This window comes from Nyctibius grandis, chromosome 4, assembly GCF_013368605.1.
Source record: "Nyctibius grandis isolate bNycGra1 chromosome 4, bNycGra1.pri, whole genome shotgun sequence".
Lineage (NCBI taxonomy): Eukaryota > Metazoa > Chordata > Aves > Nyctibiiformes > Nyctibiidae > Nyctibius > Nyctibius grandis.
Window position 1 is genome coordinate 73 of NC_090661.1, and position 67,212 is coordinate 67,284.

General features: G+C 60.0%; 4 protein-coding genes and 3 long non-coding RNA genes across 13 annotated transcripts in view; 1 reads left to right on the forward strand and 6 right to left on the reverse strand.

The window, feature by feature from the left end:
* Window positions 1-6,203: 6,203 nt before the first annotated feature.
* LOC137663060 (uncharacterized) lies at window positions 6,204-11,883 on the reverse strand. Of its 3 annotated transcripts, none has more exons than XR_011048108.1 (3): window positions 11,817-11,883; window positions 9,859-10,082; window positions 6,204-9,168 (listed from the first exon to the last, which is right to left on the reverse strand). It is a non-coding gene; the product is annotated as an uncharacterized lncRNA (long non-coding RNA). The 3 variants fall into 3 exon arrangements; XR_011048109.1 differs by lacking the exon at window positions 11,817-11,883 and adding an exon at window positions 11,393-11,494 and having other exon boundaries at window positions 6,204-9,142; XR_011048107.1 differs by lacking the exon at window positions 11,817-11,883 and adding an exon at window positions 11,393-11,494.
* A 1,638-nt stretch (window positions 11,884-13,521) lies between these two features.
* On the reverse strand, window positions 13,522-17,979 carry LOC137662432 (uncharacterized). Of its 2 annotated transcripts, none has more exons than XR_011048007.1 (6): window positions 17,778-17,979; window positions 16,470-16,643; window positions 16,013-16,134; window positions 15,412-15,609; window positions 14,029-15,287; window positions 13,522-13,623 (listed from the first exon to the last, which is right to left on the reverse strand). It is a non-coding gene; the product is annotated as an uncharacterized lncRNA (long non-coding RNA). The 2 variants fall into 2 exon arrangements; XR_011048006.1 differs by having other exon boundaries at window positions 15,386-15,609.
* Window positions 17,980-25,872: 7,893 nt separating this feature from the next.
* On the reverse strand, window positions 25,873-29,045 carry LOC137662431 (uncharacterized). Of its 2 annotated transcripts, none has more exons than XR_011048004.1 (5): window positions 28,824-29,045; window positions 28,364-28,485; window positions 27,737-27,960; window positions 26,384-27,638; window positions 25,873-25,976 (listed from the first exon to the last, which is right to left on the reverse strand). It is a non-coding gene; the product is annotated as an uncharacterized lncRNA (long non-coding RNA). The 2 variants fall into 2 exon arrangements; XR_011048005.1 differs by having other exon boundaries at window positions 28,337-28,485.
* A 3,113-nt stretch (window positions 29,046-32,158) lies between these two features.
* On the forward strand, window positions 32,159-35,249 carry MPEG1 (macrophage expressed 1). Its single transcript, XM_068397933.1, has one exon. The coding sequence runs from the start codon at window positions 32,159-32,161 to the stop codon at window positions 34,304-34,306; it is 2,148 nt and encodes a 715-aa protein (XP_068254034.1). The 3' UTR covers window positions 34,307-35,249.
* Window positions 35,250-35,652: 403 nt separating this feature from the next.
* Window positions 35,653-45,309, reverse strand: DTX4 (deltex E3 ubiquitin ligase 4). Of its 3 annotated transcripts, XM_068397934.1 has the most exons (10): window positions 45,031-45,308; window positions 42,882-42,946; window positions 40,985-41,708; window positions 40,146-40,207; window positions 39,835-39,996; window positions 39,636-39,697; window positions 39,165-39,317; window positions 38,297-38,458; window positions 37,828-37,917; window positions 35,653-37,435 (listed from the first exon to the last, which is right to left on the reverse strand). In XM_068397934.1, exons 1-10 carry the CDS (start codon window positions 45,207-45,209, stop codon window positions 37,202-37,204), a joined length of 1,893 nt encoding a protein of 630 aa, XP_068254035.1. In that variant the 5' UTR covers window positions 45,210-45,308; the 3' UTR covers window positions 35,653-37,201. The 3 variants fall into 3 exon arrangements, with proteins under 3 accessions (XP_068254035.1, XP_068254036.1, XP_068254037.1); XM_068397935.1 differs by lacking the exon at window positions 42,882-42,946 and having other exon boundaries at window positions 45,031-45,309; XM_068397936.1 differs by lacking the exons at window positions 42,882-42,946; window positions 45,031-45,308 and adding an exon at window positions 42,716-42,866.
* A 4,321-nt stretch (window positions 45,310-49,630) lies between these two features.
* CNTF (ciliary neurotrophic factor) lies at window positions 49,631-51,331 on the reverse strand. Its single transcript, XM_068399585.1, has 2 exons — window positions 51,050-51,331; window positions 49,631-50,716 (listed from the first exon to the last, which is right to left on the reverse strand). The coding sequence occupies exons 1-2, from the start codon at window positions 51,242-51,244 to the stop codon at window positions 50,243-50,245; spliced, it is 669 nt and encodes a 222-aa protein (XP_068255686.1). The 5' UTR covers window positions 51,245-51,331; the 3' UTR covers window positions 49,631-50,242.
* An 854-nt stretch (window positions 51,332-52,185) lies between these two features.
* The window catches only part of ZFP91 (ZFP91 zinc finger protein, atypical E3 ubiquitin ligase), a 21,765-nt gene continuing 6,738 nt past the window's right edge, over window positions 52,186-67,212 (reverse strand). Inside the window, exons 3-11 of the mRNA XM_068398692.1 lie at window positions 62,009-62,224; window positions 61,721-61,757; window positions 61,141-61,227; window positions 60,659-60,781; window positions 57,680-57,730; window positions 57,095-57,173; window positions 56,623-56,737; window positions 56,023-56,122; window positions 52,186-55,646 (exon numbers count right to left, since the gene is read on the reverse strand). Of these exons, the coding sequence (XP_068254793.1) occupies window positions 55,136-55,646; window positions 56,023-56,122; window positions 56,623-56,737; window positions 57,095-57,173; window positions 57,680-57,730; window positions 60,659-60,781; window positions 61,141-61,227; window positions 61,721-61,757; window positions 62,009-62,224 (1,319 nt within the window). The 3' untranslated portion in view covers window positions 52,186-55,135. The remainder of the gene's footprint in view (window positions 55,647-56,022; window positions 56,123-56,622; window positions 56,738-57,094; window positions 57,174-57,679; window positions 57,731-60,658; window positions 60,782-61,140; window positions 61,228-61,720; window positions 61,758-62,008; window positions 62,225-67,212) is intronic.

The window sequence follows — 67,212 nt, forward strand, 5'->3', positions numbered from 1 at the left end:
CAGAACAAAGTGATCTGATAGAAGATAACGCTTTCTAAAGCTTTTTCTGTGCTGTTACTCTCGAGGCAGGCTCTAAATACCAATTCCTGCTTTAAATGCTGTATCAAGGTAGCTGACATTTTGAGATATCATACATTTGTGCACAGATACCTCTGCATTGCTAATTCTCAGCAGCCAGATGCCCTACTACTGCCTTTTAATTTCTTCTTTGCTCAATACCCGAGGCCCCCTGAAGAGTCTAGAGATCTCTAACAGAGATTTCCTGACTGGGGCTCCCTTTTGGGCCAACACAGAGAGATGAAAGAGCAACTGAAATAGTTAGCGGAATTTTAACAGAAGCTCCCCCGCACAAACGGCCCATCTGCCTTCTGCTTTTGGCCCCCGAACCAGCTCACGGAGCGCCCGCTGCCGAGCCCAAAAACACAGCTGCCGAGCCCGCTCTCAAGTCCCAAAAACGCAGCGCTCGGCCTCTGCTGCCGACTCCAAAACCACACCAGCGAGTCCCCTCTGTCAGCTCCCGAAAAACGCACCGCTCACATCTGCTTCTGAGCCCCCCAAAGCGGCCGCGGGAGCCCGTTCTCGAGCCCCAGGAACACAACACCTGGCCTCCGTTATTGGGGCCCCAAAGCAGCTCACCCCGCCTGCTTTCTGACCCCCCCTGCAGCCCCCACGTGCGACGCCGAGGGGTGGGGGGGCTGCAGCCACCCCGCAGCCCTGCGCCCCCAGGGACCCACGGGCAGTTTTGGGGAGCGCTCGGGAACCGCGCAGGGCCCGGCCCCGCGCCCCTGCGGGGCGGCACCACCGCAGCCCGGCCGGCGCTTTATTATCGCTCTCGCAGGCTTTACTTCTCCGCCATCTCCTGCACCGCCGCGCCCGCCCCCCGAACCCCCCCGAGGCCCAAAAATCCCCCGCGGGGAGCCGGGCCCAGCCGCCCCGGGAGCGCAGACCCGCCCGCCCCCACGGTCCCCCCCGGCGGCAGCAGCCGGGGCCCTTTCCCCCCCCACCACCCCGTGCGGGCACCAGGACCCGCTCGGCGCCGCGACCCGCCCCCCCCCCCCACCCCGCCGGGAGCCGCGCGGGAACCGCCGCCGCGCCGAGCCGGGACCTGCCGCCGGGACAGGCACCGCGCCGCCCCAGGAGCCGCCCCCGCCGCTCCGGGAAGCTGCGCCGGGACCGGCGCCACGCCGGGACCTACCGCCGGGACCAGCGCCGCGCCGCACCGGGAGCCGCCGCCACGCCGGGACCTGCGCCTGGACCGGGACCGGCGCCGCGCCGGGATCCGCGCCAGAAGCCGCGCCGGAAGCTGCGTCAGAAGCCGCGCCAGGACCCGCCCACCCCGCGCTGCGCCGCGACCCGCCCCCGCCGCGGGCCCCCCCCCGCCGGGAGCCGCGCGGGAACCGCCGCCACGCCGAGCCGGGACGTGCCGCCGGGACCGGCACCGCGCCGCCCCGGGAGCCGCCCCCGCCGCTCCGGGAAGCCGAGCCGGGACCGGCGTGGCGCGCCGCCCCGGCAGCCGCAGCCGCGGCACACCGGGACCTGCCGCCGGGACCGGCACCGAGCCGCCCCCGCCGCTCCGGGAAGCCGCGCCGGGACCGGCGTGGCGCGCCGCCCCGGCAGCCGCAGCCGCGGCACGCCGGGACCTGCCGCCGGGACCGGCACCGCGCCGCCCCGGGAGCCGCCCCCGCCGCTCCGGGAAGCTGCGTCGGGACCGGCGTGCCGCGACGCCCCGGCAGCCGCCGCCGCGCCACGCCGGGACCTGCCGCCGGGACCGGCGCCGCGCCGCCCCGGCAGCCGCAGCCGCGCCGGGACCTACCGCCGGGACCGGTGCCGCGCCGCACCGAGAGCTGCCGCCGCGCCGCGCCGGGACCCGCGCCTGGACCGGCGCCGCACTAGGACCTGCCGCCGTGACCGGGACTGGCGCCGCGCCGGGAGCCGCGCCAAAAACCGCGCAGGAAGCCGCGTCAGAAGCCGCGCCGGATGCCGCCGCTTTGCCGGAAGCCGCGCCAGGACGCGCCCCCCCCGCCCCGCCCCTCGCGGTGCCGCGACCCGCCCCCGCCGCGGGCCCCCCCCGCCGGGAGCCGCGCGGGAAACGCCGCCGCGCCGCGCCGGGACCCGCGCCGGGACCGGCGCCGCGCCGCCCCGGGAGCCTCCGCTCCGGTAGCCGCCGCCCCGCCGGGAACCGCGCTGGGACCCGCCCCACCCCCTCCGCGCCGGGACCTGCGGAGAAAAAAAAGAAAAAGCAGAGGAGGAAAAAAAAAAAAAAAAAAAAAAAAAAGTAAAAAAGCGGCGGCTGCAGTACCGAAATTTGACCACAGGGCGGCAGCAGAAGGCGCCGCCAGGGCGCCCGTCCACTGCGCATGCGCGGCTCCCCAGGGGACCCCGCCCATATCCTGCCCGCCGGGGCGGAGTCGCGCAGGAAACCACGCCCCGTCCCGGCCACCAGGGCGGGGTTCCGCGGGAGACCACGCCTCTGCTCCGCCCTCGCAGGGGCACGGCCACGCCCACTCCCGGCACCCAGGGCGGCAAGGAGCCGGCCACTGCGCAGGCGCGGTTGCCCAGGGGGACACCGACCATGTCCCGCCCGCGACCCCTTTAAGCACCGCTCCCTCGGCAAAAACAGTGGCGGCGAGCTAAAAACGCAGCCTCGGAGAGACTTTTTTAAAAGCGACGGCACCGAGGACGGACAAGATGGCTCCCTAGCAACCAAAATGGCCGCCTAGCAACCAAAATGGCCGCCTAGCAACCAAAATGGCCGCCTAGCAACCAAAATGGCGCCCTAGCATCCAAGATGGCCGCCTAGCAACCAAAATGGCGCCCTAACAACCAAAATGGCCGCCTAGCAACCAAGACGGTGTCCTAGCAACCAAAATGGCCGCCTAGCAACCAAAATGGCCGCCTAGCAAAAAAATGCCGTCCTAGCAAACAAAATGGCCGCCTAGCAACCAAAATGGCCGCCTAGCAACCAAGACGGCCGCCTAGCAACCAAGACGGCCGCCTAGCAACCAAAATGGCCGCCTAGCAACCCAGATGGCGTCCTAGCAACCAAAATGGCCGCCTAGCAACCCAGATGGCGTCCTAGCAAGCAAAATGGCGCCATAGCAACCAAGACGGCGTCCTAGCAACCAAAATGGCCGCCTAGAAACCAAAATGGCCGCCTAGCAACCAAAATGGCCGCCTACCAACCAAGACGGCGTCCTAGCAACCAAGATGGCCGCCTAGCAACCAAGATGGCCGCCTAGCAACCAGGACGGCGTCCTAGCAATCAAAATGGCCGCCTAGCAACCAAGACGGTGTCCTAGCAACCAAAATGGCCGCCTAGCAACCAAAATGGCCACCTAGCAACCAAGACGGCGTCCTAGCAACCAAGATGGCCGCCTAGCAACCAAGATGGCCGCCTAGGAACCAAGATGGCCGCCTAGCAACCAGGACGGCGTCCTAGCAATCAAAATGGCCGCCTAGCAACCAAGACGGTGTCCTAGCAACCAAAATGGCCGCCTAGCAACCAAAATGGCCGCCTAGCAACCAAGACGGCGTCTTAGCAACCAAAATGGCCGCCTAGCAACCAAGACGGCGTCCTAGCAACCAAAATGGCCGCCTAGGAACCAAGACGGCGTCCTAGCAACCAAAATGGCGCCATAGCAACCAAGACGGCGTCCTAGCAACCGAAATGGCCGCCTAGCAACCAAAATGGCCGCCTAGCAACCAAGACGGCGTCCTAGCAACCAAGATGGCCGCCTAGCAACCAAATAAGGACAGGGAGCGGCGGCCGCAGTACCGAAATTTGACCACAGGGTGGCAGCACCTGGCGCCGCCAGCGCCTTCCCGTACTGCGCATGCGCGGCCGCCCAGGGGACCCCCCGCCTTACCCCGCCCCCCGGGGCGGGGTTCCGCACCAGACCACGCCCCCGTCCCGCCCCTCGGGGCGCGGCTCCGCGGGAAACCACGCCTCTGACACGCCCCCACAGGGACGCGGCCACGCCAACTCCCGGCACTGACCGAGCCGGCCCCTGCGCATGCGCAGTTTCCCCGGGGACCCCGCTCCCGCCCGCGCCCCGTTTAAGCGCCGCTCCCTCGTCAAAAAAAAAAAGGCGGCGAACTAAAACGCAGCCGCCGAGAGACATTGTTTAAAAAGCAACGGCACCGAGGAGAGGCAAGACGCGGTTAAAAGAAAAATAAGGACAGGGAGCGGGAAAATAAGCGGGCACGGAAAGAACATTTAAAAAGCGACGCCGCCGAGGAAAGACCAATTAGTAACACAAAAGACGGCGAAATAAAGGCAGCGAATGGGATAAAATAGACAGAAAAATTTAAAAGCGACCGTGATTAAGAAAAGAAGGAGAAAGTTTAAAATAAAGCCCCGGGAAAGTGAAACGGAGAAGGGCGAGGAAAGAAGAAGTAAAAAAAAAAGAAAAAAAAAGGTAAAAACGCGGCGGCTGCAGTACCGAAATTTGACCACAGGGCGGCAGCAGAAGGCGCCGCCAGAGCGCCCCTCCACCGCGCATGCGCGGCTCCCAAGGGGACCCCGCCCATGTCCTGCCCCTCGGTGCAGCGTCGCGCAGGAAACTACGCCCCAGGGCGGGGCTCCGCTGGAGGCCACGCCTCCCCGTCCCGCCCCCTTTTAAAAGTGACGGCACCGAGGACGGACAAGACGCGGATAAAAAAAAATAAGGACAGGGAGCAGGATAAAAGCGGGCACGGAAAGAACACTTAAAAAGCGACGGCCCTGAGGAAAGACAAACTATTAAAACAAAAGGGAAGAAATAAAGGCAGCAAACGGGATAAAAACAGACAGAAAATTTTAAAACCAACATGATTAAGAAAAGAATGAGAAAATTAAAAAAATCGCCCCCGAAAAATAAAACGGAGGGGAAAAAAAAAAAAAAGTAAAAAAGCGGCAGATGCAGTACCAAAATTAGACCACAGGGCGGCAGCACCTGGCGCCGCCAGAGCTGTGGCGGACCCACCCCACTGCGCATGCGCAGCTCCCCAGGGGACCCCCGCCAACATCCCGCCCCTCGGGGCAGGGTTCTGCAAGAGACCACGCCCCATCGCGCCCCCCAGGGCGGGGTTCCGCTGGAGGCCACGCCTCCCCCGTCCCTCCCCCTCGGGGCGGAGTTCCGCAGGAGACCACGCCTCCGCTCCGCCCCCGACGGGGCACGGCCACGCCCACTCCCGGCAACGAGGGCGGCAAAGAGCCGGCCACTGCGCATGCGCGGTTGCCCGGGGGGACACCGACCATGTTCGGCCCGCGACCCCTTTAAGCACCGCTCCCTCGGCAAAAGCAGCGGCAGCGAGCTAAAACGCAGCCTCGGAGACACTTTTTTAAAAGCGACCGTGATTAAGAAAAGGAGAAAATTAAAAAAATAGCTCCCGAGAACTAAAAGGGAGATCGAGAAAAAAACGTAAAAAGCGACCGCTGCTGCACCCAGCGCGGCCGGGGCGCCCCTCCGCTGCGCATGCGCGGCCCCCGAGCTGCACTGCCGCCCTCCCGACGCGCAGGGGCGCCACCGCCTCGCCTCTCCCACCGATGATTGTCGCGCGGTTTTACGCTCTGACACCCCCTTCCTTGGGGGACCCCCCCGTGCCCCACTTACCTGCCGCTCCGCTGCGTCCTTGCCCCGCCTCGGTGACATTCGGGTGCTCCAAATGACGTCATCACCACCCAGACCCCCTCCCCGCTTTTCATTCACCCCAAAAACACGCACTAAAGGAGGGAAACAGCCCTGACCGCCACCTCCTTACTCCTCCAAACGGCTGCCCCGTCACCAGCCCCGTCCCGCAGCCTGTCCCCCCGGCCGACGCCCCACGGCACAGGGGCGCCGTGCCAGAGGACGGTGCCGCGCCTCTCCCTCCGCCTCTGCTCCGCCTCGTTCCCGCGCCGGGACGGGCTCCCCAGGGCCACCGACGCCCCCGGCCCCTCTCGGCCCCCCACACCCGACACCCCTCGCTGCCCCCGCAGCCGGGAGCCTCCGCACACCGCGCCGGTCCCTCACCCTCACAAACGCTTAACGACCTGCGGGCAAACCTGCGCCGGGGGTAGCCGCCAAGCCTCATGACACGCTTACGACAAGGCGGCTGAAAAACAGAACTCCCAAGTTAGACTCCGGCACCGTCAGAAAACAGCACAGAAGAAAGTAGAGGAACGCAGTCGGGATAAGAGCCAGGAGAGCAGTTGAGCTAAAGGAGGACGCTAGGTAAACAGGTCAGCTCGAAATACAACACAGCCTTTAAAAGCCTCAGCGGTTTGAACACTTAACATCGGCATCAGGACTCACGGACACCATTTTCAACTCATTCCTAACATAAAACCTGTTGTAGAAACTGTCACGTAAGTTGTCGTACAAGTTCTCACGAATGCAGCAGGCAAGAATCAGTAGAGGTGAAAAAGAATTAGGAGTAGAATAATAAATACAAGTCTAGCTGACAAACACGGGTGGGCTTTCACAACCCTTCAATATTCTTCTCAAAGCTCCTTTGTACAATCCTTGTTAAAGAAAATCAGCAGAGTCCGGGTCTCCAGGTTTGCCGATTCTTCATTGAAGCAACTGGGAGTTGGACCGCCACCGCACTGAACGGTACCTGACTCAAATTCACTATCGGTTTATATAGAAACTAAGAAGTAGTTAGATCACACACTTCTCACGAGCTTCTGTTAAAAATCCACTAACTATTTCCATTCCTCTTTCTTCCTTCGTCAAGCGTCCACAAAAGTCCATCGTCAGGAGTCCACCAAAGTCCCTTCTATTCCGTTGCTGAGCTGATCTTTATGCTCTGGTTCCGCTCCGGCTCCGGTCGACACCCCCCCCATCCTTAATGTTCTTCCTGTAATCGGCGTCCCGCCTCGATCCGGGTTAACTGGTCTCGTTTCCACTGCCAGCGTCTCCTAAGTATTAACCTAAAATAGCTAGAGTCTACTTAGAGCTTTATTTCTATTAATGCTTCTTTCTAAGTATCCCGTATTTCTGTTAAAGTAAAGAAAAGGTTAACCATACATCCCTTTTACTAAAATCATCAGAAGGTAATACTTCTAGGCCTGCTCCTGCTTAGCTACTCATTAAGCTTTGATTGATGATTTGTTCCGTCATAGGTCAGGATTACACAAGGAGCTCTGAGAACCATATTGACGGATTGTGAAAGCCCACCTGTATTTATCAGATTGACTTCAGGTATTTTAGGTTAATACTTAGGAGACGCCGGCAGTGCAAAGCAGACTCTGGTCAAGACGGGACGCTGGTCACGGCGAGAACATCGAGGATGGGGTGTTGAGCGGAGCCCAGGCGGAACCAGAAGATAAACATCAGCTGACCGGCGGTGAAGAACGGACTTCTGTGGACTCTGGAGGAAGTGAACTTCAACGAAACAAGACAGTTTTTAGAGCTATAAGCATATGCACGGATTCCAGTAAAAATATTCTACAAAACTGAACAGTTGCAGGAAAGCGCATCAGATAATAATAATTAAAAAAAAAATTAGCAGAAACCTGCAGCGAGCGTTTGCCACGGTTTTTACGAAGGAGTGCAAATTTTCCTTCCGCCCCCCCCGTGTGAAAGATCACATCCAATCTACAGATCCACACAGCACCTTACTAAAAACATACTTAAGCCTGGTCTTTATGACCACTTTATGTTCTTTTCTACTATAATCTGGTAAACCTAAAGCCGGTGCTTGCCTTAAGGCACTTTTCAGACTTGTAAAAGCTTTTTCTCTCTCCGGACCTCAGCTGATGGGTTCGATTTCCTCTCATTTCGTGTGGCAGCATGCAAGGGTTTTGCCAATTCACTGAAATTGGGTATCCAAGGGCGACAAAATCCTACTTGTCCTACGAACCCCCGAATTTGTTTCTTTGGTACAGGCCTAGGTAATTCTTGCATCATCTTAATTCGCTCAGGATCTTTCTCCCTCGTACCTGGAGTTAATATAAAATCCAAGCTACTTCACTTTTTGTTGGTAGAACTGCCATTTTGATGGAGATGCTCGGTGACCTTTTGCAACCAACTTATTACACAGATATCGAGTGTCTGTAATACAATCCTCCCTTGAAGGACATACTAACAATAAATCATCTGCATATTGTATTAATTCAGACTTGCGTGGAAAAAACAAATCAGCCAAATCTCCTTTCAAAATTTGGGAGGATATTGTTGGCGAGCTTGTAAATCCCTGGGGTAACCGAGTCCAGGTTAATTGCTTCCCTTGCCAAGTGAAGGCAAATCTGTGCTGGCTTTTCTCAGCCACAGCTGTGCTAAAGAAAGCTCCCGTCAAATCCAATACAGTGTCAAATTTTCCCCAAATAGGTATTTGAGTCATAATCAAATTTGGATCAGGTACAACTGGATGGGCAACGATTACAAATCCATTTACTGCTCTTAAATCTTGTAGAAATCTATATTCTGGATCCCCATCTTTTTATCAAATCGGTGTTTACTAACCGGGAGCGTAGGTGTATTAAAAGAACTTTGACATTTTTTTTTTAAAATCCCTTTTTCCAAGAACGATTTTATTTGTTTTCCAATACTTGGGATGGCTTCTGCCACAACTGGGTATTGCCTAATAGAAGGAGCAGTCCCTCCTTTTGTTTTAAGCGCTACTGGTTCTGCAGATGTTAACAGTCCAATATCATCCCCGGAGAGACTCCCTAATTTTTTAGCTACATCGTTCAATTCTTTCGGGATTTTAAGCTCGCCTTCTGGAATTCCTACAGTTTGTATTCCCGTTACGATTACTCGAATTCCTTTGGGAGTTAAAGCTCGGCACGTTCCCAATTCTTGCAATAAATCTCTCCCAAACAGTGAAATAGGAGAAGCTGGCGAAATAACATATCGACCCCGTATCAAATGATCATCAAAAACAACAGGAAGAGGAAGGGAAGGTGGTAACTTATCTTCACCCAAAACCCCAGTAACCTTTACAAACTCCTCAGATAGCTGTGACACATGAAAATGTAACAATGATAAAGTCGCACCGGTATCTGTTAAGAACTTAATAGCAACGCCACTTACCTTAGCTGTGATAAATCCCTCATTCTTTACCTTAATCCCAGAGTCTCGATCCATAAACTTCACAGCGAGAACGCGGACGCTCCGGTCTTTCTGCTCCGTCTCTTCCACCGTTGTTAGAGGTTGGTCTCTACGGGACATCCTCTCTACGGTCAGGATTACACAAGGAGCTCTGAGAACAATATTCATGGATTGTGAAAGCCCACCCGTGTTTATCAGATTGACTTGTATTTTTTATTCTATTCTTAATTCATGAGAACTTCTGTAACAATTTACGTGAAAACTTCTACAACAATCCTGACCTGTGACTAAACCGATCGTCAGTCAAAGCTTAATGAGCAGCTACGCAGGACTAGGCCGACAAGTATTAATTTCTGACGATTCCAGTAAAAAGGATGTACGCTTAACCTTTTTTACCTTAAAAGAATACAGAGTACTTGTGGAAGACCATCAGCCCGCAAACAGCTGTGCTTTACTTGCAGAGCAGGGGATTCCCTGGGGAAGGCTGCACCGAGAATAGTTCTCGCTCCCTTTTAAGATAAAGGAGCCCCGAGCAGTTCACGGGGCCCTCTGAGGCGTGAAAGAAGTAAACGTGTGTGTTGAAGGGCAGTTCTGAAGACAGAACTGAAAACAAGGAACGGCTGTTGATGTTCTGAGCCCACAGCACCGTGGCTCTTCCCAGAAGGGGTGATGAGCGCTCAGCCTGTGAACGTCGACTGTGTCTCGAACCGCCCAGTCCGGCTCCTGCATTTCACTAGGGCAGTAGAACAGCAATAAAGGAGCCCGAGGCCTTTGGCTTTCAGCCCTCGCCTCCTCCCTCGCAGAGCCCCTGCCTTCTTTTCCGCTCGCCCCAAATACTTACAAATAAGAAGCAGTAGAAATAAGGTTCTAAACAGACTTCAGGTATTTTAGGTTAATACTCAGGAGACGCCGGCAGTGCAAAGCAGACTCTGGTCAAGACGGGACGCTGGTCACGGCGAGAACATCGAGGACGGGGTGTTGAGCGGAGCCCAAGCGGAACCAGAAGATAAACATCAGCTGACCGGCGGTGAAGAACGGACTTCTGTGGACTCTGGAGGAAGTGAACTTCAACGAAACAAGACAGTTTTTAGAGCTATAAGCATACGCACAGATTCCAGTAAAAATATTCTACAAAACTGAACAGTTGCAGGAAAGCGCATCAGATAATAATAATTAAAAAAAAAATTAGCAGAAACCTGCAGCGAGCGTTTGCCACGGTTTTTATGAAGGAGTGCAAATTTTCCTTCCGCCCTCCCCGTGTGAAAGATCACATCCAATCTACAGATCCACACAGCACCTTACTAAAAACATACTTAGTTATAATACCTCTGCACTGCTAATTCTCAGCAGCCAGATGCCCTACTACTGCCTTTTAATTTCTTCTTTGCTCAATACCTGAGGCCCCCTGAAGAGTCTAGAGATCTCAAATAGAGATTTCCTCACTGGGGCTCCCTTTTGGGCCAACACAGAGAGATGAAAGAGCAACTGAAATAGTTAGCGGAATTTTAACAGAAGCTCCCCCGCACAAACGGCCCATCTGCCTTCTGCTTTTGGCCCCCGAACCAGCTCACGGAGCGCCCGCTGCCGAGCCCAAAAACACAGCTGCCGAGCCTGCTCGCAAGTCCCAAAAACGCAGCGCTCGGCCTCTGCTGCCGACCCCAAAACCACACCAGCGAGTCCCCTCTGTCAGCTCCCGAAAAACGCACCGCTCACATCCGCTTCTGAGCCCCCCGAAGCGGCCGCGGGAGCCCGTTCTCGAGCCCCAGGAACACAACACCCGGCCTCCGTTATTGGGGCCCCAAAGCACCTCACCCCGCCTGCTTTCTGACCCCCCCTGCAGCCCCCACGTGCGACGCCGAGGGGTGGGGGGGCTGCAGTCACCCCGCAGCCCTGCGCCCCCAGGGCCCCACGGGCAGTTTTGGGGAGCGATTCGGAACCGCGCAGGGCCCGGCCCCGTGCCCCTGCGGGCCGGCACCACCGCAGCCCGGCCGGCGCTTTATTAGCGCTCTCGCAGGCTTTACTGCTCCGCCATCTCCTGCACCGCCGCGCCCGCCCCCCCGAACCTCCCCGAGGCCCAAAAATCCCCCGCGGGGAGCCGGGCCCAGCCGCCCCGGGAGCGCAGACCCGCCCGCCCCCACGGTCCCCCCCGGCGGCAGCAGCCGGGGCCCTTTCCCCCCCCACCACCCCGTGCGGGCACCAGGACCCGCACGGCGCCGCGACCCGCCTCCCCCACCCCGCCGGGGGCCGCGCGGGAACCGCCACCGCGCCGAGCCGGGACCTGCCGCCGGGACCGGCACCGCGCCGCTCCGGGAAGCTGCGCCGGGACCGGCGCCGCGCCGCCCCGGCAGCCGCAGCCGCGCCACGCCGGGACCTACCGCCGGGACCGGCGCCGCGCCGCACCGGGAGCTGCCGCTGCCGCCGCGCCGCACCGGGACCTGCGCCTGGACCGGCGCCGCACCAGGACCTGCCGCCGGGACCGGGACCGGCGCCAGAAACCGCGCCGGAAGTCGCGTCAGAAGCCGTGCCGGAAGCCGCCGCTTTGGCGGAAGCCGCGCCAGGACGCGCCCCCCCCGCCCCGCCCCGCGCGGCGCCGCGACCCGCCCTCGCCGCGAGCCCCCCCCTCCGGGAGCCCCCCCCCCGCCGGGAGCCGCGCGGGAACCGTCGCCGCGCCGAGCCGGGACCTGCCGCCGGGACCGGCACCGCGCTGCCCCGGGAGCCGCCCCCACCGTTCCGGGAAGCTGCGCCGGCACCGGCGCCGCGCCGCCCCGGCAGCCGCGGCCGCGCCACGCCGGGACCTACCGCCGGGACCGGCGCCGCGCCGCACCGGGAGCTGCCGCCGCGCCGCGCCGGGACCTGCGCCTGGACCGGCGCCGCGTCGCGCCGGGAGCCTCCGCTCCGGTAGCCGCGACCCGCCCCGCCCCCGCCGCGCCGGAACCTGCGGAGAAAAAAAAAAAAAAAAGCAGAGGGGGAAAAAAAAAAAAAAAAAAAAAAAAAGTAAAAAAGCGGCGGCTGCAGTACCGAAATTTGACCACAGGGCGGCAGCACAAGGGGCCGCCAGGGCGCTCCTCCACTGCGCATGCGCGGCTCCCCAGGGGACCCCGCCCATATCCTGCCCGTCGGGGCGGAGTCGCGCAGGAAACCACGCCCCATCCCGCCCCCCAGGGCGGGGTTCTGCTGGAGGCCACGCCTCTCCCGTCCCGCCCCCTCGGGGCGGGGTTCCTCATGAGACCACGCCCAGTCCCTCCCCTCGGGGCGGGGTTCCGCAGGAGACCACGCCTCTGCTCCGCCCCCGCAGGGGCACGGCCACGCCCACTCCCGGCACCCAGGGCGGCAAAGAGCCGCCCACTGCGCATGCGCGGTTGCCCGGGGGACACCGGCGCCACCGCCCCCCCCCCCTCCGCGCCCCGTTTAAGCACCGCTCCCTCGGCAAAAACAGCGGCGGCGAACTAAAACGCAGCCTCGGAGAGACTTTTTTAAAAGCGACGGCACCGAGGACGGACAAGACGCGTTTAAAAAAGATAAGGACAGGGAGCAGGATAAAAGCGGGCACGGAAAGAACATTCAAAAAGCGACGGCCCCGAGGAAAGACAAATTATTAAAACAAAAGGGAAGAAATAAAGGCAGCAAACGGGATAAAAGTAGAGAGAAAATTTTAAAAGCAACCGTGATTAAGAAAAGAATGAGAAAATTAAAAAACTCGCCCCCGAAAACTAAAACGGAGGGGGAAAAAAAAAAAAACCAACTAAAAAAGCGGCGGCTGCAGTACCGAAATTTGGCCACAGGGCGGCAGCAGGAGACGCCGCCAGGGCGCCCCTCCACTGCGCATGCGCGGCTCCCCAGGGGACCCCGCTCATATCCTGCCCCTCAGGGCGGAGTCGCGCGGGAAACCACGCCCCATCCCGCCCCCCAGGTCGGGGTTCCGCAGGAGACCACGCCTCCCCGTCCCGCCCCCTCGGGGCGGGGCTCCACGGGAGACCACACCCGGTCCCTCCCCTCGGGGCGGGGTTCCGCGGGAGACCACGCCTCTGCTCCGCCCCCGCAGGGGCACGGCCACGCCCACTCCCGGCACCCAGGGCGGCAAGGAGCCGCCCACTGCGCAGGCGCGGTTGCCCAGGGGGACACCGACCATGTCCCGCCCGCGTCCCGTTTAAGCACCGCTCCCTCGGCAAAAGCAGCGGCGGCGAGCTAAAACGCAGCCTCGGAGACACTTTTTTAAAAACAGCCGCGATTAAGAAAAGGAGAAAATTAAAAAGTAGGCCCCGAAAACTAAAACGGGGATGGAAAAATGTAAAAAGCGACGGCTGCGGCACCGAGCGCGGCCAGAGCCCCTCACCGCGCATGCGCGGCTCCTCACCCGCAGTACCGCACCCCGGCCCCCAGGGGGCGCCATTCCCTCGCTCTCCCACCAATTGTCGCTATTTTTACGCCGTGACACCCTCTGCTTTGGGGGACCCACCCGCCCCCCCAGACACAAACCCCCTCCCGCCCCACCTACCTGCTCCTCCACTGCATCCTTGCCCCCGCATCGGTGACATTCAGGTGCCCCGCACGACGTCGGCGCCACCCAGGCGTCTCCCCGCTTTTTGTTCACCCCAAAGAAAGGGCACTAAATGAGGGAAACAGCCCTGACCCCCACCTGCTTACTTTAGCAAGGCCATTTACGTGTCTACACGCCCCCTCCCCAAAAATATGGGGAGCTCTGCTAGAAAAATAAAGGGAAGGCAGCCCCACCACAAACGTCCGCCCCCCGCCCCCCTGGCCCCTGTCCCGCAGCCTGGCAGCTGCCCCACGGCACAGGGCCAGAGGACGGGGCCGCGGCTCTCGCTCCGCCACATGTCATCCCCCCCCTGTTCCCGAGCCGGGACGGGCTCCCCAGGGCCACCGATGCCCCAGCCCCTCTTGGCCCCGGACACCCCCCACCACCACCACCACATGCCCCTCGCTGCTGCCCCTGAGGGGCACCTGCTGCACCCACAGCCACCAGAGTCCACACACGGCGCTGGCCCCTCACCCTCGCAAACGCTCAACGACCTGCAGGCAAACCTGCGCCGGGGGCAGCCGCCGAGCCTCACGACACGCTTACGACAGCGCAGCTGAAAAACAGAAATCCCAAATTACACCCCGGCACGGGCAAACGGCAGCACGGAAGAAAGAAGACGAACGCAGTCAGAACAAGAGCCAGGAGAGCAGTTGAGCGAGAGGAGGACTCTAGTTAACAGGTCAGCTCGAAATACAACGCGTCCTTTAAACGCCCGAGCGGTTTGAACGCTTAACATCGGCATCGAGACTCGTGGACGCCGCTTTCAACACGTTCCTAACATAAAAGCTGTTGTACAAATTTTCACATCAGTTGTCGTACAAGTTCTCATGAATTAAGCAGATAAGAATCAACAGAGGTGAAAAAGAATTAAGAATAGAATAATAAATACTAGTCTGACAAACACGGGTGGGCTTTCGCAATCTGTGAATGTAGTTCTCAAAACTCCTTCGTACAATCCTGACCTATGACTGAACCGATCGTCAGGCAAAGCTTAATGACTAGCTAAGTAGCAGGCCTACAAGTATTAATTTCTGAGGATTCTAGTAAAAAGGATGCACGCTGAGCCTTTTTTACCTTAAGAGAATACTCGTGGAAGGCCAGCAGCCCGCAAACAGCTGTGCTTTACTTGCAGAGCAGAGCATTCGCTTGGGAACGCGGCACCGAGAATAGTTCTCGCTGGCTTTTAAGATAAAGGAGCCCTGAGCAGTTCACGGGGCCCTTTGAGGCATGAAAGAAGTAAACGTGTGCTCAAGGGCAGTTCTGAACACAGAACTGAAAACAAGGAATGGCTGTTGATGGCTTGAGCCCACAACCCTGCGGCTCTTCCCAGAAGGGGGATGAGCGCTTAGCACGTGAATGGATGTCCACATTATCGCAAACTGCCTCCTCCGGCCACCTGCACTGTAGCATTTCAATAGGCCACTAGAATAACAATAAAGGAGCCTCAGGGCTTTCCGCCCTCGCCCCCGCTGATCCCAGAGTCCCTGCATTCTTTTCCTTCCGCTGGCCGCAAATACTTACAAATAAGAATTAGTAGAAATAAGGTTCTAAATAGAACTTATTATACAACTTAGACTTTACTTGGTTTAGGTTAATACTTAGGAGACGCTGGTCAAGACGGGATGCTGACCACAGCAAGAACATCGAGGACGGGGCGTTGACCGGAACCCAAGCGGAACCAGAAGATAAAGATCCACTGACCGACGGAGAAGAACGGGCTTCTGCGTGCTCTGGACAAATGAAGAAAGAGGAATTGAAATAGTTGGTGAAATTTTAACAGAAGCTCGGGAGAAGTCTGTGATGCAATTACTTATTAGTTTCTACATACACCGGTAGCGAATTTGAGTCAGGTACCATTCGCTGCGGGGCTGGTCCAACTCTGAGTCGCTTCAATGAAGAAGCAGCAAACCTAGAGACCCACACTCTGCCAATTTTCTTTAACGGAATTCGCCACCCCAGACGGGACTCTAGGACGCCGCTCCTCGCCCCGTACGTCCCGCGTCGCATGTTTTTCTTACGGCACGGCTACCCGTCTGTCCTTGGAAACCGCCTCTGTGCAAAAAAAGCAATAATAAAAACAAAAACGGAATAAAAATCAAGTTAAAACATCTGTTTCCATCATCTTTCGCTCATTACGTTTCTACTGGCATCTAGGTGCTCAGCAGTTAACTCTACTGACCCCACAGGCGACTCAAAATCTAGTCGTGCGTATAAAAGGCTATTTCCAACTCGCCCATAAAATCAGCAGGAGCAAACAGAGGACAAACGCTTGACCCCAAAGAATGCAACAGGCAGCCCTTCATTTATCCGGGGTGAAAGTTCCTTCTTTTAGCGGAAAGGAAAACTTTTCTAACTACCGAGGCACCGCTTCGGGAACGAGGCGTGCTCTGTTAACTGCAGCTTTCCACCAGCTGTTCTGCGAGTTTACCTTTTCTCTGGGTTTGAGGTGGAGTACCTGGAGGGTCCTCCAACTCCAGAACGTTTCTGCCCGCTCCCCCGGCCCCGTACGCGCCATCACCCGAGCAGCGAGCGGAATCGACCGCGCAGGATTTTCTTCGTGTGACGCAGAAGGGGACGCTGGGCAAAAAAAAAAGAGGCAGAAAATGAACCTGTTTGTCGCACCCGGCGGACGGGGGAGGATTCTGCCACAGGGGCCGTGGTAGGCCCGGCCGCGCGCCCCGGGAGCTCCCACCGGACGGGTTCTCTCCCCTTTGCCAGGTACCGGGGAGACGCCGCCACCTCGCCTGAGCCCCGTTGCAGCGGGGCTGCCCCGGCACAGCCGGGGGACCCCCCACCCCCTTCGCTTCTGCCCTCGGGAAGGGGACCGCGAGAGACCCTCCGCGCAGACGGAGGCGCGGATTCGGTCCCCGAGGGAAGAGGCCGGGCTCCCCGCCGGCAGGAGGGCAACTCACCTCCCCGCTCCGGACGGCGGACGCCCCCCCGTCTCGTTCCGGTTCTGGCTAATCGAAGCTCCAGCTCCGCACTGAAGCCCCGCTTCGCTTCGGCTCCTTCTCCTTCAGCCCGGCTGCGGCACGGTCCGAAATCAATCGCCGTCGCATCGGCACTTTTCCAATAAAACCTCATAGCTGTACGTCATATAAATACGGATTAGTTTGCATTATGGTTTAGTTAATATCCGTTCTAAAGTGGAGCGCAAAGACGAGCGAGACTCAAAGAGGGCGTGTACAGGGTCTGAAAAGCACCCTGGCCCCCGGAGACCACCTCGACATTCAGCTCGGCCGGCCCGCTGCGTGCCGGCCTCCCAAACTTCGGGCTCCGACGGGACCGGACCCCCGCCTCCGGGCAACGTCCACGCACCCTGCCCACCCGCCGCTTTCCCACGCGGCCCCCCGACGCCCTCCCGCTCCCCCGCACAAACGGCCCATCTGCCTTCTGCTTTTGGCCCCCGAACCAGCTCACGGAGCGCCCGCTGCGGAGCCCAAAAACACAGCTGCCGAGCCTGCTCTCCAGCCCCAAAAACGCAGCGCTCCGCCTCTGCTGCCGACCCCAAAACCACACCAGCGAGTCCCCTCTCTCAGCTCCCGAAAACGCACCGCTCACATCCGCTTCTGAGCCCCCCGAAGCGGCCGCGGGAGCCTGTCCTCGAGCCCCAGGAACACAACACCCGGCCTCCGTTATTGGGGCCACAAAGCACCTCACCCCGCCTGCTTTCTGACCCCCCCTGCAGCCCCCACGTGCGACGCCGAGGGGTGGGGGGGCTGCAGCCACCCCGCAGCCCTGCGCCACCAGGGACCCACGGGCAGTTTTGGGGAGCAATTCGGAACCGCGCAGGGCCCGGCCCCGTGCCCCTGCGGGGCGGCACCACCGCAGCCCGGCCGGCGCTTTATTAGCGCTCTCGCAGGCTTTACTGCTCCGCCATCTCCTGCACCGCCGCGCCCGCCCCCCGAACCCCCCCGAGGCCCAAAAATCCCCCGCGGGGAGCCGGGCCCAGCCGCCCCGGGAGCGCAGACCCGCCCGCCCCCACGGACCCCCCCGGCGGCAGCAGCCGGGGCCCTTTCCCCCCCACCACCCCGTGCGGGCACCAGGACCCGCACGGCGCCGCGACCCGCCCCCCCACCCCGCCGGGGGCCGCGCGGGAACCGCCGCCGCGCCGAGCCGGGACCTGCCGCCGGGACCGGCACCGCACCGCTCCGGGAAGCTGCGCCGGGACCGGCGCCGCGCCGCCCCGGCAGCCGCAGCCGCGCCACGCCGGGACCTACCGCCGGGACCGGCGCCGCGCCGCACCGGGAGCTGCCGCTGCCGCCGCGCCGCACCGGGACCTGCGCCTGGACCGGCGCCGCAACAGGACCTGCCGCCGGGACCGGGACCGGCGCCGCGCCGGGAGCCGCGCCAGAAACCGCGCCGGAAACCGCGTCAGAAGCCGCGCCGGAAGCCGCCGCTTTGCCGGAAGCCGCGCCAGGACGCGCCCCCCCCACCCCGCCCCGCGCGGCGCCGCGACCCGCCCCCGCCGCGGGCCCCCCCCGCCGGGAGCCGCGCGGGAAACGCCGCCGCGCCGCGCCGGGACCTGCCGCCGGGACCGGCGCCGCGCCGCCCAGGGAGCCTCCGCTCCGGTAGCCGCCGCCCCGCCGGGAACCGCGCCGGGACCCGCCCCGCCCGGACCTGCGGAGAAAAAAAAAAAAAAAGCAGAGGGGGAAAAAAAAAAAAAAAAAAAAAACCAACTAAAAAAGCGGCGGCTGCAGTACCGAAATTTGACCACAGGGCGGCAGCACAAGGGGCCGCCAGGGCGCCCCTCCACTGCGCATGCGCGGCTCCCCAGGGGACCCCGCCCATGTCCTGCCCGTCGGGGCGGAGTCGCGCAGGAAACCACGCCCCATCCCGCCCCCCAGGGCGGGGTTCTGCTGGAGGCCACGCCTCCCCCGTCCCGCCCCCTCGGGGCGGGGTTCCACTGGAGACCACGCCTCTGCTCCGCCCCCGCAGGGGCACGGCCACGCCCACTCCCGGCAACGAGGGCGGCAAAGAGCCGCCCACTGCGCATGCGCGGTTGCCCGGGGGACACCGGCGCCGCCGCCCCCCCCCTCCGCGCCCCGTTTGAGCACCGCTCCCTCGGCAAAAACAGCGGCGGCCAACTAAAACGCAGCCTCGGAGAGACTTTTTTAAAAGCGACGGCACCGAGGACGGACAAGACGCGGATAAAAAAGATAAGGACAGGGAGCAGGATAAAAGCGGGCACGGAAAGAACATTTAAAAAGCGACGGCCCCGAGGAAAGACAAACTATTAAAACAAAAGGGAAGAAATAAAGGCAGCAAACGGGATAAAAGTAGAGAGAAAATTTTAAAAGCAACCGTGATTAAGAAAAGAATGAGAAAATTAAAAAAAACTCGCCCCCGAAAACTAAAACGGAGAAGAAAAAAAAAAAAAACCAACTAAAAAAGCGGCGGCTGCAGTACCGAAATTTGGCCACAGGGCGGCAGCAGGAGGCGCCGCCAGGGCGCCCCTCCACTGCGCATGCGCGGCTCCCCAGGGGACCCCGCCCATATCCTGCCCCTCAGGGCGGAGTCGCGCAGGAAACCACGCCCCATCCCGCCCCCAAGGGCGGGGTTCCGCAGGAGACCACGCCTTTCCCGTCCCGCCCCCTCGGGGCGGGGTTCCGCGGGAGACCACGCCTCTGCTCCGCCCCCGCAGGGGCACGGCCACGCCCACTCCCGGCACCCAGGGCGGCAAGGAGCCGCCCACTGCGCAGGCGCGGTTGCCCAGGGGGACACCGACCATGTCCCGCCCGCGTCCCGTTTAAGCACCGCTCCCTCGGCAAAAGCAGCGGCGGCGAGCTAAAACGCAGCCTCGGAGACACTTTTTTAAAAACAGCCGCGATTAAGAAAAGGAGAAAATTAAAAAGTAGGCCCCGAAAACTAAAACGGGGATGGAAAAATGTAAAAAGCGACGGCTGCGGCACCGAGGGCGGCCAGAGCCCCCCACCGCGCATGCGCGGCTCCTCACCGGCAGTACCACACCCCGGCCCCCAGGGGGCGCCATTCCCTCGCTCTCCCACCAATCGTCGCTATTTTTACGCCGTTACACCCTCTGCTTTGGGGGACCCACCCGCCCCCCCAGACACACCCCCCCCCGCCCCACCTACCTGCTCCTCCACTGCATCCTTGCCCCCGCATCGGTGACATTCAGGTGCCCCGCACGACGTCGGCGCCACCCAGGCGTCTCCCCGCTTTTTGTTCACCCCAAAGAAAGGGCACTAAATGAGGGAAACAGCCCTGACCGCCACCTGCTTACTTTAGCAAGGCCATTTACGTGTCTACACGCCCCCTCCCCAAAAATATGGGGAGCTCTGCTAGAAAAATAAAGGGAAGGCAGCCCCACCACAAACGTCCGCCCCCCGCCCCCCTGGCCCCTGTCCCGCAGCCTGGCAGCTGCCCCACGGCACAGGGCCAGAGGACGGGGCCGCGGCTCTCGCTCCGCCACATGTCATCCCCCCCCTGTTCCCGAGCCGGGACGGGCTCCCCAGGGCCACCGATGCCCCAGCCCCTCTTGGCCCCGGACACCCCCCACCACCACCACCACATGCCCCTCGCTGCTGCCCCTGAGGGGCACCTGCTGCACCCACAGCCACCAGAGTCCACACACGGCGCTGACCCCTCACCCTCGCAAACGCTCAACGACCTGCAGGCAAACCTGCGCCGGGGGCAGCCGCCGAGCCTCACGACACGCTTACGACAGCGCAGCTGAAAAACAGAAATCCCAAATTACACCCCGGCACGGGCAAACGGCAGCACGGAAGAAAGAAGACGAACGCAGTCAGAACAAGAGCCAGGAGAGCAGCTGAGCGAGAGGAGGACTCTAGGTAACAGGTCAGCTCGAAATACAACGCATCCTTTAAACGCCCGAGCGGTTTGAACGCTTAACATCGGCATCGAGACTCGTGGACGCCGCTTTCAACACGTTCCTAACATAAAAGCTGTTGTACAAATTTTCACATCAGTTGTCGTACAAGTTCTCATGAATTAAGCAGATAAGAATCAACAGAGGTGAAAAAGAATTAAGAATAGAATAATAAATACTAGTCTGACAAACACGGGTGGGCTTTCGCAATCTGTGAATGTAGTTCTCAAAACTCCTTCGTACAATCCTGACCTATGACTGAACCGATCGTCAGGCAAAGCTTAATGACTAGCTAAGTAGCAGGCCTACAAGTATTAATTTCTGAGGATTCTAGTAAAAAGGATGCACGCTGAACCTTTTTTACCTTAAGAGAATACTCGTGGAAGGCCAGCAGCCCGCAAACAGCTGTGCTTTACTTGCAGAGCAGAGCATTCGCTTGGGAACGCGGCACTGAGAATAGTTCTCGCTCCCTTTTAAGATAAAGGAGCCCTGAGCAGTTCACGGGGCCCTTTGAGGCATGAAAGAAGTAAACGTGTGCTCAAGGGCAGTTCTGAACACAGAACTGAAAACAAGGAATGGCTGTTGATGGCTTGAGCCCGCAACCCTGCGGCTCTTCCCAGAAGGGGGATGAGCGCTTAGCACGTGAATGGATGTCCACATTATCGCAAACTGCCTCCTCCGGCCACCGGCACTGTAGCATTTCAATAGGCCACTAGAATAACAATAAAGGAGCCTCAGGGCTTTCCGCCCTCGCCCCCGCTGATCCCAGAGTCCCTGCATTCTTTTCCGCTGGCCGCAAATACTTACAAATAAGAATTAGTAGAAATAAGGTTCTAAATAGAACTTATTATACAACTTAGACTTTACTTGGTTTAGGTTAATACTTAGGAGACGCTGGTCAAGACGGGATGCTGACCACAGCAAGAACATCAAGGACGGGGCGTTGACCGGAGCCCAAGCGGAACCAGAAGATAAAGATCCACTGACCAACAGAGAAGAACGGGCTTCTGCGTGCTCTGGACAAATGAAGAAAGAGGAATTGAAATAGTTGGTGAAATTTTAACAGAAGCTCGGGAGAAGTCTGTGATGCAATTACTTATTAGTTTCTACATACACCGGTAGCGAATTTGAGTCAGGTACCATTCGCTGCGGGGCTGGTCCAACTCTGAGTCGCTTCAATGAAGAATCAGCAAACCTAGAGACCCGCACTCTGCCAATTTTCTTTAACGGAATTCGCCACCCCAGACGGGACTCTACGACGCCGCTCCTCGCCCCGTACGTCCCGAGTCGCATGTTTTCCTTACGGCGCGGCTACCCGTCTGTCCTTGGAAACCGCCTCTGTGCAAAAAAAGCAATAATAAAAACAAAAACGGAATGAAAATCAAGTTAAAACATCTGTTTCCATCATCTTTCGCTCATTACGTTTCTACTGGCATCTAGGTGCTCAGCAGTTAACTCTACTGACCCCACAGGCGACTCAATATCTAGTCGTGCGTATAAAAGGCTATTTCCAACTCGCCCATAAAATCAGCAGGAGCAAACAGAGGACAAACGCTTGACCCCAAAGAACGCAACAGGCAGCCCTTCATTTATCCGGGGTGAAAGTTCCTTCTTTTAGCGGAAAGGAAAACTTTTCTAACTACCGAGGCACCGCTTCGGGAACGAGGCGTGCTCTGCTAACTGCAGTTTTCCACCAGCTGTTCTGCGAGTTTACCTTTTCTCTGGGTTTGAGGTGGAGCACCTGGAGGGTCCTCCAACTCCAGAACGTTTCTGCCCGCTCCCCCGGCCCCGTACGCGCCATCACCCGAGCAGCGAGCGGAATCGACCGCGCAGGATTTTCTTCGTGTGACGCAGAAGGGGACGCTGGGGGAAAAAAAAAAAAAAAAAAAGAGGCAGAAAATGAACCTGTTTGTCGCACCCGGCCGACGGGGGAGGATTCTGCCACAGGGGCCGTGCTGGGCCCGGCCGCGCGCCCCGGGAGCTCCCACCGGACGGGTTCTCTCCCCTTTGCCAGGTACCGGGGAGACGACGCCGCCTCGCCCGAGCCCCGTTGCAGCGGGGCTGCCCCGGCACAGCCGGGGGACCCCCCCCCACCCCTTCGCTTCTGCCCTTGGGAAGGGGACCGCGAGAGACCCTCCGCGCAGACGGAGGCGCGGATTCGGTCCCCGAGGGAAGAGGCCGGGCTCCCCGCCGGCAGGAGGGCAACTCACCTCCCCGCTCCGGACGGCGGACGCCCCCCCGTCTCGTTCCGGTTCCGGCTAATCGGAGCTCCAGCTCCGCACTGAAGCCCCGCTTCGCTTCGGCTCCTTCTCCTTCAGCCCGGCTGCGGCAAGGTCCGAAATCAATCGCCGTCACGTCGGCACTTTTCCAATAAAACCTCATAGCTGTACGTCATATAAATACGGATTAGTTTGCATTATGGTTTAGTTAATATCCGTTCTAAAGTGGAGCGCAAAGACGAGCGAGACTCAAAGAGGGCGTGTACAGGGTCTGAAAAGCACCCTGGCCCCCGGAGACCACCTCGACATTCAGCTCGGCCGGCCCGCTGCGTGCCGGCCTCCCAAACTTCGGGCTCCGACGGGACCGGACCCCCGCCTCCGGGCAACGTCCACGCACCCTGCCCACCCGCCGCTTTCCCACGCGGCCCCCCGACGCCCTCCCGCTCCCCCGCACAAACGGCCCATCTGCCTTCTGCTTTTGGCCCCCGAACCAGCTCACGGAGCGCCCGCTGCGGAGCCCAAAAACACAGCTGCCGAGCCTGCTCTCCAGCCCCAAAAACGCAGCGCTCCGCCTCTGCTGCCGACCCCAAAACCACACCAGCGAGTCCCCTCTCTCAGCTCCCGAAAACGCACCGCTCACATCCGCTTCTGAGCCCCCCGAAGCGGCCGCGGGAGCCTGTCCTCGAGCCCCAGGAACACAACACCCGGCCTCCGTTATTGGGGCCCCAAAGCACCTCACCCCGCCTGCTTTCTGACCCCCCCTGCAGCCCCCACGTGCGACGCCGAGGGCTGGGGGGGGCTGCAGCCACCCCGCAGCCCTGCGCCACCAGGGACCCACGGGCAGTTTTGGGGAGCGCTCGGGAACCGCGCAGGGCCCGGCCCCGTGCCCCTGCGGGGCGGCACCACCACAGCCCGGCCGGCGCTTTATTATCGCTCTCGCAGGCTTTACTGCTCCGCCATCTCCTGCACCGCCGCGCCCGCCCCCCGAGGCCCAAAAATCCCCCGCGGGGAGCCGGGCCCAGCCGCCCCGGGAGCGCAGACCCGCCCGCCCCCACGGACCCCCCCGGGGGCAGCAGCCGGGGCCCTTTCCCCCCCACCACCCCGTGCGGGCACCAGGACCCGCACGGCGCCGCGACCCGCCCCCCCCACCCCGCCGGGGGCCGCGCGGGAACCGCCGCCGCGCCGAGCCGGGACCTGCCGCCAGGACCGGCACCGCGCCGCTCCGGGAAGCTGCGCCGGGACCGGCGCCGCCCCGGCAGCCGCAGCCGCGCCACGCCGGGACCTACCGCCGGGACCGGCGCCGCGCCGCACCGGGACCTGCGCCTGGACCGGCGCCGCACCAGGACCTGCCGCCGGGACCGGGACCGGCGCCGCGCCGCGCCGGGAGCCGCGCCAGAAACCGCGCCGGAAGTTGCGTCAGAAGCCGCGCCGGAAGCCGCCGCTTTGCCGGAAGGCGCGCCAGGACGGGCCCCCCCCCACCCCGCCCCGCGCGGCGCCGCGACCCGCCCCCGCCGCGGGCCCCCCCCGCCGGGGGCCGCGCGGGAACCGCCGCCGCGCCGAGCCGGGACCTGCCGCCGGGACCGGCACCGCGCCGCCCCGGGCGTCGGCCCCGCCGCTCCGGGAAGCTGCGCCGGGACCGGCGTGCCGCGCCGCCCCGGCAGCCGCGCCACGCCGGGACCTGCCGCCGGGACCGGCGCCGCGCCGCCCAGGGAGCCTCCGCTCCGCCGGGAACCGCGCCGGGTCCCGCCCCGCCCGGACCTACGGAGAAAAAAAAAAAAAAAGCAGAGGGGGGAAAAAAAAAAAAAAAAAAAAAACAACTAAAAAAGCGGCGGCTGCAGTACCGAAATTTGACCACAGGGCGGCAGCACAAGGGGCCGCCAGGGCGCCCCTCCACTGCGCATGCGCGGCTCCCCAGGGGACCCCGCCCATGTCCTGCCCGTCGGGGCGGAGTCGCGCAGGAAACCACGCCCCATCCCGCCCCCCAGGGCGGGGTTCTGCTGGAGGCCACGCCTCCCCCGTCCCGCCCCCTCGGGGCGGGGTTCCACTGGAGACCACGCCTCTGCTCCGCCCCCGCAGGGGCACGGCCACGCCCACTCCCGGCAACGAGGGCGGCAAAGAGCCGCCCACTGCGCATGCGCGGTTGCCCGGGGGACACCGGCGCCACCGCTCCCCCCCCTCCGCGCCCCGTTTAAGCACCGCTCCCTCGGCAAAAACAGCGGCGGCGAACTAAAACGCAGCCTCGGAGAGACTTTTTTAAAAGCGACGGCACCGAGGACGGACAAGACGCGGTTAAAAAAGATAAGGACAGGGAGCAGGATAAAAGCGGGCACGGAAAGAACATTTAAAAAGAGACGGCCCCGAGGAAAGACAAATTATTAAAAGAAAAGGGAAGAAATAAAGGCAGCAAACGGGATAAAAGTAGAGAGAAAATTTTAAAAGCAACCGTGATTAAGAAAAGAATGAGAAAATTAAAAAAAACTCGCTCCCGAAAACTAAAACGGAGAAGGAAAAAAAAAAAAAAAAAAAACCCAACTAAAAAAGCGGCGGCTGCAGTACCGAAATTTGGCCACAGGGCGGCAGCAGGAGGCGCCGCCAGGGCGCCCCTCCACTGCGCATGCGCGGCTCCCCAGGGGACCCCGCCCATATCCTGCCCCTCAGGGCGGAGTCGCGCAGGAAACCACGCCCCATCCCGCCCCCAAGGGCGGGGTTCCGCTGGAGACCACGCCCGGTCCCTCCCCTCGGGGCGGGGTTCCACGGGAGACCACGCCTCTGCTCCGCCCCCGCAGGGGCACGGCCACGCCCACTCCCGGCACCCAGGGCGGCAAGGAGCCGCCCACTGCGCAGGCGCGGTTGCCCAGGGGGACACCGACCATGTCCCGCCCGCGTCCCGTTTAAGCACCGCTCCCTCGGCAAAAGCAGCGGCGGCGAGCTAAAACGCAGCCTCGGAGACACTTTTTTAAAAACAGCCGCGATTAAGAAAAGGAGAAAATTAAAAAGTAGGCCCCGAAAACTAAAACGGGGATGGAAAAATGTAAAAAGCGACGGCTGCGGCACCGAGCGCGGCCAGAGCCCCCCACCGCGCATGCGCGGCTCCTCACCCGCAGTACCGCACCCCGGCCCCCAGGGGGCGCCATTCCCTCGCTCTCCCACCAATCGTCGCTATTTTTACGCCGTTACACCCTCTGCTTTCGGGGACCCACCCGCCCCCCCAGACACACACCCCCCCCCGCCCCACCTACCTGCTCCTCCACTGCATCCTTGCCCCCGCATCGGTGACATTCAGGTGCCCCGCACGACGTCGGCGCCACCCAGGCGTCTCCCCGCTTTTTGTTCACCCCAAAGAAAGGGCACTAAATGAGGGAAACAGCCCTGACCCCCACCTGCTTACTTTAGCAAGGCCATTTACGTGTCTACACGCCCCCTCCCCAAAAATATGGGGAGCTCTGCTAGAAAAATAAAGGGAAGGCAGCCCCACCACAAGCGTCCGCCCCCCGCCCCCCTGGCCCCTGTCCCGCAGCCTGGCAGCTGCCCCACGGCACAGGGCCAGAGGACGGGGCCGCGGCTCTCGCTCCGCCACATGTCATCCCCCCCCCTTGCTCCCGAGCCGGGACGGGCTCCCCAGGGCCACCGATGCCCCAGCCCCTCTTGGCCCCGGACACCCCCCACCACCACCACCACATGCCCCTCGCTGCTGCCCCTGAGGGGCACCTGCTGCACCCACAGCCACCAGAGTCCACACACGGCGCTGGCCCCTCACCCTCGCAAACGCTCAACGACCTGCAGGCAAACCTGCGCCGGGGGCAGCCGCCGAGCCTCACGACACGCTTACGACAGCGCAGCTGAAAAACAGAAATCCCAAATTACACCCCGGCACGGGCAAACGGCAGCACGGAAGAAAGAAGACGAACGCAGTCAGAACAAGAGCCAGGAGAGCAGCTGAGCGAGAGGAGGACTCTAGGTAACAGGTCAGCTCGAAATACAACGCATCCTTTAAACGCCCGAGCGGTTTGAACGCTTAACATCGGCATCGAGACTCGTGGACGCCGCTTTCAACACGTTCCTAACATAAAAGCTGTTGTACAAATTTTCACATCAGTTGTCGTACAAGTTCTCATGAATTAAGCAGATAAGAATCAACAGAGGTGAAAAAGAATTAAGAATAGAATAATAAATACTAGTCTGACAAACACGGGTGGGCTTTCGCAATCTGTGAATGTAGTTCTCAAAACTCCTTCGTACAATCCTGACCTATGACTGAACCGATCGTCAGGCAAAGCTTAATGACTAGCTAAGTAGCAGGCCTACAAGTATTAATTTCTGAGGATTCTAGTAAAAAGGATGCACGCTGAGCCTTTTTTACCTTAAGAGAATACTCGTGGAAGGCCAGCAGCCCGCAAACAGCTGTGCTTTACTTGCAGAGCAGAGCATTCGCTTGGGAACGCGGCACCGAGAATAGTTCTCGCTGGCTTTTAAGATAAAGGAGCCCTGAGCAGTTCACGGGGCCCTTTGAGGCATGAAAGAAGTAAACGTGTGCTCAAGGGCAGTTCTGAACACAGAACTGAAAACAAGGAATGGCTGTTGATGGCTTGAGCCCCCAACCCTGCGGCTCTTCCCAGAAGGGGGATGAGCGCTTAGCACGTGAATGGATGTCCACATTATCGCAAACTGCCTCCTCCGGCCACCTGCACTGTAGCATTTCAATAGGCCACTAGAATAACAATAAAGGAGCCTCAGGGCTTTCCGCCCTCGCCCCCGCTGATCCCAGAGTCCCTGCATTCTTTTCCGCTGGCCGCAAATACTTACAAATAAGAATTAGTAGAAATAAGGTTCTAAATAGAACTTATTATACAACTTAGACTTTACTTGGTTTAGGTTAATACTTAGGAGACGCTGGTCAAGACGGGATGCTGACCACAGCAAGAACATCGAGGACGGGGCGTTGACCGGAGCCCAGGCGGAACCAGAAGATAAAGATCCACTGACCGACGGAGAAGAACGGGCTTCTGTGTGCTCTGGACAAATGAAGAAAGAGGAATTGAAATAGTTGGTGAAATTTTAACAGAAGCTCGGGAGAAGTCTGCGATGCAATTACTTATTAGTTTCTACATACACCGGTAGCGAATTTGAGTCAGGTACCATTCGCTGCGGGGCTGGTCCAACTCTGAGTCGCTTCAATGAAGAATCAGCAAACCTAGAGACCCGCACTCTGCCAATTTTCTTTAACGGAATTCGCCACCCCAGACGGGACTCTAGGACGCCGCTCCTCACCCCATACGTCCCGCGTCGCATGTTTTTCTTACGGCACGGCTACCCGTCTGTCCTTGGAAACCGCCTCTGTGCAAAAAAAGCAATAATAAAAACAAAAACGGAATGAAAATCAAGTTAAAACATCTGTTTCCATCATCTTTCGCTCATTACCTTTCTACTGGCATCTAGGTGCTCAGCAGTTAACTCTACTGACCCCACAGGCGACTCAAAATCTAGTCGTGCGTATAAAAGGCTATTTCCAACTCGCCCATAAAATCAGCAGGAGCAAACAGAGGACAAACGCTTGACCCCAAAGAACGCAACAGGCAGCCCTTCATTTATCCGGGGTGAAAGTTCCTTCTTTTAGCGGAAAGGAAAACTTTTCTAACTACCGAGGCACCGCTTCGGGAACGAGGCGTGCTCTGCTAACTGCAGTTTTCCACCAGCTGTTCTGCGAGTTTACCTTTTCTCTGGGTTTGAGGTGGAGCACCTGGAGGGTCCTCCAACTCCAGAACGTTTCTGCCCGCTCCCCCGGCCCCGTACGCGCCATCACCCGAGCAGCGAGCGGAATCGACCGCGCAGGATTTTCTTCGTGTGACGCAGAAGGCGACGCTGGGGGAAAAAAAAAAAGAGGCAGAAAATGAACCTGTTTGTCGCACCCGGCGGACGGGGGAGGATTCTGCCACAGGGGCCGTGCTGGGCCCGGCCGCGCGCCCCGGGAGCTCCCACCGGACGGGTTCTCTCCCCTTTGCCAGGTACCGGGGAGACGCCGCCGCCTCGCCCGAGCCCCGTTGCAGCGGGGCTGCCCCAGCACAGCCGGGGGACCCCCCCCCCCCCTTCGCTTCTGCCCTCGGGAAGGGGACCGCGAGAGACCCTCCGCGCAGACGGAGGCGCGGATTCGGTCCCCGAGGGAAGAGGCCGGGCTCCCCGCCGGCAGGAGGGCAACTCACCTCCCCGCTCCGGACGGCGGACGCCCCCCCGTCTCGTTCCGGTTCCGGCTAATCGAAGCTCCAGGTCCGCACTGAAGCCCCGCTTCGCTTCGGCTCCTTCTCCTTCAGCCCGGCTGCGGCAAGGTCCGAAATCAATCGCCGTCACGTCGGCACTTTTCCAATAAAACCTCATAGCTGTACGTCATATAAATACGGATTAGTTTGCATTATGGTTTAGTTAATATCCGTTCTAAAGTGGAGCGCAAAGACAAGCGAGACTCAAAGAGGGCGTGTACAGGGTCTGAAGAGCACCCTGGCCCCCGGAGACCACCTCGACATTCAGCTCGGCCGGCCCGCTGCGTGCCGGCCTCCCAAACTTCGGGCTCCGACGGGACCGGACCCCCGCCTCCGGGCAACGTCCACGCACCCTGCCCACCCGCCGCTTTCCCACGCGGCCCCCCGACGCCCTCCCGCTCCCCCGCACAAACGGCCCATCTGCCTTCTGCTTTTGGCCCCCGAACCAGCTCACGGAGCGCCCGCTGCGGAGCCCAAAAACACAGCTGCCGAGCCTGCTCTCCAGCCCCAAAAACGCAGCGCTCCGCCTCTGCTGCCGACCCCAAAACCACACCAGCGAGTCCCCTCTCTCAGCTCCCGAAAACGCACCGCTCACATCCGCTTCTGAGCCCCCCGAAGCGGCCGCGGGAGCCTGTCCTCGAGCCCCAGGAACACAACACCCGGCCTCCGTTATTGGGGCCACAAAGCACCTCACCCCGCCTGCTTTCTGACCCCCCCTGCAGCCCCCACGTGCGATGCCGAGGGCTGGGGGGGCTGCAGCCACCCCGCAGCCCTGCGCCACCAGGGCCCCACGGGCAGTTTTGGGGAGCGCTCGGGAACCGCGCAGGGCCCGGCCCCGCGCCCCTGCGGGGCGGCACCACCGCAGCCCGGCCGGCGCTTTATTAGCGCTCTCGCAGGCTTTACTTCTCCGCCATCTCCTGCACCGCCGCGCCCGCCCCCCGAACCCCCTCGATGCCCAAAAATCCCCCGCGGGGAGCCGGGCCCAGCCGCCCCGGGAACGCAGACCCGCCCGCCCCCACGGACCCCCGGCGGCAGCAGCCGGGGCCCTTTCCCCCGCCCCATGCGGGCACCGGGACCCGCCCGGCGCCGCCGCCGCTGCCCGACCCGCGCCGGCAGCCGCAGAGCCTGCCCGGCCCCAACACCGGGCAGCTGAGAGCCGGACGGGGCTGCCCCTGCTCCCCCCCGCCCGGACACGGGCTCGGCACCAAAACCCCCCCGGCCAGCCCGGGGCAGCGTTCCGGGGATCCCCCTCCGAGACCCGCCGTGCCCGCGGCCCCTCACCTGCCCCGGCGCGGACCGGAAAGAACCTCGCGGCCGCCCCCCGCGCCCGCGCTGCTCCTGTGCGCCCGCCCCGCCCCCGCGCCCCCTTTAAGCGCCCCCTCCCTCGGCAAACACAGCGGCGGCGAACTAAAACGCAGCCGCCGAGAGACTTTTTAAAAAGCGACCGTGATTAAGAAAAGAAGAAAATTCAATAAATAGCCCCCGAGAACTAAAACGGAGATGGAGAAAGAGAACGTAAAAAGCGACGGCTGCGGCACCCAGCGCGGCCGGGGCGCCCCCCCCCCCGATTGTCGCGCGGTTTTACGCTCTGACACCCCCTCCCTTGGGGGACCCCCCCCGTGCCCCACTTACCTGCCGCTCCACGGCGTCCTTGCCCCGCCTCGGTGATATTCGGGTGCTCCAAATGACGTCGTCACCACCCAGACCCCTCCCCGCTTCTTTGCCTTCCCGGCCTGGTTTATTCTCGACTTTGCAGTGCCGGGACCAGTGGCAGGACGAGGCTGTAGGACGCGCCGCTGCACGGAATCCCAGCCCGCAGGGAGCCCCAGCACGATGATGGTGCTCGAGCCTGGCGTGCCAGGGCACCGTGTCCTCGGGGCTGGGACCCAGCTGGCCAAGGGGCCCCGCCAGACCCAGCAATGGGGACAGAAGTCAGACCCAGCACCCAGCAGCCCAGAAGCGGCACCAAGAACGTTTTCCATTGCCTCCATCCATCCCAGGCCCTGCCAATTTGGGTTGCATCAGCTGTCGCTTGCCATGAGCGGCACGTCCCACCCCTCACCCTGGCCCCAAGCATTTAACGGCTCTGCTGTTTTCTGGGGGATGTCCAAACCGCATATCCCCCTCCTGCTCTAGCACCTGCAGCTCCGCTGGTGGCCGTCCTCCCTCGCTTCCCCTTCCTGACCCCCTGGGTGGCTGCAGCAGCCCTGCCCAGGGCTCTGCCTCCCCTCCCAGTGCCCACCAACCGGTGACCATGGCTTGCTCTCCAGCTTCAGCATTTGCCTATTCCCCATGATGGTCAGGAAGGAAGTTTGTATTTTTTTAATCCCCCAGCGAGGTGCGGCGGACAGGTTTTGCCTTGCTCTGCCGCATCTGTCACCACAAGATGGGATGGCTCATGGCAGCAGACACAGCACGGAGAAGCCCTGGTTTCCGTTTGGGAGCTGCTCCTGCATGGTGGAGAGATGAGACAGCTCCTACCTGCCCCACGGGGCTTCCCTCCCTCCTCTGATCCCAGGGGCTGCAGCCAGGGCCGGCCACGGCTCTTTGCCAGGGGCCACTGCTCAGATTTCAGGTGAGGCGACCTCACAGCCCGGTCTGAAATGCCCGTGGCTCCAGGCTGGTGTGGAAGCCTCCAGCAAGGGGGTTTTCCAGGGAAAACCCACACCAGGGTTTTCCAGCTACTCCAAGGCCCAGGCCCCACACTGGGGCCAGCCAGGCCATCCACAGCGGTGTGGCTGTTATCCGTCCCCCCCGCTCCTGGTGTTATCCTGGCAAAAGCCTCTACAGTTCCCTCCCTTCCATCACAGCTCTCACTTCTGCCTCGTCGCATGCCAGAACCGTCCTGGGAAGAGGAACTAACCAGCAAAAACAGGGGAAGTGAACCTCTCCATATGGAAAGAGTCACAGTTTTCACAGCAGAAGCTGCTTTAACTGTTTATTCCCCAAAACACAGAGCAGCTGCCCAAGCCGCTGGTACCGGGCCCAGTCACGCGCCAGCATCCCTGGGCAGAGCTGGCTCAGCACTGCCGCGACCAGCATCCCCGGGCAGAGCAGGGACGCAATGAGCTCTGGGCACCTCCACTCTCTGCTCCCCACCCGCCTGTGTCAGCTCCACTCAGTCACTTCTCACATTCACCAGCTCTCACTTCTCCTTTCCCTTTTGTTAATTCAACCCTCAAAAAGAGGAACCACCCGGCAGCTGCACCCTCCCCAGCTCATTTCACCAGCTCCCGCCCCACCGCTTGGACGTCTGGCGAGGGCCCTGCGCCGGTTCAGCCATGGGTTGGGTGCTGTGGGGGGTCCTGCTCGCCGGGGTGTTGGTGGCTGGGGTGAGAGGGGTTGAGCAGTCCCAGGAGCCGTCCTCCTCTGCGGGGTTTCCGGAGTGCAAGAAGGCCCTGAAGCTCCCAAGCCTGGAAGTCCTGCCAGGGGGCGGCTGGGATAACCTCAGGAATTTGGATATGGGCAGAGTCATCAACCTGGGCTACTCGCTGTGCAAGACCACAGAAGACGGATCTTATATCATCCCAGATGAGATCTTCACTATCCCTCGCAAGCAGAGCAACCTGGACATCAACTCAGAGATCATCGAGTCCTGGAAAGACTATCAAAGCATCACCTCCGCCTCCATCAACCTGGAGCTGTCCCTCTTCTCCTCCATCAATGGCAAGTTCTCCTACGAATTCCACCGAACCAAGACCCACCAAGTGAAAGACCATGCTGTCACCACGCGAGTGCAAGTCAGGAACCTGGTTTACACTGCCAAGATTGACCCAGGGGCAGTCCTGGACAAGGGCTTCAAGAAGCAGCTGCTGCTGATCGCCAGCCACCTGGAGAACAACCAGACGCGGATGGCTGATTTTCTGGCCGAGGTGCTGGTGCTTAACTACGGCACCCACACCATCACCTCCATGGACGCCGGAGCCAGCTTGGTGCAGGAGGATCAGATCAAGGCAACCTTCCTGAAGGACAGCTGGGCCACACGGAGTGCTGTCACTGCCTCGGCCGGCGTGGCCTTCCACAGCATCATCGGTGCGAAAAACGAGGAGTCCCTGGACGTCAGCTCTGGCTTCACCAAGCAGTATCTGGAGAACCGCACCAACTCCCGGGTGGAGAGCATCGGCGGGACCCCCTTTTACCCAGGCATCACCCTCAAGACCTGGCAGGAGGGGATCAGAAACCAGCTGGTGGCTCTCGACCGTGCAGGACTGCCCCTGTACTTCTTCATCAACCCCAGCACCCTGCCAGAGCTGCCCACCCCCATGGTGAAGAAGCTGGCCAGGCGAGTGGAGATGGCTATCCGCCGCTACTACACCTTCAACACCTACCCGGGCTGCACCGACGCCACCTCGCCCAACTTCAACTTCCACGCCAATGCCGATGACGGCTCCTGCGAGGGTGCCGTGACCAACTTCACCTTTGGGGGAGTCTTCCAGGAGTGTGCCGGGCTGGCCGGCCCCAACACCCGCACACTGTGCCGGGGGCTGGAGCAGAGGAACCCCCTCACTGGGGCTTTCTCCTGCCCCACTGCCTACACTCCGGTGCTGCTGGGTGTGCAGGAGCGGGAGGAAGGCCACAGCCACCTGGAGTGCCACAACAAGTGCATCCTGGGCATCTTCTGCCATCGCGAGTGCCGGGACGTCTTCTGGCTCTCCCGGGTGCAATTCAGCGCCTACTGGTGTGGTACGAGCGGGCCGGTAGCCCCGAGCCCAGGATACCTCTTCGGAGGGCTGTTCAGCGCCCACAGCGCCAACGCCATCACCGGTGCCCAGTCCTGCCCCTCCGGGTACTTCCCACTGAAGCTCTTCGATGAGCTCAGGGTGTGCGTGAGCCAGGATTACGAGGGAGGCGGCCAGTACGCGGTGCCCTTTGGGGGCTTCTTCAGCTGCCAGGCAGGGAACCCCTTGGCAAGGCGGCACCAGGGCACCGCCGAGGACCCCCACGCCAAGAGCTGCCCCCCAGGCTTCAGCCAGCACTTGGCACTCATCAGCGATGGCTGCGAGGTGGAGTACTGCGTCCAGGCTGGCATCTTCACAGGGGGCTCACTGCCACCCGCCCGCCTGCCGCCCTTCACCCGGCCCCCTGCCAGCCTGCCGGCCATCGACACCGTGCTGGTGAGCAGCGGGGATGGGGACAGCGCCTGGGTCAGGGACGGGCAGAGCCACGCGTGGCGGCTCGCCCGGCCAGAAGAGGTCCAGCACGCGGCAGAGGCGGTGCGGAGCCACGGGCTGACGGGGGGGCAGGTGGCTGGCGTCACCGTGGCAGTCCTGGCGGGGCTGGCCACCATCCTGGCGACAGTCTGCTACAGCCACCGGAGGTACAAGGCGAGGGGGTACCGCGCGGTGGGCGAAGCGCCCAGCCTGGCCCCCGCCAGCCCCCAGAGCAGCACTGTGCTGAGTGTGGGTGAGGGGTACCAGCAAGAGCCATAGGGGCCAAAGCCATGAGCGCCGCCCGCCCCGCAGCTGCCAGGCGATGCCTTGTGCCCCCAACCCAGGCAAAGCCCCCTGCCCACCCCCCTTCCCAGGGGCAAAGCTGCGCAGCGCCACCAGCCCCCTGCCCCCAGGAGCCGAGGGTCCTTGTCCCCACAGCGGCCCCGGGCTCATGCCTCCCTGGGGCAACACGTGCCCTCGTCCTCCACCAGATCCCCAAGCTCCAGCCTCAAGCACCTGGGAGACCCCTCGGCCCTTCAGACATCCCTCCCTGGATGACCTCAGAGGCCAACTTCCACAGTCAACCCACAAGACCCCTCCGCCAGCCCCTGCACCTCCACGGCTGCAGCTCCCTGCTCCAACCAATCTGGGGCTCTGCCCCTTCAGAGATAAGAGAGTTTCCCCCCCACTGCAGCCATGCTCCTGCTGTCCCCCTGCCCCAAAACCAAACAAGGGGACCCAGGGCCCTTCAACAAGCTGCTGGGGACACCGGGGTGCCCAAGGAGAAGGAAATCCTAGGCACAGCCATCTCCTTCACCGACAGGCTGGCCCCAAAAAGCCAGGGGAAGCCATGCAGCCACCCCCAACCCTGACACACAGGAACATCAAGCAGGTCCACGGCAGAGACTTGCTACTTGTAAAAACACCGGGTAAGGACGCAGGCTGGGGCCCCGCTCCCGCCAAGGACCCCCCGGCCTCCGAGCCCAGAGAGGCTCCCCAGCTACCCCAGGCACCCGGGCCAGCACGGACGGTGCGAGCGGTGCTTCGCCTTGCAGGGAAGTGGAGGGGCCCGTGGAGACACGCGGAGCCGGTCACCGATTTCTGCCCGCTGCAGCCGGCAGCCAGCCCCATCTCCATGTATATCTATCGAGTTAGATATACACGCGCATGCAGAGAGGCACGGATCAGTTTTATTTCAGCCAGCAACCAATTGCGTAGGCAACGCGGCATTAAAAAAGGAAAAAAAGTCATGTTGTGAAAAGACTGTGTTATGGTAAGCGCCGTCAGGCCAGCACCCGAGGAGGGTGGAGGACCCCCGTCCTCCCCCAGACCACGGGAGGGGTTTGCATAGCTCCAGCACGCTTTTTCTGCGGTGAGGGAAGCCTGGGCTCGGGTGGAGGAGAAATCACGCTGCCGCAGCTCCCCTGGCTGCAGGGCTGCCCAAAAAGGGGGTTTTCCTGGGGAAAGAGGTTTTTCTCCCTTGAGGTAGAAAATAACATCCCGTGCTAAGGACGGCTGGGGACAGACGGGTGCAAAGGGGCATCAGGGACGCCCGACCCTCCCCACGGTGCCCCCTCGCTCGCCTGGCCACACAGACGACGGATGGAAGACAACAGAGAGGCCAGGCCGTGCAGGGACAGCGAGCGTCCCCTGCCATCGCTTTATTGACCCCCAGCCCCCACGCCGTGGGGCAGCGGGCGGGGGGGTGACACCTCCCAGGCCAAGGAGAGCAAAAACAGCGACAACAACAGAACGACGCACAGCAGGACGGGTCCCCTCCTGCACCGCAGTCCCCCGGGACCCCCCAGGAGGGGAATGCAACACGGCCTGGGAGGCCACCAACACCCCAGGGAGCAACAGCGCAGGGCTGGGGTCAGCCTGGGCGGCAGTGGGTGCTGCCCCCCACTCCGCTCTCCAGCCCCGGGGGTCTTGTGGGACAGGGGCATGAGCGCAGCCAGCCCCCGTCACAGGTGGCTCCGAGAGGCCCTATGAAGTCCCCAAGGGTTGGCAGGCATGCCAAGATGCCATGCAACCCTGCTCCATCACCCACACTCCCCTCCCCATGCCAACCCTCCTGGCCCCAGCCCAAAACTGCCATGCCAACCCCCTGCCCCCCCGACCCCCAAGGCCTCCCCGGGAACCTCTTGGGATGGCGCTGGGACCCAGTGGGAAGGGGAACAGCTCCCACCCACACCTGCGCCTGGCCCCACGGGGACCCACAGGCGACAGCCCTGCTGTGGGGCACTGACCCCCTTCAAGGTAGGGGGTCCTCAGGGCAGGGGAGCGGTGCTGCCCCTGCCCCGTGTTCCTCTGAGTGCCACTGCGCTCAGCCCCCCGTCCTGCCGCAGCATCGCATTCTCCCAGCCCACCTCCCAAAACGCCACCGCTTATATGTACATATATACGACAAAACCCCAAAACACGAGGTATATAAAAATTCAACGCGGGGACGCCCCCATACGAACAGTTCAAGGAACCCACTGCGGGGTGGGCGGGCGACAGGCCAGGAAACGTGCCACCCCCCCCTCCTAACACCCACCGGCCCCTCCGCAGCAGAGGGGCAGGGGGAGCAGCCCAGACAAGGGGACCCTGCAGGGCACAGCTCAGACACAGCCAAGAGGAGAAGGGGGCACAGGGCTGGGGGCCCAGCCGAGGCGGACCAGGGCCCCCCCCAGCCTCCGTGGACACAGACCAGTGGGGAGGTACCGGACAGGACAAACGAACAAACAGATGGCTGAGGGACAAGGCCGAGCGAGGGGGACTCCCACGGCCCCTGCTCCCACCCCAGGCCAGGTCCCAGCCTCAGGTGGGCATCAGGGGCGTTGGGCCAGGCTGGGACCATCCAATGGATGAGGAGGGAGAGGAGCCTGGCACCCCCCTAAGCCCTTGGCACGGCAGCAGCAGGGACAGGATACCGTCTGGAGGGGACGGCCAGGCCGGCATGAAGCCCTGCGGCTCTGTGGGGGGAGGCTCTCCCTGCAGGAGTGAAGGGGGTGGCCAAAAGGACCTTCTCCCGCATTCCCTGCCAGCCTGGGGATGCTCCCACTGGGCGGGTGCTGCTGGGAGCAGGGGGCTCCAGCTGCCCCCTGCAAAGGCCCCAGGTGGGTTTCTGCAGCAGCTTTATCCTCAGGGGCACAGCCCGGGCACCCCTTCCCTTGCCTCCCCGCCACGGCCTCAGTCCTTCTCCTGCACCAGGCTCTCCTCCGTGATGCCCTGGGCTGCGAGCTCGGCCAGGACATTGTCCAGGTAGTTGATGTCAGGGTAGCCATGCCCGGTGAGGTTGGAGCCAAACTCTGTCTTGTGGTGGATCTCATTCCAGATCACCGTGTCTGACTCGCCTGTGGTGCTGGAGGTCCCAATGGCGAAGATCAAGCGCCGGTCCCAGGCTACCAGCAGCAACTTCAGTACCTGTGGAGGGGAGAGATGGGGCAGGCAGCAACGCAGACGTGGGGAGGGGAAGCACCCGCTTCTGCTCAGGGCATGCCTGACCATCCTGGTTCACCCTGGCAATGTGGACAACCCACAGCCAAGCCCTGCCAGGGAGCTCGGGATCCCAGCATGGGGTCCTACCTCAACCAAAACAGCGGGACCAGGCTGCAGAGCTCCCCCAGCGCATGGGAAAGCCGCTGGGCTCCTGCAGGGCATGCTGGGTGGGCTACGGGGAAAACCTCCACCCCGATTTGCCTGCGTAAGCCCTGTCTGCTTTTCCCCACGCTCCAAATAGCTGCTCGCTCCCTCTCCCCTCAGCACACCCTTGAGCACGCCTTGGCCAGCTCGAGCCGCCCAGCTGTGCCCCTCACCTTTCTGCCCTTCTCGCTGTCCGGCAGGTAGCAGTGCCGGGGGAAGCCGCGGGCAGTGAAGCTCTTCCCAGGGTTTGGATGCTCCGGTCCCTGCAGTGTGTGGAGTGGGAGAGGAACAAAACCCTTTAGGAGCTCAGGAGGATGCTCCGGGCACAAGGTAACCCCCCAGCCTCAGTGGATGCAAAGCTGCTCGTTGCTGTGCTGGGCGGCCACGCTCCAGCACGGTGGCCCCTAACGCCACCACCCCCCTGCCACGAAGCAGATGGGGCCAACACTTTCATGCAGATGTACCCCCGACTTCCCACAACATCCTTACGGACACGCAGCTCCCGAGACATCATTGAACCCAGAGCCCTGAGTCAAGGCTTGAGCTGCAGCATGATCCAGGGGTGACGCAGCAGTGACAAGGGTCACCAGCCCCCACAGGGGACCACCCGTGTTCCCCCCCGGGCATGGGGCCAGGCCGCACCTGCACTCCTGGAGGGATGTTGTAGATGATGCGGATGGTTTTGCAGTCAGGGTGGCCAGGCAGCGCGTGAGGGATGATGTGATACTCCATCTTCCCCGGGGGCTGTGTCCCCGTCTTCACCCCATAGATGGTTTTGCAGGTGGGACACTGCAGGCTTCCATCCTGAGAGCAGGAAAAGAGGGGAACATAGTGAAACTGGTACCTGCCAGCACCGAGCCAGACCAGGCACTTCGTCCCGGAGCAGCACTGAACGCCGTTTTCATCACCAAAACAGTCATTTCAAAAACACTCGGGAAGCAGGGGGTAGGGCTGGGAGAATTTGCTATGGCAACCCAACTTTAACCAAAAACCTGAGGTCCGCTTTTCTCTCCCTCAGCAGTTTTACAGTCTTCATTACTTTCCCTACCTCTGTTTTGGGTTGGTTTGTTCTTTTTTTTTTCAAAGAAGAAAAAACAATAAATATTAAAAAAACCTCAAGCAATGCAAAATGCATTTCCCTGGGAATGTGGAGCACAAGGGCTGTTTGCAGGGGGCTCAGGGAAGCCCACCTGTGGCTGGAAAAGCACTGCCCGGAGCCAGATAGCTCTGCTCAGACACGCAGGGATCACTGCCACTAACGCTGGGAAGGAAAGCAAGGAGGTAAAACTGGGAATGGTGGGGGAAAAACACACCCATGCAACCCTGGTTTCTGATTTAGCAGACCCAAAGTGCTTGCTGCTGATAAAAACTAAACTCTCTGTCCGGGGGGCGGGGGTCAGAGCCCTCCGGGACAGCAGGACCCGAGCACCGTCCCACCGAGGGCGCGTGGAGCTCAGCACAGGTCACCAAGCTGTGGACTCGGGCACCCGCCGGGGCTGCAGCCTTGCACCTTGTTGCCGTTGTTGTACATGGCGACCAGGCAGTGGAGGTGGAAGACGTGGCCGCACTTCACCAGCTTCCCCACCAGGTCGGGCTTGGCGGCCGGCTGGGGTCCCTTGTAGCCGGAGGGTGCAGCGAGGCGCTCCATGCAGATGGTGCAGTCCTGCGAGGGAGGGACGGAGGGGTCAGGTGGGCGCACGCAGCCGGAGCCTCGCCGAGGACACGGGGCTCAGCTGCCCTGTTCTTGCCCAGGGACCAGCACCCACCCCGGTGACGTGCCATCACCCTGGGCCACCGCAGGGGCCAGCCAACACACGCATGCGGTACACAGCCCCTCTTCAGAGGGGCACGGGGACAGGGCAGGGCCATGACGGGCAGCGGGACGCCCCCGTACGGTGCAGGGGCATCGCCCCTGTCCCCAGCCACTCCTCCCAGAGCAAAGCACCCCGGGACACCCCGGCATGACCCCCGCTGCTCGCACCTCATCGGGCGGATGCCGCACCTTCTGCAGGTATTTCTTCAGTACCTCCTCCGGGGTTTTACCTGCAGCAGAGCAAGGGTCAGCGGGGCCGGAGGGCAGTACGGGGGACACCTGCTGCTGGGGGCAGCGGGAGGACATGAGGGAACCGAGTAGGGAAGGGGGGACAGGGACAGGGGCCTAGTGGCCCAGTGCCTCTCACCCTTCTTGGCCTGCTTCTTGGTGGTCTTGCGGCAGGTGTGGGAGATGCCAGGGATGGACTGGATCTCACTTTTGCTGACGGGTGGGGGGTGCAGCACCAGCTTGGGGGGCCGTGTCAGGCAGACGGGCAGCCCGGCCGCACTCATTAGGATCCCCGTGATCCCTGGGCAAGGGGGTTCAAAACGGCACTGAGGAACCAGCGTCACCCCAAACCCCAGACGTTCCCCTAAAAACCCCCCGGCTGGGGCTGACTCGTCCCCGGGGAGGCCAGCACCCACGGGCACCGGGCCCCCGCTGCCACCCTGTCCTCACCTGCCAGTGCTGGGTTGACGGGGCTGGAGCCAGTGAGGTTCTTCACGGGGACGGTGGGGACCCTGCAAAGAGCCAGCAGAGACCATGTCAGGGCGGGCAGCAGGCACCCACATCCCCGCAGCCCCCGGCGGCCCGCGGGGGCCCAGACAATAGTTGCCTCAGCAACTGCACCCCGCCTCACTGCCGCCTTTTCTCTCACTCTTTATAAACCCCAAACCCCGCCTGCGTCTCCATTCATGGCCCCTTTTTGTCACTGCACCCTGGGCTGGGCTGTTGTTTTTTTTTCCTCTTTTCTCCTGGCCACATCGCTGCCACAGCTCTTTCCCCCGCCTCCCCTTGGGGCTCTCTTCCATGGGAAAGTTTCCCAGCAGGTCAGGAATGGAGGGAAGGGGGAGGATGGAGAGGGAGAGGAAAGGGGCCAGGCTGCAACAGAAGGCTGACGGCAGGGCCAGACAAAGGGGAGAAACAGGCTCATTAAACGCCCACCCCCCTTGGGAAAAAAGTGTCCTTGGAGGGTGGGGGTCTGGAAGGACCCCTTCTCGTGGGGCCTGAATGGCTTTTCTTTGGGCCTTTCAGTCCCTCACCCATCCCCTGCCACCAAGAGAAAGAGCAGCCTCAGCCTCCTCATTGAGATGCAGGAGCCACCCCGTCCCACTCTGGTCCCCAGGCACCCGCGGGGACGGCGAGGGGCCCAGCAAAGCCCTCTGCCCGCAGGGGCTGGGGACCCCGGAGGTCCATCTCCCGCCGGGCTCAGGGGTGACAGTACCCCTGCGGCAGGGAGCCCCGCGCTGCCCCTGTACTCCCCAAGTACCCCCTCGCTCGCGTGCGGCGGGACTCACCCAGAGGCGATGAGCACCCGGGACTGGGCGATGGCCAGGCGCTGGAGGTGGCTGCGGTTCAGGGTGCCAGGGCCAGGACGTGATGCCTTGCCAGTGCCCGCGCCGGGGGGGCTGGCGGCGGGGCCGGCCGAGCTCAGGGCAGGCGTGCTGGCTGTCTGCCGCCGGCCCCCCTGGGCTGCCAGCGGCTTCAGTGAGCCACGCACCGTGGCCGTGCCATCGGGCGCCTTGGCCCCCGGGGCCGGCGCCGGGGCTTTGGGGGCGGCGGGTGGCACCGGGGCAGCTTTGCGGGGCTGCAGGGTGGCGGTGCCGGGGCCAGTGGCTGACACGGTGGCTTTGACACTCATGACCAGGAGGCACTGGGGACAGGCGCAGGCGGGGACTGGGGGGGCCGCCGCTGCCCCCGGGCTGGCCGGCCAGGACTGTGACTTGGGCAGGGTGCCCGAGACCAGTGGGTAGACCATGTCAAGGCGGCGGCGGACGCGGCGCTTGCGCTGGGTCTGCCGGTTGATCTGGCCCATGGTGGCAAAGTCTATGACGTAGCAGAAGCCGATGGCGCTCAGGTCCACCCAGGGGTGCTGCTTCTCGTAGGCACGCTGGATGGTGATGCCCACGTCCATGTCGTAGGGTGTCCACGACCCGCTGTCGTTCTCCCACTCCCACACGACTCCCTTGCCTGGCGCCGAGGATGGGTCGTAGTAGCTGCGCCGGACAGGGCGGATAGTGCCTGAGGGAGGGTGAGAGATGCCGTCAGACCCTGGCGCCGGCACCCACCTGCAGGCAGGGAGCGACACTGCCCCAACCTGCCCCACCGGTGCTGCTCGACATGGGGACAGGACGGCTCTCTGGCTGAGCCACTGTCCCCGCCCTGCCAGGGGACCGCTGTGCCTTGGCTTCCCCAGGCCACCGCCTGCAAGCCACCCTGCCACCAGCGCACCCGAGGGGTCGGGGAGCCCCGGGCTGCACGCGCACAGCACCGGGGTGCACCCCGGTGTGACTGGGGCGAGGGAAGGGCAGGTTTCACCCCACCAGCCTACGGCGGCGGCTGCCCTCCCAGCCCCAGCGTGCAGCCGCTCAGCCCTGATGAGGAAAGGCAGAACCACGAGCTTGGCCACTCCAACCTGCCCCCAGGGACCTCCCGTGGGAGCCTGATGGAACCAGGCATGCAGGCACCGGGCTCCTGCTGTGCCCGCCATGGCCCTGTCTCTCAGCTCCAGACCCAGGATGAAGGAATAAAAGATTTAAGGGGCAGCTCTGAGCCCCGCAGCGGTGACAGGCGCAGGCACCCACATGTGCAGGGGAGGGGGGCTTGCGCCAGCCCCACCATCTGCAGCTGCCAAACTGGCCCACGACGAAAACCCAGCCCGTGGCACAGGGAAAACCCCCGCGAGGCCGAGCAGAGGAGTTCTAGTGGGTCCCCGTCCCCAGCTCCTGCTCCCCCGTCAGCAAGCGTTAAGACTGGGATTAGAGCGCAAAGCACGAAGGCTTTGCAGCTTGCATCCTTATTCTTGCTAGGTGCCTCCTTTCCTACCGGTCCTACCGCGTCGACTAGGACGCGTTCAAAGCACGGACACAAATTTAGGAAACGCCTACAATGAGGAGAAGCCTTCCTGTTTGGGATGTTTCACAGCACAGCAGGGCAGGCTGAACACGGCTGGGCTCAGCCTCGGGGTCCCATCCTGAGCACGCTACCAGCGCCCAGCGTTGTTTGGTTCATAGGTGGGGTGAGCTCACAAGCACTGCTGCCTCCATGCTCTTCTACAAAATCCCACGGCTCGGCCCCGCTGCCAGCAGTAGGAACAAGAAAGCTCAAAGAGAAGAAATAACAGGCCTGCTTCTTCGGCTTTTCACCACGTGTCTTGCAAAGCCTGCAAGAATTCCAGTCCCTTCTCACCCCTACCTCTCCGCTGGGAGCAGCCGCCACCGTCGGTCCACACACAGGACCACTTCCCACGAAAAAGTGGGCTAAAAAGGAAAAGCTGTTTATTAGCACTAACAGGCACACATCCAGCACCCCGCTATGGAGAACGGGGTGCAGCTGCACCCCAGGCAAGCCAGGCCACCCACCCCCGTCCTGCGAAGGGGCACCTGGGGGAGAAAAGCCGCTGGCAGTACAAAGCAGGGCCAGAGGGGAGCGGGGCAGCGATTTATCCTAATCCGGCGCGAGGCGGGGAGGGTGGGGAGGGCCACGGCGGCAGCGAGCGGCATCTGGCAGTCCCCAGGCGGTGGTGTGGGAACGCCGAGCGTCGCCCCAGCCCAGCGCAGCCAGCCGGCCTCCCATTCAGGAGGGGAAGAAAAGGGACAATAGCTATTCAAGGCCTGCCAGGGTCGCGACCCCCCCAAATCAAAGCTGTTTAATGACCCAAAATACCAACATCCCCAGCAACCCAGGGAGACACAGAACAATCCTCCTTTCAGGCATTCTCCCCGGGTGACAATAGCCCTCAGAAGCTGGCCCCCAGCCCCACTGCAGAGGTCCCTTGTCCCCACACCCTTGGGCAGGGGGGGTCCCTGCCAGCCCCCAGGGCTGCTGGGGGAAGGAGGGCAAAGGAGGATGTCCGGCACCCTGCTGCACCCAGCACCCCCTGTCCCAGGGGACATTGGCTGATCCTCTTCCCATGGCCAGCACGAGGGAGGGGTGGGGGCACAAATCCTCTGTGCCACCCTCTCCCCCATGGCTGCCTGTGCCCCACGTCCCAGACACCCCCAGGGCCACATGTGCCCCACCACCTTAGGAATCCCTCCACACCCTCACCACGCTGAGGACTCCCATGCCTGCTTGTTGCCCCCCACCCCCCAAGCTACCACCCTAGGGACGCCCCACCTGCCTGTGCCCTGCCTGAGCACCCCCACCCCTGCCTGTGCCCCCACCCTGGGCACCCCCATGGGCTACTGTAATCCAGGGCAGGATCTGGCCCCCAAGCACCGTACAGCACTGGGCTTTTGGGGTTGATGGTGGCTCAGAGGTAGCTGGGCACGGTGGTGCAGGGTTCTGCAAAGGGTCTGCAGGGGACGGGCTCCACGCATGAAGGGACTGGAGCTGGGAGAAAAAGAAGGCAGTAGTATGCAATAGGGCCCAGGGAGGTGCAGCAGGGAGGAGGCCGGGCAGCACGACCCCGTCAGGGCAGGGCCAGGCAGCACGGGATACGGCAAGGACCTGGGACCAGGCGGGACGGCACAACGCAAGCTGGCAGCGGGCAACCCCGGGCAGCGTGGGCTCGGGCAGCAGCGGGCAGGGCTGGGCAGCAGCACGGGGCTGGGCAGCGGGGAGCAGGGCTGTGCAGCTCCAGGGCAGGCAGAGCAGGGCGGCGCAAGGCAAATCCAGACGCAGTATGGGACCGGGCAGTGTAATCCCGGGATCGGGCAGGGGAACGCGGCGCGGCAGCCAGCAGCGCGACGGCAGCGCGGGGCGAGGCAGCACAGAGCGATGTGGGGCTGGGAGAGGCCGCGCAGCGCAGCCCAGCTCGGGCAGCGCGGTGCGGTGCGGGCCCCGGCAGCGCAGCGACGGGCAACGCCGTGCGGTGCGGGCCCCGGTCAGGCCGCGCTCTGCAGCGCCGGACCCGGCAGCGAAGCGCTGCACGGCGCCCCTCTACCGCAGCAGCGCGGTGCGGTACGGGACCCGGGCACACGGAACAGATCCCGGTCAGCCGTGTCAGGCAGGAGAGCATCTGCGCGGGCGGGGCGGCCCGGGACCACGGCCCCGTGCAGCGCGGGGGCGGGACGGGGCAGCGCCGGACGGGGCCCGGCTGGGCAGCGCAGCGCAACGGCGGAGCGGGGGGCACGGAGCGGTGCGGGGCCGGGCAGGGACAGCGCGGCGCAACGCGGCTCTGTGGCGGGGAGCACTGTGCGAGGCCAGGCCGGGGGCCTCGGGCGGCGGGGGACCGGGCGGCGCAAGGCCAGGCCGGGGAGCCCGGTGCAACGTGCACCCGGCCACGCAGAACAGCCGCGAAGCGACGCGGCCGCAGCGCGGGGAGCCCGGCGCAGGGCCCGGCCGGACAGGGCCCGCCGCGGCAGCGCCGGCCGCCCCGCGGCTCCCCGGGCGGACTCACCGGTGTCCTGGCGGAACTGGTGCATGGACTGCAGGTCGATGATGTAGGGCGCCAGGCGGCTGTCGGCCTGGCCCAGCACCACGCTGCCGCCCGCCCGCGGCCCGGCGCGGGCCACCGCCTCGATGTGGTGGCTGACGGCAGGGCTGTAGGGCCGCCACCGCCCGTGCTCGTTCAGCCATTCCCACACCACCACGGCCGAGGCCAGCAGCATGGCTCCGCCGCCGCCGCGGCCCGCCCCGGCCCGCCGCCTCCCCCGGCTCCCGCTCCGGCTGGCCGCCGCCGACGCCCCGCGGCCGCTGCAGCCCGCCCCGCCGGCACTCGCATGCTCGGCGCAGGGCCCTGCGCGCCCCCGCCCCGGGGCGGCCGCCGAGCGGGCGCGGAGCCGAGGCCGCCCCTCAGCGCCGCGGCGGACCGCAGCGCCGCTGCCCGCCGGCGGAGGCGGCCCCGCCCCGCCCCGCCCCTGACGTCACCGCCCCGCCCAGCGGCACCGGGCGTCCCGCGGGGGGGGAGCGCGGCCGGGAGGAACCATTCCCGCCGAGGGGGGGCGGCGCGGCCGGGAGGAACCATGCCCGCCGGGGGGGATGGCCAGGCGCCGCCAGGCCCTGCGCACCCCGCGGAGCCCGCGCCCCACCCCAGGACCCCCGGTGCCCCCCGGCACCCCTGGGACCCCCCAGTGCCCCCTGCACTCGCCCCCTCCAGCCCAAAGACCCCCCCGGTGCCCCCTGTACCCTCCCCTGCAGCCCAAAGACCCCCCGGTGCTGCCCACACCCCCAACCGGGCCCGTAGCCCCGGCGCTGCAGGGAGGCACCGGCGCGCACCCACCCCCGTGCGCCGCCCCGGCCCCCGGCCCGCCAGCGGTGGGAGCCAGGGCGCTGGGGGGCTGCGTGCCCGGCCCAGGGCAGGGCCTCGGGGCCAGGCCCCGCTTCGTGCACCGCGACAGTGGAATGTGGTCCGAGAGCTTCCACCGTCCCCTTCCCGGGCTGCAGCGCCCGCGGGGAGCAGCCCCGTGAGCTGCCCCGGTCACGGCCCGTGTCGCATGAAAATGGTTTCAAAGCCCAAAATCACCGCGAGCCTCGAAGGGTACCCGGTCCGTAACCCCAGCTCCTGTGCCCCAGCTCTCCCAGCTGCCTGCTGCGGTTCAGTTTCCCTGGGAGGTGCTTTTTGGGGAGATTTCATGCAGCCGCAGCCTGGCGTGAGGCTGCGAATCCTTCAGGACGCTGACTTACACGTGCCTTGGTGGCCTGGTGGCTTTGCTGTGCAAACCGAGGCGGCTGCAGCCAAAAGCCCTGTGCTCCCACTGGCAGCGCGACACGGGCGCCTCTGCTCTACGGTGACTCCCTGGGACCGGAGCAGCCCGTGCTGGCCCTTCCCCGCAGCCCAAAACCAACCAAGTTCATCCTGAGCTTGTTCTCCCGCTGAGCCCCACGAGCAGCACCCCAGGGCAGCCCTGAACAGCAGGGTGTCAGCGACAGGCAAGTGCTGGCATCGGGTCTCACCTGATTTAGTGCTCCTGTGCTCAAGACACACAAAACACTATTTTTTTTTTTATATTAAACAGAACACCCATCATTGCCTGGTTCAGGGAGAACTGTACAAATTGCACCCATGTCCCACATGCCTGGATTTAGCAGCACCGGCAAATCCCCCGGTCTGTGTTAGCTCAGAGGGCGACTCATCCCCAGGACACGGGGACCTGCGGTGCTGCACGACGCTGCTCAGCCCGGCTGGTGCAGCTCATCTCCTGAAAAACCTGTTTCCCAGGCACTGCCCAGCCCACTGAGCATCCACCAGCAGCACTTGCAGTGAGGAACCATTAGGCAAGATCCAAACAGAGGAAAAAAAGAAGGGAGGGGAACAAAAGGGGGAAGAAACAGGTGGGGACTAACTGCGATGATGCCAGATAGTGAGCACCGTGGTGAGAGACGAGGCAGTGAAGCGCAGAAGTTCAAGCAAATCTCTCCTGCTTCCAGCTTGCCCTTGGGGACGCGCAGGGCCACGCTCGAAGAATGTTTTCCTGCAAGAAGGGAGAGCTCCTGGCCCTTCCCAGGAAGGCAGCGCAGCAGTGGAGACCTGCTCCTCCAGGTTTTCACCTGCTCTTTGGGGGCAAGCGGATGCAGCCAAGGCTACAATGGGGAAACCTGGGGAAATCCTTTCTGCTGACTCAGGCAGGAAGAAAAGGTTTTCCTGCCATTAAAAAGGAAAGTGTTGGTGAAAATTCCCCCCTGCGGTTCAGGATCAAAAAGCCAGGAGCCAGCGCTGCAATGCTGGTGCCAGATGGTGCAAGGGGACGGGTGAGCTGGTGGGAAGTGCAGCTGAACCCCACCTGCCACTGGTGCTCGGTGGGCGAGGGGTGGACTTATTCTCTCCCAGCACCCAAGTACGGGCATGCCTGAGGTCAGGGAGCAGCCTCAGTCGGCATAAAACCTTTCCAACCCCACAAAGCGTGCCCAAACCAACATGTGTTAAGCCCCCCCCAAATTTATTTTTTTAAATTAAACACATCCGTGGATTGGTTTTGGTGGCTCCTTCCCTGCTGCAACTCAGGAGCGCAGCCCCCCCCACCTTCCCCATTCCCACCAGCACTGTAAATCCTTTCTCTCTTCCCCAAGCACACTCTCAGGTGGCTTTTTGGTATGTTTTTAGTTTGCTGGCCATTCAGGGTCCTCAGCGGTGCTAGCCACGTGGGTACGACTGTCCTCCCCTCAAATCAACAGCTTCAGTCACCTCCAGCCAGCTGGATCGAGTTAACTTCAGCTTGTGGCAATGCAAGTCCAAAGGGCCTCCCAGCAGCAAGGGAGCGGGGCTGTCGAATGCCCCTGTTCTCGCCAAATCCGTTTACTAGTGATTCCCTTCGGGGTTACAGCTGAAAAAAGGCATTAAAACCCAGTGGGCTCAGACAACACCACCTCTCCACTGCACGGTGGGGGCTTGCTGGCAGGGAAAGCTCAAGCCCTGGAGCCTCTCGCTCAGCCAGAACACGGAGGTTTGTGTTATGGTTTGCTTTTCTACATTGCTTCTGGTTACAGCGGCCATTTCAAAGCATTGCGGGTTCTTTGCAAACACAGACGCGCTCAGTGCCGCTGGCAAGGCAGCGAGGAAGGAATAAGGCAGGTTGCAAAAGCAGTGACTTGTGCTGCTGGGCACAGCCCAGGGAAGCCCCTGGAGCAACATCGTTGCCCACCTTCAACCCCTGTCGCTGCTTCGACTCCCGGAGCACGATGGCAGAGGGCCGAGCTCAGCTCGCGGCACGGCCAGCAGCTGACCTGGAAGGATCGAGTGGCACGGGCTTGTGCCAGGGCTAGGGCCGGCTCCCCGGGGATGTGAAGGTCACCTTGTACCCGGGCCACTGTGGTGGGAGAAAAGGGGTCTGTTCCCACCTGCTTGGGCCGTGAGGTTGAGACAGATGAACGGCGTTTGGGACGTACGCACCTGCCCTCGGGAAGGCGAGGGGCAGCGGGCGGGCGAGGGTGCGAGCACCAGCACTGCTGAGCACGAGGGCGCGAGGGGAGAAAAGCATGATGGCTTCGAGCGCGCAAAGCAGACGAGACTGGGAGAGAGAAATACTTGCTGGGAAAGGGACTCGCTTTGCCTGAAAAAACACAGGCCAGAATTGTTATTGCCCAGCGCAGGGAAGCAGAAACATTGCAGATAATCCAGTCTGAGCTGCAAAGCTGAGGTCAGGCGCTAAGTGCACATTCTTCCTCTTGGTCATCACCCACAAAAAACTGGGCACCACCAAACCACCGTCGCCCCGACCCCAGGGGCAGCCCCAGCTCCGCGGCCCCGCTTGCCTCAATGTGGCCGGTGGGGTGGGCAGGCTGGGGGCCCTGCCCGGCCGTCGCCCTTTGTCCTCCCGTGGTGCCTGGGCCCCCTGTGCCCACGCAGGTGCCACGGGGCAGGCGCGGTGCCTGGTGCCACCACCACCAGCCACGATAAAGCCGCTTTGTGCGGGGCCGGCCGGGCACGTCCCCAGCCTCCTCCCCACCCCCTGCCCCCGGCGTCCCCCTGTTGTTACCTTCCCTCTCGCAGGTCAGGAAGGCAGGCAGGGCCACACCAGGATGGGGTACAACTCCAGCGACCTCCCTGCCTCCTCCTCATCCTCCCACCATGTCCATCTCCTTCATCTCCAGCTCCTTCATCTTCCCCATGGCTTCCCAGTAGGTCCCATCCCCCCCAAACTTCCCCCCCCTCAGGACTGACCCTTCCCTGGGGTGGGAACAGGGCAGCTCAGGCTCTCTGGTGAGGTTGAGCCCCACGGTCCCACCTCCCCCCCAAGAAGTCACGTCACCCCAGTAGATCTCCCCGCCCTTTTATTCGCTCAGCAGCCATCACGTTCATTCAGCAAGAAAACCACAGCCCAGGCAGCTGCGAAACCTCGTGGCATTCCCCTTCACAGGGTGAGCAATGTGGCTGGGGATGTTTAATCCCCTGTGCCATTTCCAGTCCCAAAATGACCCCTGGAGGCACAAACCTTGTTGTGGAGGGTCTTCTGAATCACAGCCTTCAGCTAAAAGATCCTCTCCGTTACCTTGTCCGAGCAGTTAAGAAATCCCCTCCCGATCGTACCCCCACAGCCCCCCCCTCCTGAAAAAGCCCCCAAGCATTTAGAGCAGAAATTCAATGTGCAGAAAACACGAGCTGGGCAGGAGAAGAGTCCACGTGAAGGAGGCGAAGCCTTGAGTCTTGCAGCTGGGGGGCAGGTCCCAAGACTCCTTTCAGCAGGTGACATTTTTCTGTCTCTTCGCTCCTGTCTTGCCTCCCCAAGAGCCCTGGGGCAGCTTTCACCTGCCAGAGGCAGCTCCAGGTGGTGGTGAGCCCAGCAGCAACCGCATTTCAAAGCCAAGTCCAGCACTGCCGCAGCCTGCTGAGGGTCATGGCCTCCAGCCCTGGGGTGAGCCCCAAAGCTGCTTCTCGGGGGATCACTCCAACCCCAGCAGGCAGAGCCTGAGCCACCCCCCAGGGCTCACCCTACCCGGGGATCCCCGCTCCCTCGAGGGTGGAGTGCAGCCTGTGCCTCAGTTTCCCCATAGGGAAAGGGGCCCAAAGGGAGCGGCATCAAAAGCGTGAGGGGCTCAGGGTTAACGACATGGTCCCTCCCGCCCGCCCCCGTCCCTGAACAACCCCCTTTGCTGTCAGCAGCCCTCCGCAGGGGCGGGCAAGGAGCCCCCCACTGTGCCCCAGCAGGACCCCAGCCCCGGCCCTGTGCCCACCTTCAAGGGCTCTCGGCCAGGCTGGGGGCCGAGCCGCTGCCTGGGCCGGGCTTGGCGAGCTGCCGCAGGTCCCGCGCAGAGCGGACGGCCCACTGGGCCAGCTCCCGCAGCACCCCCAGGCCCCGCAGCTTCCGCTCGAAGAGGCCGAGGTGGGGCAGTGGGGGCGGCCCGGCCCCCTCCTCGCTGGGGGGCCCGCGGCTCTCCAGCCGCAGCAGCTCCTCGAGGTGGTAGGTGAAGGCCGAGACCTGGAGCAGGACGGCCGCCAGCGCCCGTCCCAGCGCGGCGTCCGCCTCGCCCAGCTGCTCCCGCTGCTCCTCCAGCATCTGGGCCAGCAGCGCCCGGAAGGCCCGGTACGCCGCCAGGTTCTCCAGCAGCCGCTGCGTCCCCGTCTGCTCGTCCCAGCGCTCCGCTGCCGCCACCGGCACCCCCTCCACCGCTGCCACGCTGGCCGAGGCGTCCAGGCCCTGCCGCTCCACCTGCGGGGGCGAGAGCAGCGGGAGATCAGCAGCGGCAGGAGAAACGGGGGGAGCCCTCTGCCCCGAGCCCCGCCAGCACCGGCTCCGGAGGGCCCCGGTTCAGCTTTGGCGCTGGCCAGGAGGCGTTTGGGGCAGCGCAATGCCGGGCGCTCGAGGTTTGCTCGAGCATCAGCCGGCAGCGCCAAGGCTCGGACACGAGCAGCACTTCATCCCTCATCTCTACCATGGGCCAGAGCCCTCACGCGCCGGCACAGCTGCCAGAAGCCCCCCGGACCCCGGTAGCAGCAGCCGCCCCGCCAGCGCTCCCAGCCCCGCGGAGCCGGGCAAACTCACATAGGTGTCCAGGAGGTCAACGACGTCCGAGCGCATCTTCCCGGCCAGGCGGATGCCTCGGCTGCACAGGTCGCGGCGCCGGAGGGCGGCTGAGGGGCTGTCTGCGGCCGCCATGGCCCAGGCAGCCGTCATGGGCACCCAGCTCCCGGCGCGGCGCCTGCCCGGCGAGGACAATCCCTTGCTGAGCTGGTGCATTCCAGCCGGGAGCTCCGCTCACACGTCCGCTGGCCTGGCTCTCCCCCTCTTCCGCGCCTGGGGCCTGGCACGACGCTGCGAGTTCCCGCCTCTGGGATCAACAGCGAGAGATTATTTCCCTAATTCCCCCGCGCCTCGCTACTCCGAGTGCCCAGAACAGTCTCGCCCGGCAGCAACAGGCTCCCAGCCCCGGCTGTGGCCCGTTCCTCCCTGCCAGCCGCACAGCGGGATTAGCAGCACGCTAATCCCCCGGCTCAGGCCAGAGCGCGGGAAACTGCTGCCGGGAAGAGCCGAGCAAAGCCCGGACGTTGCTCAACGCGTGGGCCCGGGCAGCGGGCTGGGGCCTGAGCGGGGCAGAGCACTGCGGGTTCCCCAGCCCAGCCCCAACAGCAGGCTGCACGGGCCTGGCCTGGCCGCCTCCAGCCCTCTCATTCCGCCATGGCTGCGTGGGACGGGGTCCCCCAGGTCCAACCCCGCTTTCCCAGAGGGGTCCTTGCGGACAGGGGAAGAGGTCCCAGCCCCACCACGGCAACACCAGGCCCCCACCACAGGTGAGCTTCATGCACCAAGACAAAACCGGCCCTTTTGGTTGGTTTGGTTTCTCCTCAGTACGTTTATTTTGGTTATTAATTACCCAGATCAAGAGAAAATACAGGAGCTGAAAAGCAGTTTCCCTTTAGTGTCACAGTGCACCGAGCCTGCCCCAGCCGGGCTGGGGGGCTGCCCCGGCCCCAGCCCCAGTGGCCAAACCAACAGCACCGTTGCCACCTGGTGGCTACTGCAGAAAGCACCGCTAGCCCCGGGAGCCCCCAGCCCCTGTGCCCCAGGAGGGAGAGGCCTGCCCACCGCTGCCCATGCCAGGCTCAGCGCCTGCACGCTCGGGACCTGTGCCCCGCCGTTCCCTCCCTGGGAGGAGGAAAAAAAAATAAATACAGGGAAAAAAAAATACAAAAAAGTTTATTGCAAACTACTACAATAATTTATTGAAGCAAACTGCATGCGAGTGAAGGAGAGACATCGAGGGGAGGAGGAGCTGCAGGAGGGCTGTGTCAGTTTTGGGGTTTCAGAGGGAGCTACGCCAGTCTCTCCTGCGTCAGGGTTAGCAGGCTGCGGTTAGAGGACAGACAGGCAACTGGCCGAGACCAGGAAAAGAAAAGGGAGAGCCACGAGAGGTGTGCATGGAAGGACAAGGCGAGGGGGGGCCGGGATCAGACGTGTCCAGGCCGGGAAGCAAATGAGCTGCTGGATTCTGCGTCCCAGAAACGCGGCCGATGGCAAACTCTGCTCCGCTCGAGGCGGCTGGGGCAGACGCAAGACGAGGCAGCCTCCCTCGCTCCCAGCCAGGCGCCAAGCGCTGCGTCACCAGAGGTGAGCAAGCCCTCGCCCTTCACCCAAAAGCATTTTAGTGTCATCCCTCAGAAAACCATCCCCGAGCCCACCGTTTAGTGTTCTGTGCAAGGCTCTGCCCGCTCCGCACCTCCCACGGGGCACAGGGGCAGGGCGCGAGAGCAGCTCCCTGACCCGCAGCACGGTCTGCAGCCAGCGTGGGGGTGACGCGGCCGACCCGCAGCACACGAGCGCGTCTGCTGCCACCACACCACGTGGCCCGGCCAGAAGACCCGCACTGCTGGGGGGTGAAGCCATCAAACGTGGGTTTGAACACGTCTCACCCTGCTGCTTCTCTTTAGTTCAGCTGGTCACCCAAAAGCTTCCTGCTGGAAACCACAATAGTTTGATCCAAGCGAGAAGCTTGATCACCCCAGCTGAAGAAACTGGTTTAGTTTAACGCCGTACCGTGTGCACTGTCCCAGCAGACCCGCGTTCATCCTTATCTCCGGGAGAGGCTCGGGGCCGGACGCATCTCCTGCGGGCACGGGAGCCACGGTGCAGGAGCGTGGGATGCCCACACCCAGGGCATAAGACACCAGCATTGCAAACCGTTCAGCCACGAACCGCCCCAACACCAGACGTGTTTCAACTTGCTCTGACAAAGACATCAGTGTAAGGGGGGAGGGAGGGGGCAAACCAGGACAAATGGCCAATGAAAGCTGTCAGGCTTGGGCCACAGCTGGGTTTCCAGGCAGCACAGGGGACAGAGTATGTGTTCAGAGTCAGTTTCCTGTGAAAAGTTTCCAACTAAATTCCGTGTTCTATTGCCATTCTCCAGCCCCCAGATACCCGATTTTGCCCAGCTGCTCTGTGCTACAGACCAACTTAGCCCATCTCGTGCTTGTACAAGACACTTCAGCTCTGCTCCCAACCACATAAACCCAACCAAAAAAACAAGCGAACAAACAAAAAGCCCAGGTTATTCTTCACCTCTTCCAAAAACGCTACGAATTCAAGGCCACTGAATCTCCACACAAAGTTTCAGATAAGAGCAAAAAGATCCAAGTCTCCATAGCAGACACATCATATCCCATGTAAACTCTTCCAAGGGCTCAGAGCTGTCCTAACTACACCGGCGGGCAACACGTGAACCGCCACGTCGCATGGAAAGCGGGGGTGTTTGCGCAGAAGAGAGAAGCTTTGCTAACACGGCTGCACAACACCCTCCCCCCAAAATGGGGCAGGGAGAGAAGCCGACAGCCCCGTAGTGCCACATCAGTCTATTGCCTTGGATAAACATGCCTGAGACAACCATACCCAGTCCCTGCTTCTGTATCTTTGTCTAGACCTGGAAAGGAGAGGCAGAGTTGGATGAGGAGCACCACATCCCCCAGCAGTGAGCAGCTCACAACTGCCCTAAGTCACAAGAACAAGTTTCTGGCTAACGATGTTCTTCCGTGAAAGGCTGGGGAGCAAGGGGGAGGCAACAAGAGCATTTAATGCAAGGAGCTCACCCCGACCTGGGAGGGAGAGAGACAACAGCCGGCTGTTCCATCACTCACCTCATCCTCCTGCTAAAACGCTGCTGCAGAGACTCCCACTGCAAACAGGCTCTTCTCCAGGGGCTCTCCCTCTACTCTGGAAAGGCTGCGACAGGCATCTGACTCCAGAACGCTGCCTTCGCCTCGGCTCTCCCAGCTGCTGTTACAATGGCACGATGTGCTCCCGGCAGCTCGCCACTGCGAGGGAGCCTACTGGGAAACAGCCTGAACCCCTTCCACCCCGCCCCCTAAGAACATTACTAAAAAATACCGACCCTTTTTAATCAATAAATAAGGAATCTTGTTACCACAACACAAAAACGAAACACGTTCAAAGTGCAAATTACTGTCGTCAAACTGGGATGCTCCTCCTTGCCTCTCCCACGCAGGGCTCCCGTAGCCCCCGGGCCTCTCCAAGCAAACACGATCTAAGAGCCAGGGCGTTCCCTCGACTTCCTGCCAGAGCTGGAGCAGAGGAGCGCGGTGGGGAGAGGGACGTGCGCTGTTTCACAGCTCACCCTGCTGAGGGGCCTAAAGTGCCAAGCCAAACTCCCAGCCCCGGGTGGAAGAGTGAGACTGCAAGGACCAGAGTGCAGCGATGCATAGAAGTTGGGACCAGGGGCGAGAGGGAGTCCTAAGAAACCTGTCCAGAGCACGTCAAATGCTTTCTAGTTTGCGAGTGGGGCCACGTCAAGGAGCCAGAAAGGCATCTGCTTTGGGGTAGAGCGAAGGGTTTCAGCAGTCCCCCCTCCCTTGGAGCGATCCGCCGCTCAATCCAACTTGCTCTGGTGATGGCAGCATGTGCCCCCTTCTACAAAGGGGCAGTGGGAGAGAGAGAAGTGGTTGGGAGAAAGAGGATGTGCTGTGATCCACGCTGGAGGGGAGCAGACCCTTCGGTTATTTACTAGTATTGTAAGTTTTGTTTAACTTTTCTCTCTTTCAGTAAGTGCCTCTTTTTTTTTTTTTCCTTTTAAATACAGAGTCCGAACTGTCCCAGCACCCACGTGCTCCTCCCCTCCCACTAGGGTCCAGTGGAGTCTGAATCTTCGATAAGCACCTCCGTGGTGGCTCCCAGGATCTCTGTGTTCATGACCAGCCCCTCCGGGTTTGTGCTGCTGCCGCTGCCCACAAAGAGCTTGCCGTCAGCCACCAGGCTCACGCGCTCTGCCCCACTGCAGTACGTCTTCGGCATCCCGTCAGGGTTCAGCAGCAGGCAATCTGCCGGGGCAGCACTTCCCAGGGGGTCGGGAAGAAGGGGGAGGCCCTGGCCATCGGTGGGCGGCGCAATGGCCTCGGGATTAGTGCCCAGGATGTCGGTGCTGGTGATCAGGGCACCCGCGTTAGCAGCCAGTGCTTCAGCAATAAGCACTTCGGGGTGACTCTTGGCTTTGTGGGCCACGACGCTGTCCTTCTTCTCAAATTTCTTGCCGCAAATGTTGCAGGAGAACTGGTAGAAGGAGTCCGCGTCATGCTTCTTCATGTGCCAGTTGAGGGAAGCCTTCTGCCGGCAGGTGAATCCACAGATCTCACACCTGGGAGGGCAGAAGGGGGAGGTCACAACAAAGGGACATCCCCACACACTTGTGGGGACAGCAGTAGCAAAGAGGCAGCCCGGGAAGACAGCAGGGGCTCACTAAAATGGGATGTCACCGTAGCTGCAGCTCTCCCAGTTTTATTTGCAGAGGGCTTATGTTGCTCAGATCTCTGCTGAGACACTGCCTCAAGGAGCAGGTGAGACAAGGGGCAGCTCAAACACTCCTACCCGTGTGCGTTTAAAGAGAGCTGGGACACCAAGAACAGGTTCCAGCCCTGACTTGAGAGCTGCCCCTGCTCTCGGTGCCGTCCAAGAACAGGTGTATCCAAGGGTCCCCCAAAGTAGGAGAGCAAGAGACAGGCAGAGGTACTCACTGCAAGGGCTTCTCGCCCGTATGGATCATTCGGTGCACCGCCAAGTTATGAGAACTCTTAAACGCCCGGGCACAGTACTCGCAGATGTAATCCCTTTGATCTACAAAGCAACAGCAGTTGGAGCATTACCGTCCCGCAGACCTGCTCCCCTTCCCAGCTCTCACATGTTGCAGGTAAAGCTGCCCAAGAAGCAGCAGAACTAGAAGTGCTGGGAGGCCAGCAGGCATAGCAAAGGAGGAGGTGTCCCACAACACACCACAGCAGCTGATCTGGGGAGTTAAGGCGTGATTAAGACTCTCCTAAGAGCTAATTATCCGTTCTGACCAATACTGAAGGACTGGCAAATTAGGATAAAGCTCGGCTTGGTTTATTGCTCCACAGAACCCCTGAGTGATACTTGCCAGGGGGTTAAGAACTCTATAGCCTATTTCTTTCATTTCCCTAAAAGATAGTAATCCAGAAGGAAATAACACCCTGCTGCTGTTGCAAATCTACGCCACCTTCCCTGGCCTCCCTCTCCCCAGAAGTCCTAGGGGCTTTTCCACTTTTTTCCCCACTGACCTGAGGAGGAGTGTGTATCCATTTCCCGCCTCCCTGTACCTGTGTGGTGTTTGGCATGCCGCAGGAGCTGCTTCTGGAGTCGGAAGAGCCGACCACAGGAGGGATGAGGACACACGTATTTTTTCTTCAGCAAGTGCTGGTACTTTATGTGATGCTATAAAGGAAGAGTGAAAGGTTGTAGACTCTCTCTTTACATGGCTAAGAGAGCAGCTGAGACACCTCGATTCCAGATGGCCCCTCAGCAGGCCACCAGACTCCCATCGCTGACAAGACACCCTTATACCATGAACACAAAGGCTTTGATCTCCACTGAGAGAAGAAAGCCAAACGCATGTGGACATCTAGCAAGAGGACAGACACAGAGACACACCTGGCCACAACTGATTAAGGCTACCAAAAAGACCGCGTTAGAAAGGAGCGCTTCAGTGCCGGTGGAGGATTAGCTGCCTGTTCCAGACGGCCCTTCCCCGCCCTCACACGTCCATTCAGGAAGTGAAAAATCCCAACCAACCTGCAGGTAACGCGGGTGAGCCAAGACTGTGCCACAGCCTTCCATCTCACAGCGGACGTACTGTATCGGAGGCTTCTTCCTGAGAAGTCAGTAAGGAAACGGGCAGAGTGGTGAGCTGAGGCACCTGAAGCCAGGGCAGCAGCAAGGTAAATGAGCGTGAGTGCAGCTCGGTGATGTGAGAGCAAAGGGTTACTGCTCCAGTATTCCTGTTTGGGCTGTGCTGGTAGAGACTCTAAGAGTTCCCTCCACTCCTAGCACTACCTGAGAGCTCTCCCCAGAGCTGAGAAAACCCTGGGAGACACAGAGTTCCCAGAACCTTATCACTGGGCAGCGCCAGGCTAGGGATCAACTCAGAAGTGGTGGTGGTGGGGCAGAGCTGGGGCTGGTTCAGTTGGAAGAAATCAAACCCACACCTACAGGGGGAAGGGGGAAGCCAAGGCATGCTGCTAATTTTTATTTTTTTTTCCCTTTAGGGCAGATTTCTATGCTGTGCAAGAGAGATGGCTTTGAGACAATCAACACCTCTGTGTAGGACACAAGGGAAGCAAGTCTTCAGAACAGGACTGAGTAGAAGGGACCACTTACCTTCTCTTGGGCAGCCTTGGGCTCTTGTCATCCTTTCTCCTTCTTCCCCTCCTGTAACAGGGTTACAGAAATAGAAGTGAAAGAAGCTACTTTACATTGGTAGTGGGCAGAGGTTTTGAAGTGTATGCTATAAAGGAGGAGCAAGCTGTAAGAAACACTACAGAACCCTTCTATGCTTTTAGGCTGAAAAGTAACACTGCACCCAGCACGTCAACTGCTCTGGCAAGTCAGCCACCTGCTCGGGATCGAAAGGCCTGAAGAGTTTCTAAGGAAATGCTCTTGCAATAGACAGGCAGAGTCCCTGAAGAAGTTAAGTAACCAGGCCTCCATGCAAATGGTCCCTGCCACATCACACAAGACCACTCCCTGTGGAGCTGTGGTCCCTGTGTTTCTGATACCTGGGTGACACTTATCCTTCTTGACATTTGGTGGCATGTGGCAGACCTCAAATCACCCTGCCTCGGCCAACATAGCCAGCCTGTGGCTGCATGACTACCTGCCAGGTCTAGGTACAACTCATTTTTGAACGTGGCTGCCTAGCTCCAACGTGTCTCAGCCCACCACTCACAGCTGTGCACATACCAGTAAACAGGTATCAGCCAGCCACAGCCCGACAGGCTGCGGTTAGAAATTACCAACTCTCCTGCCACGATGGAGTGAGGAAAGGCTGTTTTGAAAAACCCTCAGCCAGGCATCACACGCTTCACATTTTTCCTTTTAAACCTGCAACTGTCCAAACAACTTGTGACCTTATAATTAAATTCATCTCTTTCCAGGCTGCACATCAGCACAAGAGATCCTGCTCTCCTGTTTCTGCTGCAGACGGTTAGCAAGCTATTGCCTCATTAACTGCAAGCTCTAGAAAAATCAATCGAGTGCAAGTCGGAGGCAGATTCAGAGGCAGGCAACATTCTTGAGAAATGCACGCTTCGTGTGGTTTGGTCTCACAACCCCTCCCATTTCCTAATGCATTTCTTATAAACACGTAATTTTGCCAACACAGTCCAGAATTGATAGTTGTCTCCGTTCAGCCCGCATCCGGGGCTGAACACTAACCAGCTGTTCTATCGCCCAGTGACCCCTCCCCAGCCGAGAAAGGGAACTGGGAAAAGGAAAGGAGACCACGGGTTGAAATGGAAACAGATTTAATAAAATAAGAAAACTAACATTAATACTAATGCTAATACAAAATACACACGAGTTACACTCAGCCCATACAGCAGTGAACGCCGGGTGTCAAACCCTGCCAGCACCGCAGCAACAGCGACAGCGCGACGGTCACGACGAACAGGAGAGCGGCCTCGGGAGCAGAGCGACGGGCAAGACCCTCCGGGGATGGCGAGCACGGAGAAGAGCCGTCCCCAGCAAACTGCCCAGTTGATAGTGAGTGTGGCGTTTATGGTACGGGATACTGCCGCTGGCCAGCCTGGGCCAGCTGCCCTGGCTTTTGCTCCTCCTAGATTTAGCGCCCGGCTAACTCAAAACTGCTAACGGCCTTGATCACCACGGGAACCCGCATACCATGGCTGGCCACGAACTAAAACAAAGTGTCTTATCACCTCTGTTCTCACCCTACCCACTGCTGCAGTCTTCTCAGAAACGCAGCTTTCCTCAACAGAAAACTGATTCTATCCCAGAGAAACCAGGACAATGGTGCACTCTATTTCCTCTGCTCTGTTGGGTAACATTTCATACCACGTGAAAAATATCAACCGGCATGACTAGGAAGAACAGCATTAATGATCTATCAACTCTTTTACAGTCCTCTGAATTAGCTATAACAGCTTGTACACCTGTCAAGACAAAAATCTGTGCTCCGTCTGAGCAGACCTAAGCTTGCATGTAAAATGCACCCTCCCAAGCAACAGCTCTGCCCAGGACACCATGCCTGCTTGATCATATTGCTGCAGAGACACTTAAGTAGATTGATGGAAGTCTTTTCTAGACTGTACTGAGACATCTTTATTGATAGCAAGAGCATGCCAGTAACACGCTGAGCAGGCACTCAGCATTCAAGCCAAGCCTTCAGAAGGGGCACGGGTTTTATTATGCACAACAGTAGTGTCTGATCCAAACACCACAACCACAAGCCTCAGAAAGTCATCTCTAACAGAAAAAAAAAAGTTCCCAAAATACCAGCATCCCTCCTCCTCTCCACTGTAAACCAGCTCTGCAGCAGCTTAGAAATAGCAAGAGAATCTAAAGCGCAGGCGTGCGGAGCCCGGCGCCGCGGCCCAGCAGAGGGAGCCCCGTTTGTGCCAACTGCTCACAGAGCAGCTAAAGCACAAACACCCCCTTTTTTTTTTTCCTTTACCCCTCACACTATCCCAAAGAACGGCTTTGACAGACACATAACTCCAATCTACCACAGTTGCCAGAAGGAACGCTTCAGTGCTGAGTTCCATACAGAGCATACCCACACGCGCTGGGTCTCCACTCAAAGCGCTAGGGACTGCCTAGGCAGCACAAGTTTGTTCTTTTATTTCTCCAAAACAAGGAAGAACACAGCTGTTTTTCCTGAGCTCTGGTATGTTAGTCCCAAACGTACAAAGAGGACACTTCGCACACGACACGTACAGAGTGTTCCCGTGTCTGCCTCTAGGCACACAACAGGAGAGATGTTGCCTTCTCAGAGCGGCTATTAACAGTCTAATCCACTTCAGACATCACGACAGAAACCAATTTTAAGAATGTTCTAAAGTATTTCACGCCGTGTGGCCATATCCAGGTAAGCTGATTAAATCACAGTATGGAGAAAAACCCTCAACTTGAACTAAATGAAAATACCAACTCTCTTATTTTTCCTTGCTGAACATGTGTAAGATACTAGGAAGCGGGACCAGAACAAAAAGTTCTGCCTTATTATCTTTCAGGCCCAGAGGAGGGGGGAAGCCATCGAAACCAAAACATCGTTGTACACTAGCAAGAATGCAAATATACAGTACACACTGCTGCATATAACTGCAGAGCTTTACTCACTTCCTTGGTGGGTCTTCATCCTCCTGAAACTCGCTCTCTTCTTTCACTTCTACTTTAATCTCTTTCTGCTTCTCTTTCTCCTCCTTCCCCTTGCTAGCTTTTCTCCTCTGCTTTGGTGTTTCCCTACAAAGATACAATTACAACATGTTACTCCAATACTCTTCCCATTGTCTGCTTTTTACAAAGATTTAAGCAAAAACTGGATCGCAGTTCAGGTCTATTTATCAAGTCCCACTTCTAAGCACAAGTATGAACAAGGATTAAGGAAGAACCTGACCACCAGCAGGGCTCTAAAGGCTTTAGTCCATTAGAGAAGAACGGTGCCGATAGCTGTAGGCAATATTTAGAAAACACCGTGTCCAGTGGGAGCCATTCCACCTTAGCAACTAGCACAGGTTCTTTGGGTTGTATTGAGCTCATTCAACTAAGATGTCACATTTTTTTTTGGTCTAAAACCATAGTAAGCAGGTAATCCAATGTACTTCTCTAGATGGGGCTTGTAGGTTTCATCTCTTGGATCATCTTTGAAGGGAACTTCTTCCTCACTGATGAGCATCTCCTCCTCATCACTGCTGGGAGAAAAGGAGAACAGAGGACTTTATCAGCACCAGCCTAAGCACCACTGCAAAAATATTCATGCATCATCCCCTAGGATGGGAAAGACACCATTACACAGCACTTTCTCATCCAGCACGACTGGGGAAAGCTAACAGCTTGCACTGACTGAGTATGATGACAGCCAAAACAGACAAGCTAGGCAGAACAGTCTCCTCTTGTGAGCCCACCTAACTACAGCATCTGCTCCTGAAGGAATAAAGCTGCCAGGTGAAACGCCCAGATCAAATCTTACTATCCATTTCTCCACAGTATCTCCTGACATCTGCAGTCCACCTGCAATCCAGACTGACAATGCAAAGGTCCAGGACTGAATGAAAACAGAGCTACTATCCATCCCACAGATCCTTTCACAGAAGCATTTATTTTGAAAAAAACTCAGGCCCTTATCTTCCCTTCCTGAGGCACTAAATAGGAAGAAATACCACAAAACAAAGAGTTTCCTACCTGATTCCAGCTGGAGACCGATGCTCTTCTGTAACCTCTGAAAGGAAAAGTCACCATTAGGTTTCAATCTGCGTTCGCTGCAGTGAGCTCATCTGCCCCAAGATACCTTCACCGACATTCAGTGCCAGGGGTGCTGGTGGCAGAAGGTACCCATGACCAAGAAGCACCACGCCTGTACCAGCCACAGGCTGCATACAGCTCACAAGCTATGCCCACATCCAGCTCCCTTCAAAGGTTCCCAAGACCTGACTATCTCCAGGCATTTTCACACCAGGGGTTGCCATGTACCGTATTCAAGCTGGTCTGTGTTTGGCTCTGACTTGCAGATGAGCTGCAGGGAACCAGTCTTGGATCTGGAGGCACGCGAATTCTCGGCGTCACGCTGGCGGGCCGCAGCGGCTGACCTGCTGCTGCGCCAGCTTCTGCTCGGCCTGGCTGTGCCGACGGGAGAGCCATGGCTGAGGACACCGGAGACCTCCTCCTCTTCCTTCTCCTCTTTGGGATCTGAAACACCCATTGCAATCTCTTTAATAATAATAAAAAGCATAAATCCTGTCATTAATTCACACTCCTCTCTGTCGCACGATGTTGAATAGTGTAACTGCCCCGTCTACTCCGACGAGGAAACCACTACCTCTCACAAACTGGGAGCGGAGCTCTGCCAAGCCAGACAGGACACACCCCAGCAAGACTTCCTTTAAAACTCTCATCCCATTTCCTACTGCCTCCAAGTAAAGACACAAATATTTTGAAACAGCTTACATTTCGCTCTGATAAAGGCTTACAAGGTGGTTATTTGCTGGCTCTGGTCTCCCCTAAGCACTACAAGATAGACACTCATAAGCCTCAGCAACTGCTTTATGAAAGACTAGCTTCAAAATCAGACCACATTACCAGTCGTGTTTGGAGAATCCCCCAAACACACACTTAGTCACAACTGTACACCTGGTAATAACCCCGAGGAATCTGAGCTGGATGTTCCTGGTCTTATGCTACAGCAAAAAGCACCACAAGCACCGTTAGCCTGAGGTCTCTGCACGCATTTATAGCTTCTACAGGCGGTTTCTTTTTGGCTGATGGCTGATCTCCAGATACGTCTTGGCAAGATAATAGAACTGGCTAAAATGTCTGTGTGAGCAAGTCCATCCCATAAAAACTAAAATTCCCCAGTACAGTTCACTTGAGCTCACTTTTTGGTGCTTGCTGTGACACTGTGCCTTAACGAGCTCAAACACCTTTTGAAATTTCACAGATGATGTGCTGAAGAAACGAGTTCCAAGTGGCTGGCTACGCTCAGTACTCCAGGTTTGCCACTGCTTTAGCACACAAAGCCACTGCAGCGCTCCGCAGGGCCGGTGCTCCAGGCTAAGCTCTGACCCACTCCTCTCCACCCAAACACCTTTATGCTGCTGTCCAGTGCCAGGTGGGTTCCTGCTGCCTAAGCACCAGCCAGCAGCACCACTGAGACGCCTGGGAGTTTATCAAGCACCTGCTGGCAAAGTCAGTGTAGACAGTCCTCTAAGGACTGGCCGGGGAGCAGCTCTGCTACACTGGGAGCCCCAGTGAAGAGCAAACTGCACACCGAGAGCCAGGAGCGTGCCCTGGCAGCGAGGGGGGACCCCAGCACCCTGGGTGCCAACCACAGGAGCAGCCAGGAAACAGAGGGATGCCGCTAATCCCCTTCACTCAGCAGCCGTTAGACCACGTTTGGATCCCCCCTCCAGTTCTGGACTCCCACCACAAGAAGGTTGTCAACATATTTGAGCAAGTCTGGAGGGGACCACTGAGACGGTTGGGGGCTGAAACACCCAACCTGCGAGAAGCTGAGGGAAACGTGCTTGTTCAGCCTGGAGAACGGAAAACGCCGGGGGGGACCCAACAGCAGCATTACAATGTACAGGCAGGTTATCAAGCAGCCCAGACCTCCTTGCTGAGGTGCAGAGCAGGGAGATGAGCAGCAGTAGTCATCAGCTGAAACAGGGAGGTCTGACTGGATACAGGAAAAGCATTTTTCCCCAAGAGGACAGTCAAGCACTGCAAAGGGGCCCAGTAAGGTTATGCAGCCTCCAGAGATTCACAGAACGGTTTGGGCTGGAAGGGACCTTTAAAGGCCACCTAGTCCAAGCCCCCTGCAGTGAGCAGGGACATCTTCAACTCCATCAGGTTGCTCAGAGCTCTGTCCAACCTGACCTTGCACGTTTCCAGGGATGGGGCATCTCCCACCTCTCTGGGCAACCTGTGCCAGTGTTTCACCACCCTCAGTGTAAAAAATTTCTTCCTTATATCTAGTTTGAATCTCCTCTCTTTTAGTTTAAAACCAACTCCCCTTGTCCTAATGCTACAGGCGCTACTAAAAAGTCTGTTCCCATCTTCCTTATGAGCCCCCTTTAACTGCTGGAAGGTGCTAGAAGGTCTCCCCGGAGCCTTCTCTTCTCCAGGCTGAACATCGCCAGCTCTCTCAGCCTGTCTCCAGAGCAGAGGGGCTCCAGCCCTCGGATCATCTTTGTGGCCTCCTCTGGACTCGCTCCAACAGGTCCATGTCTTTCCTGTGCTGAGGACCCCAGAGCTGGACGCAGCACTGCAGGGGGGGTCTCACGAGAGCAGAGCAGAGGGGCAGAATCCCCTCCCTCGACCTGCTGGCCACGCTGCTTTTGATGTGGCCCAGGATACGGTTGGCTTTGTGGGCTGTGAGCGCACATTGCCGGCTCACGTCCAGTTTTTCACCCACCAGTACCCCCAAGTCCTCCTCGGCAGGGCTGTTCTCCATCCCTTCATCCCCCAGCCTATACTGATACCAGGGGGTGGCCCGACCCAGGTGCAGGACCTTGCACTTAGCCCTGTTGAACCTCATGAGGTTCACATGGGCCCACTTCTGGAGCTTGTCCAGACCTGACTGGAGAAAGCCCTGAGCAACATGATGTCAACTCTGCTGAACCCATGTTAAGCAGCAGGTGGGACCAGAGATTTCCTGAGGTCCCTCCCAACCTGAAATCTCTAATTTCACATCAAGCCTTTCGAACTAAATCATCCTTTTACTTCTAGCACGGAGTTTGCTTTGCATGACTCACTGCCCAGTCCTTGATTAACAGGGTGGGAACAATCAACATCTGACTGAAAAAAATCTGACTGGAATACAGGACGTGAGGCATCACAGTTTCGTTGTAAAACCACTACCAAGTCTGACACCTTGCACGTATAAAGCCCACGTCATCATCACAGCATGACCCACGCCTTCTTTTTGGCTCCCTCGTTTAGCAGATCTCAAGGTGAACTATGACTGCTTTACATTTTTAATCCCAATTATGAACATCCTCAGTTTTTTTGAACGCTAAATCAAATCCAAAGACACTTGAAACCATTCTCCAGAAATTTCCCCCTCAAACACTACCATGCTACCAGCACACACTGCTGCTCTTCAGAGGTTTATTCCCTCGGAAGATCAGGCATTCAGCTGATTTCTTAGCAAGAGCTAGTACTTTAAAGATCAGACTTACAGACTCCCTCAGAATACACTTCTGCAAAGTACACCACCCGTCTAGCAATTTTGCTTCATTTCTCTGGAGGTGTTTAATAAGCCTTTCCCCATTACTTCTTACTTCTTCCCCTACTTCAGCATGCTTGTCTAACAGATTCATTGCATTTTTACATGCTGTGGATATCTATATACCTCCAAAAAACCCCATAGTTAGGAGAAGCATCAAATATTTATTTTGCAGTAGAACTTGCAAAGCAATACAGAGCTATTAGTTGAAAATCCTTATAATTCTAGAACCTCCCAACAAGGGACACGGGTCCCTGTGCGAGGGTCAGAGCTGCACCAGGAAATTTGTACTTGCAAAGTATTCAGCCGCGCTAGCAGCTAGAATCAGCACTCACCAAGGCTTTGCCTGAAATCTAAAATTGCAAAAGAAAAGTCCTAGATTTTTACCAAATTCTATGTCTTTCTCACACCTAAATTTCCTTTTTCCTTCACAAAAAGAGCTTTCTGATGAATGCAGCCTGCCTCTCAAAAAACAACAACAAACCAAAAAAACAAACAACCAAACCAAAATTAAAAAAACCCAAACAAACACACACACTAAATACAGAGACAGCAACTGGCTTAGAGAGAAGAGCAGCACGTCCTCCTCCTCCTCCTGTTGTTGCTTTCATGCCTAACACACCTGACCTGGCATTAGAGGTAATCACAAGCTTGTCACTGGAGGTGTTGCAATTTTAATTGCGTTTGAGGATTCCTCCCCAAACTTCTGATGTCAGGCAGGAATAACAGGACTCAGGGCTGTCCTTGTCTCTCTGTATCAGGAGTTAGGAGATGCCCACCTCTCTCCACTGACTACACAGGGACCTTACGGTTATTTTCAGTCCTGTCTTGGGTACCACACTTAGCCTGGATAAATCCAGGCCCTGAGGATGAACACAGCATTACCCCTCTGTTCTCACAGATGTCTCTACACAGAAAGCAAGACAAACAAGACAGAGGGAATAAACATTACTGTTACAATCAGGCTCTGCTCTTCCAACAAAAAAAAAAGACATTGCTTGAATCTCTTGAGACTGAAACATAGCAAAATTTTAAATTAGAAAGGCTGTAGTCAATTCTGCAGTTAAAACTGTATAAACTTGTCAACACCACCAGCCCTGGCTAGCTGCAATTTCTCTGGAAGGTTCCTGTCCTCCCAGGAGACGCACGGAAAATGGATTATAGGCCAACACCCTGTTCTTTCGTTGCAAGTGTCAACAGTGCTGATGGACACCAGGTCATAAGAGCTCAGACTCCAGGAGGACAATAGAACACATGAGACACAACAGGTATTTAGGCACCTCCAGCACAAAGCAAGGAGCAGCACGGAGCATTTGCTTTTCAGATCAGCTGCTGCAGAGCCGATTATGTGCCCGCCTCTGGCCGAGCCTGCCAGCCCATCGGAGGCCCAGCGCTGCTGTCTTTTGCCCGAACCCCGTTTCATGGGGAGGGGGCCACAGAAGCTACGACTTGGCAAAACGAGCCTGCCAAGAAACGCCCCCATGCTCACGCTCCCCTGTGACTCTCCAATGCCGGCGTTAATTATTATCCACCTCATCCCGCAGCCTCTGCAGCGGCCCGTTTCGGGAGCTGCGTGGATGCCTCTTACAGGCACTCAGTCATTTGAGAGAGATGGGGAAAATCCACTTTCTCAAGTCCTACCAGTCCGTTTGATCTTTTGGCTCCTGAGGTCCTTCCCTGATCTCTCCTTTAAGTCAGTCACTGAATGACAAACAGCTTTCATTCTGAGGCACTTTCACCATTCTGCTGATTCTTCCCAACAGCCTTTAAACATAACAGTGTCTAGGGCAGAAAACACATATAGATTTGAGTGATGGTACACAAGAGGCATCAAATGTCCTTTTAATCTTAAAATTTGTGAAGAAAACACCAGTCACTGGGAGAAGGGGCAAGAAAAGGAAGCCTGGGAGGAAACTAGCTACGAAGTTGTAGCTCTGTTGTAACTGTTTAG

Coding starts and splice junctions, on each gene's coding strand:
- MPEG1 (XM_068397933.1), top strand. CDS start 32,159: ATGGGTTGGGTGCTGTGGGGGGTCCTGCTCGCCGGGGTGTTGGTGGCT.
- DTX4 (XM_068397934.1), bottom strand. CDS start 45,209: ATGGCTGAACGAGCACGGGCGGTGGCGGCCCTACAGCCCTGCCGTCAG. Junction 39,698..39,834: donor CAAGAAGCAGGCCAAGAAGG/GTGAGAGGCACT, acceptor GCTCTGCTGCAG/GTAAAACCCCGGAGGAGGTA. Junction 39,318..39,635: donor TGCGGCATCCGCCCGATGAG/GTGCGAGCAGCG, acceptor CCTCCCTCGCAG/GACTGCACCATCTGCATGGA.
- CNTF (XM_068399585.1), bottom strand. CDS start 51,244: ATGCACCAGCTCAGCAAGGGATTGTCCTCGCCGGGCAGGCGCCGCGCC. Junction 50,717..51,049: donor TTGACCTCCTGGACACCTAT/GTGAGTTTGCCC, acceptor TCGCCCCCGCAG/GTGGAGCGGCAGGGCCTGGA.